Raw genomic sequence first — 62,353 nt, 5'->3', positions numbered from 1 at the left:
TCAAACCATTGACAAAATGTCTTTGGATTCCGAGTTTGCTTCGTGATATGACAAAATATGTTTGATGAGGTCAAATAATCCCCTACACCAATAGTTTATTAGTATTTAGATTGAGTTCAGAGCTGTTGACAGAGGAAAAATTCACTGAATTCAAACAGCAGATATTTATTTGGGCAATTAGAATTGCAATTTAGGGAGCACAGATCCAGGTAGAAACCCAAATAGTGTCCCGATTACAGGAGAGGCACTTGGGTTTTATAGGGAAAAGGGAGGAAGATGAGGTAAGTTGTATTAAGGAACAATTTATTAGTGCTAGATGAGGTAAGGCTAGGTTTGTACTTCATAATTGGTTAGCCATTTGGTCATCAGCAAAGTCCAATTTCATCAGTCCCTACAAACGCGATATTCTTGTCCTTACTGACTTCTTGGAATGTTGGCAGTTTGGTCCAGTTTGGAAGCTAAAACAAGACTGCAAGGCAATTCCTCTGAAATGGCTGCTCTGGCTCTATTTTAATATGGCTCCACTCATGTCATCTTTCACAGAGGGAATCAGTATCCAGGCTTAAGGGCCTCATCTCTGTTCAAGCATATAAATAACTTGGATCTCAGATTAAAGGTTGTGATTCACCTTAAACCATTATTATGTATCATTTTATGTGCCTTGTACATGCTCATCCTCGCAGTATGAGGCATGTAGTTATAATGAGATGGGAGCAAAGCACAAGTTTTTAAGTAGATAATCTTTGTACTCCCAGCCGTTTTCCACTTCTGCTGACCTTTATGGTGTCTGACCTAGTGGCCTACTGCATCTTTTCATTCTTAACAGATTTAAATAAATTGGGTGTGAAATGGCCTTAATACCAATTATTTCACTCAAATGCCAACAGGAATAATTTCTTAATAGGAAAAGTCAAAAATCCCTTCAGCAGAATAGGTGGAAATAAGGGAAATTCACCTTGCTTCCTACTACATCCAGATAGAGCAAGATGGGGTAGTTTTTCCTTTTTTCCTCTATAAGCTTCAGTGGGGTGGTGTCCAGGTTTCATTCTTCTCATCTCAGGAATGTGACGAACAGGACAGGTCAGGCGAGTTTAGACCGCCTAGGAGCGGTCCTCAAATGCCACCTGTTCCACAAAGGGACCTCTTCTCCCCACATCACAGGACTTGAACGTTTCTGTCTGCTGTGAATTACTGGTGCCGGGAGAAACCGTGGGAAGGCGTCTCTGAGTAACACACCCACCCTAGCGTTGGCACCTTCGCGCGGGGGGAGCTGGTGGCATCAGAGGGCCGCGGCCTCACGGGGCAGGGATGGGGGGTGTTCCGTGGGTCTCCGCATCGGTTTGTTGTGCCAGGGCCGGAGAGAAGGATCCGGCGACACGCTGGGTCCTCCCCTTTGTGCGCCCGTCCCGCCAGGTGGCTCGGAGGCCCCCTGGCTTCGCTCCTCAGGCCCCGGGCCCTGGCGGCCCACCCCGAGCCCCCCTGGCCGGCGAGCTGCCCCGGCCCCGCGGCCGGCGCGCCTGCCCTTGTTTGGCCACGCGGCGGCGGCGGAGTCGGCGCGTCCTCGGGCCGCCCCCCGCGGGCGTCAGAGGGGCGGGCGCCCCGCGCGGTGACGGCGACGCCTGCGGCCGCCGAGCTCGCCACTCGCGCCGCCGGGGAGCCCGGTGACCTCTCGGCCGCCCCGCCTCGGAGGCTCAGATGGCTCAGGCGAAGATCAACGCGAAAGCCAACGAGGGGCGCTTCTGCCGCTCCTCCTCCATGGCCGACCGCTCCAGCCGCCTGCTGGAGAGCCTGGACCAGCTGGAGCTCAGGTGAGCGGCGGCCCGGGCCGCGCCCGGCGTGGGGGTCCCGGCGGCTGGGCGGCTTGACACGTGCTGTCGGTGGAGACGGGGCGCTCTGCGCGGCGCGGCTCGGCTCAGAGCGCGCTCGGTTTAAGCCACACCTGCGCGCGCGTTCCTGTGGCCACGCTCTCGGGCAGGACGTGAGCGTTTGGGGGCCGAGAACAATCAGAAGATGCAAGTTCTGGTGACGTTGGTTCGGATTAGGGACTGTGACACTCCAGGTCTCCAGAACTTCTAGAACCTTCTGTGTGCCGGTATATGGTCTTCCCAGATGTTTTTAACTTACTCTTTTCCTATTAGGCATTTTTAAGAGAGGCAGCAGCTTAGTGGTCCCTGATGTGAATGATCCGTTTCTTTGCTCCAGAACACTTAAGAGCAAAAATTAAAAATCCAGGAATCCATCTGATGGCAAGGATTAGAGAGGAGGAGGGCAAACGAGGGGCTGCGGGGGGACGGCAGCTGGGTGCTTTGTGGAAGGAAGACCCTGCAGCTTCCGTGTCGCCTAACCCCGCATGCGGTGCCCAGCCCTTCCGTTAGCCTCACGGTGGATTGTGCGCCTCCGTCCACAGGAGACTCTGTGCCGCCACCTTCTTGAAAGTGCCAGTCACTGGCCTGAAAGCACAAGATAGTCACAGGTCCCCCCCCCAACTCATTAAGATTTTATTAAGTAATTAATATAGTCGTAGGCTTGTATAGCATTTCTAAATAATGTATGATAAATTTTGGAAACACTGTTCCTTTTACAGGGTGTGGAAACTTTTATGTACTTTCTGTAAACATTTGTCACTAAAGTTGTGTAAATGTGTGCAGGTGTTGTTAAATGAAAATCTTATTAAGGCACCCACAATCCCCTGAAACTGCACAGAATTTTTTTCCATAGTTTTTACCGGCTTCTGGGTGAGCAAAGGAGTGTGTAAACCAACAATTTCAAAAAGCAATGCATATATGCCTTTATCCCCCTCAATTAGTGTACCAGAACAAGAAGAGGTGTCTATTTGCCAGGAAAGAGCATTAATAACCACAGTATATCTCAGCAAATGAGGCATTTATTATTATCATTACCCGGAGGAAAGAGTCAGAAAATGAGAAATTCTCCCTCCACAATGATTTCATGGATGGCAACAGATAGAGAAACCAGAGCCAAAACCACGTTCTGGGGTTCTGCTCAGAATGAGACACATGGAACAGCAGCAGAGAATTGCTTCCCCGTGGTTGAGCCTGCTGCATTCCACCCCCAGAAGAAGCAGGAGCAGAACTAGAGGTCCTGCCCTCAGCTGCTTAACTTCCCTCTGATAATATTTCCCTTTCTGTAGCAGCGTAAGAGGTAACTCACACGTCTCCCCCAGGGCACGTCTCCCCCAGGGCTTTACAACTTTGAGGGCATGTTCTCCACCAATTCAGGAGTCTCTCTCCTCTCAGCAGAAAAAAAGGATTTTTTTCTTAAAGGAATGAGGAGGATGTTGCCCCTCCTTCCTTCAAGCTGAGTCATTGTCCTCAAACTTGGATTAATTTCTCACATGTGGTAGGTACAAAAACAGTCAAGTGCTCACTCATCTTGAAAAGAAAGCCTCTGGTTTTGAGTATTTATTATAGTCTAGTGTTCGACTAATGTAAAATGAATTCTGATTATTGTGTACAAGTGATTAAATTATAATTTGCTTAACTAACCCTTGACCTGAGGAGTATCAACCTACAAAAACAAAACCCAGTTTACGAGGCAAAGCATTTATTTGGGATCGAAGAATTGCAATTCTGGTAGCACGGGTCCAGGTAGAAACCCAAATAGTGTCCTGATTACAGGAGAGGGGCTCAGGGCTTTTATGGGAAAAGGGAGGAGGACAGGTGCGTTGTATTAAGGAAGAGTTCACTGATGCTGGATGAGGGAAGGCTAGGATTGTACTTCAGAGGTTGGCTCGAGATTCGGTCATCAGGCAGAAGGCTAGACTTGTGCTTCGTTGATTGGTTAGTGATTCGGTCATTGGCAAAGTCCAGTTTCATCAGTCCCTACAAACGGGATATTCTGGTCCACACTGACTTCTTGCAATGTTGGCGGTGTGGTCCAGTTTGGAAGACGAAGAAAACAAGACCGGTGCCAGGCAATTTCTCTGAAATGGCTGCTCTGCCTCCATTTTAATATGGCTCCACTCACGTCGTCTTCCACATTAGGAAGGCCTGATCAATATGTGTCTAATTGGTCATTTTAAGGACTTTTCTAGTAATTTTAGACTTTTGTAAGCTTTGTTTCTTCCTTTAAAAAAAGTAATACTGACTGGAAACTAAGGAAGTGTTTCAGAAGGCAAGCAAAAATAGAGAAAAGGCTAATGCTGATCCATTCAAGTCTGTTTGAAACCACGGGGGCAGTGGTCCAGAGCGCTACACTGTTCAAGACTAGAGTCAGGCCTAGAACATCAGTATTTAAAAGAAAACATGATATTTGTCTGTAATTTTGCTCTAATAGTTTAACTTCATGTTACGGACGGCTGATCACGCCGCATACGGGGTAGAGTCAGCCGGTGCAGTTGGCACTTAGAGGCTTGCATTTACTGCTCCCCAGCCACACTAGTTTTGTCAGCTGTGGTGAAAACTTCTTCCATATGAAACTGAAAACAGAATTATGCTAAATGCTTTATGACCTGGCCTGTGAACTGGTGTACCTGATGTTTAAAATGCTTTAAAATGTTTGGCAGCATTCTACAGATCGTTAAAGAAATTCCATTTGTTTCTAAACTTGACGACACTAGCCTTTCTTTTTTGACTCCAACCCATCTCCCTTTTTGCTTCCTCCTAAAAAGGCGATCCTTCCTCTCCTGGTTTTCATGGCCACTTCTAAATGGTGTCTGATTTCTGCATGCCTCAGTGGTTCAAGACACTTTGCTTATTGTTGTTACTTTTTTTAACAGTTGTAATTTATAAATAATACATGCTAGCATTTATTCATTTAATGGGCACTGACTATATGCCAGGCCCCATGCCTTTGTGGAAGTTACTTTTACCTCCATTCTTCTGATGGGAAGTTGGGGCTTAGGAAGTTCAGTGACTTGTCCACGGTCACGCAGCTAGAACCCAGGAAGACTGGCTATAGAGCTTAATACTTTCTGCCTGAATTTTCTTAAATATGTCATGTTTCAAAATGTATAAATGGTATATGGATAAATATATGATTTTACTGAAAGAGGTGAACATTCCATTTAAGCTGGTGTTTAATTCAGTAAATATTGAACACCCATTTTGTGCCAGTTCTTGACTGACTCCTGGAAGGCTCCGGATGGTGAGTGGCAGAAGGGAAAATGACAGGACTGGGAGACTGGCTGTTCACAGATTTCTCAAAACTGACCATATTGTTCCTCCTTCCCCTGCCATCAGCCATTTGCTTACACAGCAGCCGGGGAATGAAGGGTTGTGGCAGGGGTGATATGGCTCATGTGGCTGAAAGCGTCCTGTTGCTTAAAGTTTCTTGAGATGTGCCAATGTCCCAGGAGTCATGAAACAAGATGGCATCATAGTTAATATTGTATAACAGCCTCTAATTTAAAAGAGCACTTTTCATATACATTGTCATTTGAACCTTTAAGGTAGGAGGGGGCCACATATTATCTCTTCTAGAAATGAAGGAACTGAGGTCGGGAGTGATTGAGTGGCTTGCCTAAGGCCACACGACTGATGAGTAGCTCCTAACAGTAAACACCAGTCCCTTTTTCACATCAAAGTGTCTCAAGAGTGAAGGTAGGCCGGCCCGGTGGCGCAAGCAGTTGGGTGCGTGCGCTTCGCTGCGGCGGCCCTGGTTCGCCGGTTCGGATCCCAGGCGCGCACCGACGCACCGCAGGTTAAGCCATGCTGTGGCGGCGTCCCATATAAAGTGGAGGAAGATGGGCATGGGTGTTAGCCCAGGGCCAGTCTTCCTCAGCAAAAAGAGGGAGATTGGCAGATGTTAGCTCAGGGCTGGTCTTCCTCACAAAAAGAAAAAAAACAGTGACGGTAACTTAATATTTTGGTGATGATTAGGGAAACCCTTCAAAATTTACATTGCGTAAAATATAAGTGATCACTGTAGTATTCTTTTGATAGAAGAGTATTGAATAAGAGACAGGACTATGATTTTAAGAGCCTGTTTTAGAAACTCTTTCTTTCAAATAAATCCACGCTGGAAGCATTTGCCATTTCCCCTCCATTTTTTGAAAGCAAAAATTCTTATTATGTTATAAGCCTTCATAATGGTAAGGACATAATGAATACCACGAAGCTGAGGTTTGCCAGCACCAATGCTAGGCACATTACACATATGAACTCGTAATTTTTTTGGTCGATGCCGTCAGCCACTGTGTTAAACTCTTTACCTGCTTTGCTTGATTCAGTCACGATCACCGTCTCATTATTCCTGTTTCATCAATGAGGAGACTGAGGCAAAGAGAGCTGAAGTGATTACTCAAGGTCACCCAGCTGGTAAGCGGCAGCAGTGGTTTGCACAGGTGGACGGAACAGTCCCTGCAGTTTCGCCTGCCCGCTGTGTTAGCCGACAGATCCATGGTGGCCACAGGCTGCTGAGATGGCTGTTGGGCCTCTCCTAAGTCTCTCACCAATTGTCCTTTAGATACCAGGCTCCCAAGACTGTGGGATGTGGAGACCTGGAGACTAGCTGGGGATGTGTGCAATTGAGTTTTGTCCTCAGAAAAATATTCTGACTAGAATTTCTTTTTATTCATGCCTGTTTAGTCGTGATTTCATGCCGAGAGTTTTCCAGGAGCACAGCCCAGGCCAGCCTTGGTGTGAGGATAAGTTCTTTCCCAATTTGGACATGTAGCCCTTCCAGGATCTGTTAGTAAAAACAGAACTGCCCTCTCCGCCAAGAGAAGTGTTGTCAAATGCCGTGTTAAGAAACATGAAGGATAAAGTGAGATGGTCCAACACTTGTCTAACCAGAGTTTCAGAAGGAAATAATAGAATGGAGAACAGGGAATATTTGAAGATATAACGGCTAACAGTTTTCTAGAACTAATGGAAAGGTTGTAGACAAAAAGATTTATATATGAGTTGAATTTAAGGGTATCAGCTGATAAACAGTACAAATATTACTTAAATTAAGTAGAGATCTAGGTTCAGCTTTTTAAAAGGAAAAATTAAAATTTGATATAGTCCCTATACTAGACAGACGTAGAGTGCTGAGTGAGGCACTGATTGCCTCAAGGGAGAGGAAGCAGTTCCTGCCAAAAAGGATTGGCTTGTGAAAAAGGATCACCCTGTAGACAAGGGTCAGGGATAAAGAATGTCCAGGAAGAGGGAACAGCAAACGAAGGGTCCATGATGCCAAAAAAACCCTTGGAATCTTTACATTCTGAACAGTGACATTCTACCTTTGCTATGAAATGAAACAGGTATACATGAAAACATATATAAAAAGTTCTGTAAAAGATGAAATCTGTTTTTCACAGAGAAAATGCCCTGGCGATTTCTAGCCTTGTGGGAAAAAACCCACAAAACTTAAAGGTTCCATCTAATTTTCTCTATATTTGGTCTCATTTGATGACAAAATATCTTCTTCATGTGACAGATTTATTATATTTTTTTCCAGAGTGTTTCCTTTTAAACCATTTTCCTGTTAACAACTCCATGAACTTATGGTTGTAACTTGTTGTTGTAAATGAAGCCTTCCTTTTTAGAATAACATTCAGTTCTCTATCATCTTATATTTGAATACAAACTGGAGAGTGTTGAAAAATTAATCCCTTCTTTCAACATCTCTTTTACCAATTGGATGATTCATCTGTGTCATTGTTTGTGTTTTTCGCATAAATATTGCATGTAAGTGCCAACTCTCTCTCACATCTACTGGGCCCTAGTTTATCTGTCTGCAAGTTTGCTAATGTAAAATGTGTGAGGACATAATGAATGGTACTGGAAGAGGGCCTGATATTGTATTATTACTATTTTATAGAAGATTGTTTTTAATTGTGTTTTCCAGCCAAATTTGTCACGTAAGATTCTTACCAGCTCTTTGCTTTTGCTGGTTCGTATAAACACAAAGTCCAACGTATATTTAGTATCTTGATGAATAAAGAGACCCTGTGACTTGACAGTGTATCAGTGCTATTTTGGGGGGTAACAGGTGGGTGCCCTGTTGGGGAAAAGGCATATGTGTGGCTGGGGTGGGGAGGGGGGTCCTTATATGGAAAGGACATGTGCTAAGACCTTGGTGAAGTGGTTCCTTCTGTGCCCACGTAAGGCAACAATCAGGATTAGGTCTTCCATGATCTTGTGTTTCTACGACCATCTGAATACTGGGGATAGGTCTGTCACTATTTATTTTGCAAAAGTTGGCAACTTCTTTAGTTTCAGTGTAATATATAACAAGCAAGTGCCCTGGAAACAGAGCACTTAAAATATACAGGATTTTTTTTCTCTTGCTCTCCTGATTCCACAGCCTAGTAAAGTGACTGGGTGTGCTCCTGTGTGTGTGGTAAGTGCATGTGTGTGTACAGTTGGGGAAAGTAATGCTTCTAGAGTTGGATCAGGGCTTTGTACCAAAAACCTACAGAGGCATTCCCTTTAAATTCAGGAACAGACGACAACACCCTTTCTTACCACCACTGTTTAATAATACAGTACCGAAGGACTTTAGTCAATACTATAAAGAAAGAAAATAGGAGCTAATAGGATTGAAAAGGAAGAGATAGATAACTGTCCTTTTTTGCAGATGATATGATCATCAATCTAGAAGAACCAACAGAATCAAAAGACAAACCATTAAAATTAATAAGTGTAAATCACAGTTGCCAGTTACAAGATGAATCTACAAAAACAGCATTTCTCTAACCAGCAATAACCAACTAGAAAATGTAATTAAAAATATATTATTCACAATAGCAAGAATATCCACAAAGTATCAAAACACTCAAAAGAGTCCACAAGACTACCATTAAGAATACTTCAAAAAGTATAAAGAATAGAGAAGAGGATCTGAATAAATGGAGAGACATATCATGCCTTTAGATGGAATGACAATATTCTAGAGATGTCAGATTTACCCCAGGTTTTTGAGAAACCCAATAAACTTACTTTAGCGTGTATATGACGGAATGAAAGTTCCATCATAGCTAAGTTAAATAGCTAAGTTGCCTTTGAAGGATGGTGCTATTTTTAAAAAAATGGGTGTTGGTTTAAGAAAAATCAAATATAGTAATGGCTGGAATAGAGATTTCGGAGGTAGACAATCTACAAATCATTGGGGGAAAGATGGATTTTTGGTGGATAATGTTGGGGAAAATGGTTCACTATTTGGAGAAAAATAAAATCTTACCTAACCACATACAGGGGTGCATTCTAGATGGATTAAGACATAAATATGAGAAAGGTAAAGCGATAACATTAATGTAGTAAAATATCTTATGACCTAGGGATGAGGAAGACCCTGAAACAAAACTTCAGAAGCATAAACCATAAGGCAAAACAAAACCAAGAAAAGATGAATTTGTTCACTTCAAAATAAGGATCCTTGTTCATGAGGTACATCCCGGACTAAGTTCATGTGTGACAGGATGGGAGAAGATGGCTGCAGTGTCTGGAACCAACAAGGGATTAATACCTTGAGTATGCAGGTCAACAAGAGGACAGTGAGCCCTGGTTAAAAACGGAAAAACCAAATAGGCAAAGGCTATGAACAGGCTAACAAAGATGTAAGGAGATGGCCAAAATTATTAGTAATGAAAGCAATGCAAATTAAGTCCTGCATACCACTGTACACTTATTAGACTGGCAACAAATAGCTGGAAAATGCTGCATATTGGCAGGGCTGTGGGGACACAGGCTGTGGGGACTCCTATGCTTTGCTGCCGGGAACAGGGCCTAGTACGGCCATTCTGGAGAACAGTGCTAGTCCTGAGTCAAATTGAGGGTCGGCATACCCTGTGTCTCTGCATTCTGCCCTGGGATGTATCCTAAGGAGATTCTCTTTCAGGTCTATAGGAGACATGTATTCACTGGTGTTATTTGTGGTGACGAAAGGTGGGGGACAAGGTGAGTGTCTCCACGGGGGAGTGGAGGTAAGATCAGGTGCATATACATGTGGAGTATTTATCATGCAGCAGTTAGAAGCTACTGATTAGATGTACACATAGGGACCTGCATGGTTCTTAATAAAATAATGCTGAGTGAAAAAAGAAACAGTGAGAGATAAGTAAGTTAAAAATAGACGAATAAGGAAGTACAGATTTTGGAAGAACAAATACAAATAGATAAACACTAAGTAGAAGATTGCCCTATGAGTGGGAGGAAAATGGGAGCTGGGTAAGTGGATTAAAAACAATAGAAAAATTCAAGAATAAAAAATAAAAAGGAATAAAGAATTTTTGAAAAATGTTCCTGATGATCTTTAAACTTGAGTTGGATTGAAGAGAGAGAGATGAGGAAAACTAATCTTCCATATTGTAACTGTTTTGTTTTCCCAATCTATATAGGGTGGAAGCTCTGAGAGAAGCAGCCACTGCTGTTGAGCAGGAGAAAGAAATCCTCCTGGAAATGATCCACAGTATCCAGAATAGCCAGGACATGAGACAGATCAGCGACGGTAAGGCTGTTTCCACAGGAGGGGGCTCGTCTTTTTACACTCACTCCTTTAAGGGGTTTCAAGTGTGGGTCAGGTCTTGCTTGACTTGAGTATGAGTACACGAGGCCTCAGCATTTGGTGTGAGCAGCAGAGAGCAGCTGTGGCTGTCAGGTATTACAGGAGCCACAACCGAGACCATTCTTGCGGCTGGAAGTGATAGAGAAAGGCCTGCAGGCTCCCGAAGAGCTGGCCCCAAGCGGAAAGGCCCTGCCCTTGACCTCAGGTTCCCCCTAACTTCAATTCTTTAGTTACTGGACTGTAGAAGATGTAGAAGCAGAGGGAAAAGGTGAGAGATTGGAAGCAGAGACGACAAAAGGAGATGAATTGAGGTGTAACTTAAAGAGATGAAGGGGAGAAAATGCAGAGAAAATAAATTACGGATTCAGTAAAACCCCATTAATGTAAAAATGTGCAATCATTTTTGTATGAAAAGCAGGACTGCCCATGGAGGAACAGGTCACCTGTGATTTTCTTTCACTGCAGTGGTCTTCCTAATTTGGCTCCTTTGGTGCCTCCCAGACAAGCTGGTGGGCCAGGTAGCTGGTGGGGCACGTGTGCAATCTAACTCCAGACCAGAGCTGTTCCACATCCACAGCGGGGTCAAGATCTAGTCTGTCTCGTCACCATCCTGGCCAAAGATGAATGAATTAGGAAGGAAGTTACAGAGCAGTTCAAATAGTGTTACCGCCCAGTGTGGGGCCTTCTGCTTGCTGCAAGACATGCCAATAGTCAAGAGGCAAGGCGGTAGGAGAGAAAGGACTTTTTTATTACAGCTTGCTAACAAGAGGGAAGATGGCCGACTCATGTCTGAAAAAAACCATCCTAAGGGGGCACAAATCTTATAGCAGTTATGTAGGCTGGTGGGTTATAGGGGAGGGGGTTAGGAATGTTGACCCTCTGGTGTTACAGACTGGAATTGCCACACCAGATCTTTCAGTTTTCATTGATGATGGCTATCAGCATAGACTCTCTGTTTGGGGGTCATCACATTCCTAAGAAACTCAAAAAAACAAAGTTATCATCTTATGGCAGCTGGGAGGTACATGCACAAGCAGGGGTCGTAACATCTACAGAGCAGGTACATCTCCTGGAGGGTGCATATCTAGCTGGGTTAGTTTGTCAGAGGTCATTCAAAGTTACAACAGAGTTTTTCTTTTCTACAATATGGCTTCCCTCGTGTCACCCTTGTCTTCAGCTGGTATCAATAGGAGATTGCTGACTTTTTCATATAAATAATGAAATGCTGATACGGTGTTCTGTGGGGGAGGAAGAATATTCCTCTACCCACTAGGTCCATCTGGCTGATCTAAGAATTAAATTGACAATGAGACAGAATAACAGGAGAAAATCAAACAAAGTTTAAATTTATTTATTTATTTATTTTTTCCCCCAAAGCTCCAGTAGATAGTTGTATGTCATAGCTGCACATCCTTCTAGTTGCTGTATGTGGGACACGGCCTCGCATGGCTGGAGAAGCGGTGCTTCAGTGTGTGCCTGGGATCGAACCCGGGCCGCCAGCAGCGGAGCGCGCGCACTTAACCACTAAGCCACAGGGCCGGCCCAAACAAAGTTTAATAACATGTATACACCAGAGAAACCCAGGAAAACTGAGTAACTCACCAAAATGGCCAAAGCCACCACCTTAAATACCATCTTCAGCTAAAGACAAAGGAGGATGTTGGGGGTAGTGGTTTGGGACTTCAAAGGGGAGGAAGGCAATTCACATGAAGATGGGAAAGCAAATGTTTGGTAAACAAATGTTTGCTGGGCCCTCTATAGACAATGAGAGAGAACTTTGGTAAAAATGGGCCTTGCTAGGCGCCTTCCTGTCTACCACACCTAGAGTTATCTACAGTGTTAGCTCCTTCCTGGGACAGGCCTTCTATCTTAAATTCTTTTAGGCAATTAGGGGAGAAGGTCAAAGTTTCTTTCTGAGTCTTTTGTTCTTAAAAATAATCAAGCCAAAGAGACACATTTCCGGGTGGCAGATTCTGATCTCCCACAGCCCCTTTCCCACCATTGCCTCTTTGTGCCAGCCAGGACTTAGCCCATGGCCTGTTTAATTTTGTCTGCAAGGGATGAAGTCAGTGTCTCATCTGGAGGCCAGCTTTTCCTCCACTATCATGGCTATGTTTTCTTAGCTAAAATCGAGGCATTGGATTCTGATACACAGGCAGAATACACCACCCCCAAACATGCCTCTTGGGCATAAGGATTATTTTGAGCTGATTATTTTTGAGAAACTGCAGACACAAGAGAATCTCTGAAAATGGAGTAGAAATTACCCTTTTGTAAGAGACATTTACATTTATAAAGGAAATTTCCATTTCTAAGGATAGGATATCTCCCTTTCTGTACCAGGAAGAGAAGGATGACTCTGAATCAGAAAACTCTTATCAACAGAGAAGCCACCTACTACTAAATCTGCATAACAACCTGACCCTTGTTTATCCAGCTTTTCCTGGTCACCTCCCATAACTTGTCTCCCTCCCTCCCCAACATCTTTGTGTTTCGCTGAAGATGGTCTTTAAGGTGGTGGCTTGGACCATCTGGGAATCTCCAGTGTATATGTGAGGTACACATGTTAAGAAACTTCTGTTTTTTTCTTGTTAATCTGTCTTTTATCACAGGGCTTCTCAGCCAAGAACTCGGAAAGGTAGAGGGAAAATTATGTTTCCTCCTTACATGCACGTCCTTATGGAGAGACCCAGGACATCTGATCTCCACACTCAAACCACACAAAACCCTAGTTATGCTCACTGTTCACTCTGTTCTAACTTGATCTCCATTCCAGTGACAACAGCACACCTGCCCAAACGTTTGAAACATGTGTAAAGACTTTCAGATTACTCTCTGTAATCTAATACACTTCAGCAGTTAATCTTATACGCTATAGTTTTAACTTTTACCTTTAAAAAATGTATTGCAGGGGCTGGCATGGTGGCGTAGAGGTTAAGTTCATGCGTTCCGCTTCAGCGGCCCGGGGTTCGCCAGTTCAGATCCTGGGCGTGGACCTACTCACCGCTCATCAAGCCATGCTGAGGCGGTGTCCCACATAGAAGAGCTACAACTCTACAACTATGATACACAACTATGTACTGGGGCTTTGGGGAGAAAAAAGAAAAAGAGGAAGATTGGCAGCAGATGTTAGCTCAGGGCCAATCTTCCTAAAAAAAAAAAAAATTTATACCAGTGGTAAGCTTACAGAAAATAGATTTAGCCACAAATGAGTGCTTTAGTGTTCTTGACATAGATAAGTTTGTCTCATACTGATTGATATTTCAAACTTTTTATGTTTAGGAGAGAGAGAAGAATTAAATCTGACGGCAAACCGTTTGATGGGACGAACCCTCACCGTTGAAGTTTCAGTAGAAACCATTAGAAACCCCCAGCAGCAAGAATCCCTAAAGCATGCCACAAGGATTATTGACGAGGTGGTCAGTAAGTTTCTGGATGATCTGGGAAACGCCAGGAGTCACTTAATGTCGCTCTACAGTGCATGTTCATCTGAGGTGCCCCCTGGGCCAGTTGATCAGAAGTTTCAATCCATCGTAATTGGCTGTGCTCTTGAAGATCAGAAGAAAATTAAGAGAAGATTGGAGACTCTGCTTAGAAATATTGAAAACTCTGACAAGGCCATCAAGCTGTTAGAGCATTCTAAAGGAGCTGGTTCCAAAACTCTGCAACCAAATGCTGAAAGCAGATTTAATTAGTTTTCGAATCTAAGAGCACTTATAAATAATGACGTAAAAATGATAAAATACTATTTTAAGTGATAACTAGTTCTTTGTTAGGCATAACAACTCATTTGATACTGATAGTTGCTTCGGAAAAGGAAAATATTCCGGTGTCATCAGTTTTGTGAATAACAGTTAAAACCAGAAGTATTTTAATTATCTTTCTAGAATTTTTAGATTGAATTCTTGTCTTGTACTAGGATCTAGCACCTAATACATATATTTTTTTATTATTCTGTGGGAAAAGTAAGTGCTCGGCTGGGGGCGAAAGCGTCACTGTTCCTTCCTTGGCTTGTCTGGCTCGGAGACACACGGGCACACGGGCATTTGGCTGACCAGCAATGCTTTACCTTAAGCAGCACATACTTCCTACACATCCAGTTAACCAAGCAGTGTGCTTAGAGGGATAAAAGGAAGCACAAAGTAAGAACCCTTCCCTACATCTTCTTTTACTCAGTAGGTTTTTTAGACATCTGTATCAAATTATTTTCAACTTAAAGATTTATGCCTCTCATAATGTAAATGTATTTCTTGATATACATGAAAACATGACATAAAATGCAAGAGGATTACCTCTAATTTTACCACTGTGAACAACTATATAGCCAGTTCATCTTTTTCCAAATGCATCATTTCTCTAAATTTTTAATCATTACAGAAATATGATGATGTACCTTGCCTTTAAAAAAAGTTAAATGCAACTATAAAGTCTGTTTAATTGTCAACTTTAAAACTTCCATTCTGGGTAGTTGTACAGTTTACTTACCCATTCTCCTTACTGGACATATAGGTTGTTTCCAATTTGTTGCTTATTACTGCAACATATTTATGTACATAGAGCTTTTCCCTTCTTTTGTTTCTGATTTTCTTTGTATAAATTCCCAGCAGTGGGATTTACTGGGTCAAAGGGTATATACAACATTTTCATGGCTTGACATACTACCAAATTTTTTTTGTATGAGTTATATCAATTTATACTGTCTTCAATAATTAAAATGTAGCTATTTCACTGAAAGCTTTCCAGCATTGAGCATTATTTTTTTCTAATAGCCATGGAACAACTTACTTTATTCTGCATTTTGTTTACTAACAAGGTAGACCAGTGTATTGATTATTCCTTTGTGCTAATTGAAGCAACTATAGAACACTTTTATTTGTTCAAAGTAACTAGTGCTATTGATACACAAAATCTCAACTTCCCCCAAAACTACTTCAAAATGAATACATCAAACTCAATTTTCATTAGAATGTAGATATTCTTTCACACTGGAAAAAAAAGTCAAGATCCAGATTGATTTTATATATTTATATCTCTCAATGCAAACAACACTGAGCTTCATTTTCTGGACAAAAATGCCAAATTAGTCTCTCGTCATAAAAAGCAATTACAATCTGAGGACATTCATGGTTGTTTTGGTTGCCAGCCCCCCTCTGCCTCATTTAAATCTTTCCATTTTGTGGGAAACAGTCTCTGTGATAACTGGGGCAAAGCCTCTTGATTTGTCAGTAGACGCTAATTTGCTATCATAAGGCTCCCTGTCAGATAAAGACTTTTTGTGTGCCATCTTTTTATGTCTTTTGAAAATAAGGAGGCAATCAAGTTTTCCTCAAGTTCTCAAGGACTGTCAGCATCTGTAAATCCCTTCCACTCTTCTCCTTCACTCCATGTTAGCCTAAGACTTTTCCTAACACAAAACATCCCGGCTCTGTCTCCTCAACCTTTGTATTCTTCGCAATTTCTTAACCATTTTTTGTGATGGAGGTTTACTGGAGGCCATTCATTATCACAGACTTGAAAGGCTGTGATCTACACTCTCCAAGCAGCTGTAGTCCAGGTCTGCAGCGTCTCCACCCTCTACCTCCAGCTTGAGCCACATTCCAAGGTGGGGCCCTCAAGGTGTTGATTCTTAACATTTATTTTATTTATAAGAATGGAAGTGTATTATTTTCAAATGATGAAACTCCCAAGAGTCACATTTTTACCTTCACTTAAACTGTCATGTTTTATCTAGATAACAGATTGGGACTACAAGGGACTTCAGAGTAGATGTTTTGCCTTATGTTGATACATTGCCTGACAGCCCTGTCCAAATTCCATACCATTCCTAGAATGTAGCAGTCTTAGGATAGCCCTTCTGCATCCCTCATGAGCACTGCATCCCAGCAGTGTTCCCATCCCCATTGTGCCTCCTCTCCTGGTGTGTGTGTAGCCAGCAGGGCCTGCAGGGGAGTTGACAGAGGAGCACTCAATGTTCACCAATTGAGGACAGACTGACCACGCTGCCTGGTTAAAACTCTGCCAGATGTAGAACTGACCCTTCTGGTATTTTAATATAGGAACTCCTGACATTGGAAAAATCCCTAAAGCTTTCAGAGGAATGGGAAGGGGAGAGCTAACAGGAAAGAATGTGAACTGGTGGCTTCCAGCTGGCCAGGCTTCACTCTCAGTACAGCACTGCGCCCCCCAGGGGGCACTATCCACACTATCCCACATGCACAGTGTCCTCCCTGTAATTTAATGAGACATTAGCCAAGTGAGGTATCATGCAGAGGGACACGAGTGCAGGCACGGTCCTTTGTATTCAAGGAGCTCCGTCTAGCGCCCTGACTCAAAATGCTTGGAATTCACCTAAAGAGGTGATTACTAATTAGAGAACTCTGCTTCGACATTTTAAAATTGGAAAACATGAAAGAATTTACCAACCACAGAAAGTAGCAGAGTAAGGATGTGGCAAACTAAATTACATGTAATGATTTTTAACTAGGAAACATGCAGGCATTTGTCCCTTTCAAAGGACTGATGGTAACAGATGCTGATATACTTGGAGTACATTTATGTGATGATGCTATTTTTGATGGCTGGATTTTACAATTATTCAAAGACAAAAATGAAAGTAAAACCTGAGAATTCTGGAAAAGAAAGGCAACAAGGACATCAGTGAGCTTGAAATTCTTTGTGTGTGTGTCTCCTCCTACAACAAGCAAGCCAACTGACACAGACCTTCTGTTTAGGGACATGACCACATTCGGAAGTTTTTGATCATGAAGCAAGAGTAAACAATTTGAACTGGACCACACAAATCTTATTAATTATCCACCTCAAGCCACTAAATACTATAGCAAACACACTTCCCTTGCATATGGTGGGCATTCAGATCACCGCGGCGTTCACTCACGTGTGTTTGTGAGGGCTGATTTCAGTCTCTAGTCCAGCTTTAAGATGCAATATTCCAGCGTAACCAGAACAGTTGGTAAGTTGGGCACAGTTTGTGCAGGAATTTGACAAAGGGGTCAGAAAAGACTGAAAAACCTGGAAACTGACCTAGCATTGGGATCCAAGGAGTATTAAAAACACATCTGCAAATATAACCGTCAGACCTCAGGTCTGAAGATGATACAGGCCCTGGGACAGAACACAGCACACACACAGGCTTAATTAAGCTCTGCTGCAGGAAGAGGCGGTGGGGGCTCCCCACCCCAGGTCTTACCAGCAGAGGGCCCGGGCACAGCCCTGCCTCCCAGCCGTAAATAGCTGTGATAAGGCTCCTGAGTTATGAACTTTAAATGACATACAGCACGCAAGGTGCTCAGCCTGGTGGCTAACACAGAAAGCGCTCGTTAAATAAATGTGAACTATATCAAGACAACGTAAATGTACGGGGGGGTGGGGGCAAGAGCCTCAAAACAAGACAAAACAAGTTTTCTTTAAAACAGACTGATACTGATAGAATTGGAAAAGAAACAAGTTTCCAAGGCAAAATTATTTTAACCCCAGTGCTACTAAATTGCATTAAATATTCACCATCAATAAAAAGAGTATGCTAAATATTGGCAGAGTATCTGAAATATGAACTATTTTTAGGTTGTTTTGATTTTTAAAGAAGTCACATCGTACCTTTTACTATTTGGTTCCACACTGGGGATACATCACACATATCACACAAAATTCTAGCTTTGAAATACATTTATTTTTGATTATTGGATTTCATCTTTCATGAAATTGTTATTAAGCAGTATATTTTAAATTAAGCTCAGGGGCATAACTGCAACCCAACAGCAATACATACAAGTGGTTTTCCATTCAAATTTACAAAAGCATTATTTAGTAGTAACAAAAATATAGAAGGGGTTCAGTTTTCCTTTTAATCCAAAGTTTTTATTTTTATAAGCCCATTTGCCAACATCCACTGTAGATATTTCCAGAGAGGGAAGAAAAGGAGCCTTGCCTATACTGGTGATTACAGCCAAATCACCAGGTACTGGGGAGGGAGGCCACTGGGTATGTCCGAGTCCACTGTGGTTTTACATATTTTCTGTTAGCAAATAAATTCACTTCTATGATGGGCTTACATGTTTTAAGGTGAAAACCTAAAGAGTGACAACAGTACACATGATATTTGTAACTAACAGTTAAAACTGAACACATCCACTGCTGTTTAGGTGACTGTGTGGCATGGGACAAAGCTTCACCCCGTCAGTTCATTCTGTTTTCAGAGAAACAGACCCGAATGAGACGGTAATGGGAGCACGTCAGCAAGTTACCAGTAACCATATTAAAGGGTTTGAAGAGGATGCTAACAATTAACAATATTTTACATTAAAGTAGGTCACTTCAAGTTGGGACATTAGGTCCTGAGGCCAGTTCTCGATTCTAAGATCTTCAGAGAAGGTCCCAGTCCCTAAAAGTCCCAGGCACAATGGAGCACATTGACGAGAGTTCTTTCTAAGCCAACTTCTGAAACCACCATCCAACTTCGGTCCACAATGACGAGTGTTCATCCTCTTTTTGGTAGTGTTAGTTTTACTTGACTTTGATAAAGTACACGTGTGCTATCAACTTTGGGCACATAAAAAGGAAACCATTTAGCCCATTTATGTAATTTACCTATATTGCCTTATATGGGCTATTCTGCATGCTATATTTAATTTGATAGGCAGACTGAGAGAGGGCAAGGAAACCTGAGGAACCCTGAAATATGGTGATTACTCCACAGCTGCGTCTGTGTGCTAACAACGAGCTGTAATGTACACAAGGACACCAGAGCCCCATGCACGGCATCCTGCAGTCTTGGACGCGTTTTCCTCTAGCACCCATGGTTCATTAGAAATTAATAGTCAAGTCATTTAAAAGATTTAAGGATCTCTGGGGGGGAAATTAATGCCAATTTTGAAGGTTTTACAGTTAATTAGAGAAAGTAACATATTACTTGTGGGCTGATTTTCAGGCCTACTTAATTATTTAAAATGACTAATTATGGTTAGGTTTAAAATACAGAAGTGCAAATTAACAATTCAAATGTGTAACAAAGATCTCTCTTGGGTTATTGTAAAAAGAAAAAAAGAACATAACTATGTAAAATTATATCACAAATATCAAGGGAACTGCAACCATCATCAGAGATTACATTTTTTATATAGAAAAGTAACAAACTTTTACCCACACACATTTAATTAATATGAAATAGAACTACAACATATTACAGAACATGATTTTTCTGCTACAAAGACCATAAGACTACTTGCTGCAAAATATATTTTGTGCAAAAATTAAAGAGACTTTCCAGAGAGTAGAAAAGGGAAGATGAATCACTAGCAGGTCTCCATTGTTAGGAACTGAGCTTTTTCCCCAACACCTATCCCACTGCCAGCAATGGGAGTAGTGACAACTGGTGACATAAAAATAAACATTTTATATTACTTTGAAATAGATAATGCCAGATTATTTCAATATTATGAAAAGCAAACATTCACTCTCGACCACTTAATGAAGACATGCCCCAGAAATTTCTCTTACATTCTCAACATTAATCTGGACAGGGGGATGGGAATGGTATAGATGGAAGACTTAAAAAAACAGAAAGAGAAAGAAAGCATACAAAAGAATATATAAAACATTATGCATTTAGTACAAATAATGAAAAATGACTTTATGACATTTTCCAAGAAAAGTTATTTTTACATATTTTGAAAGCCTGTAAAAATCAGGTATATTGCAAGGGGTTAAAAACAAAGTCACTGATGAATGATAATCAGTTTTAACAGAGTTCATGCAATTACCTTAGTTGGAAAGCTACTGTCCCAAGTCAGAAAATTTATGCTCTGCCACATGATTACATATCAAAATTATTTCTTAAAAGAAATTCTTTTGTATTTGGTGCTGACAGAGCTCTTGAGAAAGTGCTATACAAACCGAAGGTTATAGAAACTTTTAAGTGATAATCTTAAAATACCATACAAAAATGTGTAAACAAAAAGATGCTTTAGAATTGCAGGCATTATAAAATCCATAATGTGGATTAAGACAAAAGATCATCTCTTGTGCATTTTTAAAAATTGTTAGTATAATCCTAAAAGTTCAAAATTACATTTTCAGTCAGCAGCAAAAGGTGCCAGAGGCACCGTCGCACTTCACGGGACGCAGGGACTAACCGCAGACGGGCTGTGGATCGTAGTCACCACGCCTACGGTTGGACGTACGAAAAAGATCTGCAACAAGTCTCACCTGGGAGATGCTCTAGCATTAAATCATTTATAATCCTCTTTTATCTATTCTGTCAGAGAGGAAAACTGCTTTTAAAAGATACTATAAACAATATAAATTCTGATAGTAAAGCACTGTAAAAATTAGGTATGATATTTTTGGCACAAAGCACTTTTTAAATCTGAGCTCCTTTTGCAAAATATATGTCTGGAATTTCTTATTTGAAAATAAAATTTTTAACATACACACTATGTGTAAATGGTTTTATGAATCAATGAATTAGATTCTATGTTCCCTTAAATACTGCACATCCTTGCAGTTTATTTCAGTACCAGATATCTGCATGCATACCTCCACATTCTACGTTATACAGATATTGCACAAGTAACGTTGCTAAAGTACACACTAATGCAGTCTGGCAAGATTTAGGGTTTACCTTTCAATATTATTGTTTTGTAAGTATTCGGATTCAATACTATTTTCCAGAAAAGCTAGATGACCGATTTCAGAAAAAGAATGCTTGCTATCTTCCCTTGACCCATAATATTAAAATCTGTACCAATATATTTAGGCATTTCATTTATGTTTTCCAGCATTTAAAATTCAGCAAAACCTGTTTTTGACATTTCTTATACAGCATGCCTTCAAAAACAGGAGAAGCCTCGTCTAATGTAAAAAAATTAAAATGAGTCCACAGGGCAGTAATTCGTCTACCAAAGATCTCACTCCATTCTGAAAAGCAGCGCAGAACAATACTTACGTCTGTCGACTTTCAGAGAGCCATTAGGTGCAAAGTCTGCTAAAACACTTGTAACATACCGTGACAGCTGAATGGATTTCTTACTGAATTGCACAATATAACTCAATCTTTTTCCTCCCTAAAATGTTTTAGGGTATGCTACAGCTGCTAAAAGGATTTCTGTTTTTCTTGGTCCTCTGTTTGTTGGGTCTAAGATTGATGACATCTCCACCATTAAGGGTACTTGAATTCCGACCCGAGTGACCGCCACCAGATGTATTAAAGACACCTGTATAAATTGATGGAAAACAGAGATTGACACTGATACACCTCAGGGTTACCTATTGCAGACTGTACATCCAGCTTCTTAGTAAATCAGTAATATTTGCAAGTATTTACAATTTTCAGCTTTTGTTTTGATTTCATTTATTTTTAATAGCCAATACACGTGGTTCAAAGTTCAAAGGGTACAAAAGGGGCCACAGTGAAGTCTCCCTTCCACCCTAATGGCCTCATCGCCAGTTTCCCTCCCCTAAGGCACATGTGTTCTATCAGTTTTCCTGTGATATTTCCTATGATACCAGTTTCCCAGGATACTTCACGCATATGTCAGCAAAAATGAATATATATTCTTTTCTCCCCCCTTTGCTACCCAAATGGTGACATACTCTATACACTGTTCTGCATCTTTTCACTAACAATCTGTTTTTAAAATTTGGAATCAGTAAATTTGATAATTTTAATAACTTCACTTATTAACTTTACATCATATACGTTCCTCAAGAGTCCCTGATTGTAGCTAACAACAGTATTTGTAAGATTTTATATTAATAAAAACACTGCATATGTAAAAGCTGGCAGTAGTGTAGGATTTTCCAACAACAACAAAATGTGCTACAAATCATCAAAGTGATGAGCAGATAAAAGGGACGAATTAAAGAAAAACTTTTAACGATTATAGTTTCCTCTTTGAACTGTGCTGGTCTTACAATGTAATCTCCAATTTATGAACTATTTATCATCCATGAGACACAAAACTCTGGGCCAGAGACACTACCGGCAATACAAAGATGACTGAGACCAATTCCTGCCCACAAGAAGATTACAATCTAACAAGTGAGGTGAGGTGGTAAGTAATGCTGTAAGACACTATTCGTCAAGTGTCACAAAAGAAACACAAGATCCCAGAGATGGTTCAAAGGACCAGGTACATCTACTTCCTAACAAAGGACAAACTGGAGACTCGGCAATGCCCTGGACTTAGATTTTTGCTTGGTTAGAAGAAAAGCTTGGAGGCTGTGGCTTCAGCCAGATACACAGCTGAGAGAGCTTTCCAGATAGTCCTTGAGGAATGAATAGTTCCTTTGACAGAAGATGGGAAAAGGAGGTCATTCTTGGTGGAAGAACCAAAGGAGCAAAAAGGAAGAAGAAAGACAGCACTGGGCATGCTTAAGAAAGAGCAAGACCTCTGGTGGAACCGGTAATCAGCATACATCCGTAACAGTGGGGCACGACCCCGCACAGGAAGGATGGACAACTGTCTTGAAATGTTGGAATGAAGAGAGCCTGCATTTAATGTACCATAATGAGAATCTATCAAAGGGCTTTAATCAGATGATGGCAAGAGGCCAAGAGCAGGGCCCAGGAGACCAGACCAGATGGAAGCTTATTACCACTGACCTCTTGTTTTGCAAAGCATTTGAGGTGTCTGATGGTAGGAACACATGCAATAAAAATGGCAAAATAATAAAAAAGAAGCCAGAACCAAGGAAAAATATAAGTTAAAACAGGTCAAGAAAATGATGTGCATGTTTGTGTCTGTAGCGAGGGGGGATGCAATACAGATATGAAGTCCTTAAGAGATTACACAGAAGCTTGAGAAACAGAACATTTGGTTCTCATATTCCTGGAAGTCAAAGCAAAAAGCAAGAGAAGACAACACACTTGTCCTTTAGGCAATGCTGAACTTTGCTGGCATTTAGCATAAAAAAATATCGATAACAGGTAATGAGCAAGGTGGCAGGAGGGAAAAGGTATGGAGCTAATGTAAGTATGGAGTCAGAAGACCAAGTGTGAAAGGTCCTTTACATAAAGGTCAGACCTTTAGATAAAGCCTTTATCTCTGCGGTCTTAATACAGCAAATGGGTTTAGAAAATTCAATAGTTAAAAAAATCTTTAAACTCAAAATACCTTTTAATAAGAGGCTTGATACTCCTAAGTTTAATAATCACTGATCTGATACTTTCTGATCACATTTCTTAAAGAAATGAGCATATATTGTATTTAAAAAAATAGTAAATATGATAATAATGAATGGAGAATAAATGTGCCGGGTAAACAAGGACTAAAACTTCTTGGGAACTTACCAATTTTGTTACTACTTGAATGCATTAATTCTGGATCCTCAGCTATTTGTTTGAGTTTTTGAAGATATTTTTCAGCCAAATATTTAAAAACTAGAATAAAAGCAAAAACAAAAACCCTACCAGGTCAGTATAATTTATGCATGTAATATCTGTTATTTCACATCACTTACTATAATATTTGCACTTACTAAGCAAATTTAAAATTAAGTTAGAAGTATACAATGTAATTGAAAAAATTAAACTTTTAAAAATTATTTGAGCATTCCCTAAGTACACTGGTAACACTGATAAATATATAGTGGCATTTTACTAGTAAAGGAACGAAATAACTCTTTAGTTCCTCCACTCTTTAGTTGTAAGTACTTGAACAGTGATTGATACTCAGCGATACTAAATGACGCAGTCTTGAAAAGGTGTCTCCATTCTTCAGGTGAAAAAAACTATCCAGAAGACACCGGACCAACAACTGAGGTGCAATTTAACAAAACAAGTAGCACTTCTGGAATGAGAAAAATAACAATCATCTTTCTCTAATCTCACTTTCTTCAACTAGGAAATATTAATAAACAAATTAAGGTCACTGGAACTACCTAGTGGAATATCCACTACTGTGGAGTTCTAAAAGGTCTGCATGGAAAACATACATGCATACACATTCACACATACACAGTTTTTATATATATATTTTTGTGAGGAAGATCAGCCCTGAGCTAACATCCATGCCAATCATCCTCTTTTTGCTGAGGAAGACCAGCCGGGAGCTAACATCTATTGTCAATCCTCCTCCTTTTTTTCTCCCCCTTTTTCTCCCCCAAGCCCCAGTAGATAGTTGTACGTCATAGTTGCCCATCCCTCTAGTTGCTGTGTGTGGGACGCGGCCTCAGCATGGCTGGACAAGCGGTGTGTCGGTGCACGCCCGGGACCCGAACCCGGGCCACAAGTAGCAGAGCACGCGCACTTAACTGCTAAGCCACGGGGCTGGCCCCTAAATATATATTTTTAAAGATAAAAAACAAAACAAAACCCCCCCAGAGTTTTGCAGAGTAACCAGTATTCAAAGTGATCAGTAAACAGTTAAGGACTTGAACTCAAAGGAACATCACATGCCTGTAAATTTTACTTACTGACAGGTGACGCTGAGAAAATTCTGTTCTCATTTCTATACAACACAATAGAAAAAGCATAAGAAGAATGAAACACACTTGTGCTGTTAACTGTTTTGCAAAGGCGGTTTACCTTCGTTCACGTTGAGGTCCTCCTTCACCGACGCCCTGTAGAACCTCAGCTTCAACCTTCTGGCGAGAGCCTCAGCTTCCTCGCTGGACAGCAAGCAAGAAAACGCTTACAAGGTACTTTCTGAGAGCTTGTTTTAAAGAATCACTGCTATCACATTTACTGAAAACAGCTTGTGGAGGGGAGGGGAGACCTTCCAGAGCAGCGGAAAGCTGCGTTCTCAGTGCTCACACAGGATGTTGAGTTTTCACTACTCTCGGGGGATAAACACCAACCATTATCACTGTAACTGGGACCAGACACTTTGCTATGAAGTCACTAAACTCTAGCCTTAAAATGACTAAATATCACTTTTCTTTGTATAATACTTTAATTTTCTCTCTTCTGTTTTTAAAAACATTTGAATTTAATTACATCCTGAAAATCTTATACTGCATTACAGTCACTCCTTGATATCCTCGGAGGATTCGTTCCAGGATCCCTGGGGGTATCAAAATACACGGATGCTCAAGTCTCTTATATAAAATGGCACAGTACTTCCATGTAACCTACACGCATCCTCCCGTATACTTTAAATCATCTCTAGATTAGTTATAATACCTAATACAATGTACATGCTATGTAAATAGTTGTTATACTGTACTGTTTAGGGAACAACGACACGAAAAAAAGTCTGTTCATGTTCAGTACAGACGCAACCATGATAGGCCTTTTGATCCGAGGTTGGCTGATTCCGAGGATGTGGAACCCAGAGATACGGAGGGCTGACTGTACTTACTTTACTCTTACTGGCTATGAAACTACTTTGCTGCCAAAGCCAAAGGCAGTATATTAATGATTGTGTCTACAAGAGTGGACTCCTAATTTTAGTTTTATTGAGACTGTAGTAGCTATGCTCTAAAATGGTTCCCAATGATTCTAAACCCCTGCCCACCCCCGGTCTTGTGTAATCTCCTTCCACATTGTAATCAAGGTTGGTCTGTGTCATCAATAATATACAGCAGAAGTGACAGTATGTGACTTCTGGGACTAGGTCATAAGGGACAGAGTGTCCGCTTTGCTCTCTCTTGGATCACCTGGTTGGGGGAAGCCAGCTGCCATGTTGTGAAGACACTCAGACACCACTAGGGAGAGGTCTACATGGCAAGGAACTAAGGCCTCCTGCCAACAGCCAAGTGAGGGAACCATCCTGGAAGCAGACCCTCCAGCCCCAGCCAAGCCTGTACATGACTACAGGCCTAGGTGACATCTTGACTGCAACCTCATAAAAAACTCTGAACCAGAACCACCCGGCTAAGCCAATTCCAAATTCCCGATTCACAGAAACTGTGAAATAATGAATACTTGTTGATTTAAGCCCCTCACTTTGGGGCTAATTTGTTATATGGCAACAAATAACTAATATTAAGAACATATTAAAAAATAAGGTAAAAATTTGCTAGCTTTTCAAAGCTAGCAAAATGTTAACAATGCAATGAGCAAATACTTATAGACAGAAATTGTCTGGATGCTAAACTCTGTTCACAAATTTGAGCATAATCGTTCTGAATATACAAAACGATATGAAATCTCAACTATTTATCCAGGTAAACTCATCAACATAGTATAGCTACTTACTCTAGATATTAAAACATCTAAGTATGTTTTTCTTAACATTCTTACTATACCTAGATTTGACTTAACATGAAGAATTGGATTTGTGTGCAAGGACCTAAGACTGGAATTCCTTTTAAAAGGGCTTTCAAATTTATTCCTTTAATTTTCTCTACTTATGATTCAGTGTGAACTTTTTTTAACCCAAACCAATCACACAGAAATTTTAATTATAAAGCATCCTTTATAAAAACTTTCCTAAAGTTTGCAAGTTTATGCAAAAATTAAAATAGGTCTTCACTTTATAGAATTGCCACCACCCCTTCAAAAGTAGCCGTCTTACTTCTTTATACAAGAATCATCCAAGAGATCAATCTTGTTTTGTACAAGGACAGTTGGCACGTCTCCGACTTCGGCCACTACTTTCTCTCTCCAACTGGAAATTGCTTCAAAAGATTCCCTGTCTGTGGTGGAAAATACAAGCACACAAGCCTGGGCTCCTGTGAGGTCACAAGACAAAAGCGTTATTTACACTAAGGAAACAATCCGATGCAGGGTGAGGGCAACTTCTGCCTATTCAAAACAATTTTTATGTAAACAATGTTGAACTCATGTTTGTAACACTCTGCTTATTTTTTAACATATAAACTTTATTTTCTAATTTAAAGAACCAATTTTTACTAAGAACAGTGGTTCTCAAACTTGTACAAGTGTCAAAGTTCCCTCAAAGCTATACACACTGTTTTCGGAACTCCACCAAATACTCATGTACCTACTTAATCACATGATAAGAGCTGGAGAGAATCATAAACTGAGCAGGAAGGATAGGCTGTTGCCAAGTTCTTCCTGTTAATATTTGTCACTTGCTTCTCATTTTCTTTTAGCACATTTAAGAAAGATCTATGAGGAAAAAAATCATCAATTTTCTCATTCTTTTTTACAAAAAATCTACATTACTTTATTTTAGGAGAATACCAGTGATGCTAAGGAATATAATTTAAGAACCTGTGCCGAAAGTCAAAAACATATACATAATAGAGAGGAAAAAGTTTAATTTAGTTTTTGACCCTGTTCAACTGCTAATAGCCATACTATACACTCACTGACAATATTTTAACTATCAACTATCACATTAGGTAGATAATATCTAAGATGGAAAATAAGCGGCAACCTTCTGGAAGAAGTCCTTTTACAAATGATTAGCTGTTGAATCAGCTTGAATCAGGCAGCCTGGTGACAAAGGGAGGTGTGTGCTCGACCAGGGAGAACCATCCCAAGGTCAAGAGGACTTGTCACGGCAGGATTTCTCCCCACTACTCCTTCCTTCCAGATCCCTCAGGTCTAAGAGTTTCCTACTGAGACTCAAGACACACATACCTGGGCTAAGACTCTAAGGCCAAAGAGGTGTGTGTACTCCCAGAGGAGATACTGTGGAAAGCAAAAGAGCGCGTAATGAAAGAGAAAAGCAGCAGATCACTGGTACTGCAAAAGCAGAAGCTTCACCTGGGAAAAGCTTCCCTACTCCAGAACAGGTTTAACTCAAGAATAAATTAAATTAATTATACAAAATTCAGGGGTTGGGGAGAGACCCTGAGACTTTCTCAGAATTTAAAGAGAAATAAAACTGAAGAGATCACACTAGTGTATTGGTAAATAAATTTATATTTACTTGAACTCTAGTATTACTTAAACTACAAATAAAACATTATTTAATCATACTTTAAGAAACTGTTCTTATGAAACTCTATTTGTTAGCTTAAACCCAGAATTTTATACCCAGTCAATTGTCATTTAAATTTGAGGGCCCAATAGGGTATTTTCAGGTATACAAGGTCTTAGACACTTAAAAAAACCCAAAATACAGAAAAAAAAACCCTAAGCAGATGATGCCAGAGACACAAGCAGGAGGAACGCTTAACTAAGAAAAGCACAGCATGGTTTAAACAATCAAGGATCAAAGGACAAAAGAAATATGTCATAACGTTACTGAACAAAAAGTGGGTTCGCCTTCTGATGAGTTACAGACTCAACTGGAAGCAGCTGTCACACAGAGAAGTTATTTGCAGCAAATAGGAGGCCATGCAGAATCATTTCCAAAGTCATGGCATCCCTGAGCATGGGACAGCAGGGGCCTTTTATTCCGGATGGGGAGTGAATATTCAAAAGGGAGAGGTGGGCATTCGCTTGCGCAGGCTCAGCTGGAAAAGCGCTTCCACACACACTGCAGGTTACGGTCATAAGGCCTAAGCTCCTGCCAGAGAGACCTTAGCACTAAAATGAGGCAAAGGTCATAGGCCTCGCTCTTGTGGTGACACCTGGTCTGGTTCAGGGTGGTTGGTGATTGCATCTCTTAAACAGTTAAATGCTTCTGAACCCACCCTTGAGGTCCTTGCGGCAATTAGCCAGTGACAATAATGACACCATAATTATTTAGGGGGGACTGAGTGGGGAGAGACCAAAGGAAGGCGGGACTTTGCTAAAGGGCCTGTCCGAGAGGAGGAAGATGGAATATTGGTATGTTGAAGAAATCAAGGGAGGTCAGTGAACAGACACATGTGTGGCAGACACCCGAGGCCCTGCGCTCATCCCTTGTCCCTCATCCCTCAGCCCCTGGTTTCACGGCAGCTGGGGGACAGTTCCTGCCTGGTGCCAAGATCCTACCCAGAATATGCTGCAGGGGGCTCTCTGCTTTTCTGCCTCAGGGCTTTTTCTGATGCTTCAGAAGGACTCTTGGTTTAGAGTATCATTTAGGGGGAACTGATGCCTCTGGAGGGAGCTTCAGCTCATGAGGGATAGAATAAATACCTCAGTCACACTTTGGTGGGACCATCCTGAGGCGAGTCTACATAGTTCCTCACAGGGATTCGTCCTCACTTGCCTACAGTAATAACTAGCTCATTAATGCATCCTCTACAGGTTGTTCTCCCTTCTTTCCCTAGTCTCGCTACTTCCTGGGATCACCTCCCAAATAAACCACTCCCACTCAGCTGTGCTAAGAACTGCTCTGCGTGTGTGCTGGGGGAGAGGCTCAAACTAAGAAAGTGTTGTAAGTTAAAGGCAATCCCGTAACATAGAGAGAGAACGTGTGAGTACTAAACCACAGGAGAAAAGTAGATTCATCCAATGTCAAGGAGGAAAGAAAATTCTAAAAAAAGAGAAAGAACTACAGAAAATATAAAACCTGAACTAAGGTGACAGAAATAAGTCATAACAAGAGTAACTGCAATCTCCTGAAAGAATGGTACACAATCTCTGAAGCAGATGGGTCACCCGAGACTAAGCCTTCAGAGGGGATGCTGAAACCACCTCATCTTGTTCAACCTAAATGTACTACCAAAATGAAAAAAAAACAGACGACCTGGATTAATTTATGGTTATAATAATTTTGACAAATGTTGGGCAACTACTCGTTTTAATTTCCCCTAACTAAATATTATTATCTATCCATAGAGATAAAATAATCTGTCAAATTGTGATACGTGATGGTTCTTTTATGTTTAGGAAAACCCTAAAAAGTTAAAAAAAAAAAAAAAAGCCCTTTCTAATATACATTAAAAAAAGTTAAAAGAGGACTCTTTCAACAAAATTTTGACTAAGGTACCAATAAAACAGATAACAAATACCAGATTCCAAAAGGTGTGCAAGATAGATCACTATCTGCAGAATTTACACAGGAAATGGCTACAAATCTGTTATACAATTCTGGAACTTCCTCAAGCACTTCCAGAATTTTTTTTTTTTTAAGAATTGAGAAGATGGGGAAGGAAGGGGATTTGTAAAGAATTTCTTTAGAGAAAGTATTGCCCACTCCAAGTGTTCTCTCTCTTTCAGGAAGGTGGGGTGGGATGGGGAGTACTGCCATTACCTCCTTACCTCAGCCTGGAAGAAGTGACTTCAGCAAGACCACTCACGGAACATGACGTGTGTCCCCAGCAACTGGGGGACACTCTGGACTGATGGTGCCCTGATTCAAGCCTGAGCAAGAGGCAGTGGTTGGGAGGAAGGGAAAGGCAGGACCAACAGACAACAACATGCGAAATGCATCTGGGAAGTAACTGTGCTCCCACCGACGGCAAGACAAAGAATGCCCACAAATTTCATACGGGCAGAGGTGAACCACAAGAGCAGCCAGCATGGGGGCATTTTATATCACGTCAAATAGGGCCACCTGGCAAGTGATGGGAGCGTGGTGTAAGGGAAGATGGAGGTGGAATGCTTGACTCCCACAAAGGAGCTGAGCAACTGCCAGAACCAAGTCCACGTTTGCCCAGAAGAAATATCCCCAAAGCTGGGAACCCCGGAGGAATCCAGGATGAAACCTAGAGAAAGAAGCATCTGTAAACATCTGCCATCCAGAGGGCCTAACATCAGACAATAGCACCTGCCACCGAGCTCCTGCCTCCCAACTCCCTCTCTCCTAGGCCTGACCCAGGAGAAAGAAGAAACATCTCTAGCAAGCTAGGGAAGACACTGGGATAGGGAGGGACGCAACCAACATTCCCTTTCCAGACCACAAGGACTGGCCTGCCGAAACCCCAGAGGACAGGAGATTTAATGCTAAATTACATTTGGAGTTTTGATTACTACACAGGACTACTATTCTAATCACCAGGGTGAGACTATCAAGTTTATGACTAGAAATAACTCTGAGGCAGTTGAGAAAAAGTACTTGAGAGTGCCTAGAAAAGACATGAGCCGCGGGGAGTGTTCATTTAGGGTCAAGGAAAGGACTTCTCCTCCTCCTGCCTAATCAAATGTGAAGGGACAGTCAGAGACTGAAACGGAAGTTGCATTTTGGTAAATTCATAAGCTGTGCCTGTTCATCATACCAATTACTTTAAATATTCTTAATTCAAAAGTGACCCTACACTATTATCCGTTCTTTTTCTCCCTTTGACCTCAAGTTGTTGGTATGTCATCTTTAGGAAAATTAATCATGTTTTTAATTTCTCTGTTGCAGTCATTTGGACATACTTAACCTAATATTTAAAGGCAGTTAGTGTTTCCTATCCCTATATTTTAAAAAGACCTTTATTTTCCTCCCATTCAATCTTCCTTCGATACTACCTACCCTGCGGATCACACTGTTTGGAAAGTTACTTCTTCATCACAGCTAACAGTAAACCACCCACAAATGAATCCCTTCTAACAGTACACTACCCCACTTATCCACACATCAGGAATACAGAGTCTGAAGAAGTTTTTGGCGTCAATTATAAGATCACCAATAGCAAATATTTATTCCTAATTAAGAAGATCATTCAAAAAAAGTTACTATTTCTGAAGGCACTTCAGAAAATACTCCCCAAGACACACAATGTGTAGAGAGTAATTCTGTCCTCAAATCACTGAAAAACCCTACAAGGTGGTCTCTAGACTTGTTCTGCATGTGGCTGAGGACCAGCATCAGTGTCACCTGGGAGCTTGTGGAAACGCAGAATCACAGAGCCACCCACAGGTCTACTGAATTGGAGTCTGCATTTTAACGAGCTCCCCAGGGGTTCATGTGCACATTGAAGTGTAAGAAACACTGCTCTGGAGTACACAGCATAAAATCTGACACAGGCCAAGGCCAAAGAGAAACACACGGCTTTATACACTATTATAGAAATTACTCTGGACTTAAAATGCTTGTCCTTATTCTTTTTGACACTCCATATAATCTAAAGCACACACTATTATTCAATGAACAACCTATCGCAGATTCCACGCTCACACAATTTCAAAATAAATAAATCTGAGACTCTTGCATAGTCTAGTTCTGTTGCCCTTAATTCTTGCATTTACAATCGGACACTTCCTTCTTGTCCAAAGCTATTTCATTTCCAACAATTTACATTCACGTATGTTTGTAAAAGAAAGTACTTTTTAGAAAAATAAGATAAGGGTTTCCTTCTATTTATGTGCAAAATCTCAGAAAACAGGTCTCAAGTCTGTAGCCTCATTTCCACATACCGCCAGTGAGAAGCATTTTTGTCTCAGAACCAAATCACCATAAAAAACTATAATGAAAATCTATTTAACGTTGTATATAACTTTGTGTACTAACTAAGCACGGTTTCTACTGCCCAGGGTGAACTTACGAGTTTAAGAGGAGTCATTTGGGATCCCAAAAGGCTTCCTCCTATGATCTGTGCTCCGTTCTAACCTATTTACAATTGAGGTCATGTTTCAACATGTCTCACTGTACAACTAAGCCAGTATTCCAACAACATAATAACGCCGTTGAGCAATGGTTTCTGATATAATAGGTCTTTTAAATGAATTATGATAAAATTTTTCTTTTTAAAATTTTAATTTTTAAATTTTTATGCATCTTGAATAATATACTTCTAGGACATAAATCAGTAAGTCATATTTTTATAAAGCATAGTGTTTCTATCACTAAATCTATATCTTATTTAACTCTTCTTCCCAGCCCTTACCTTCTCTTCCTAGTCTCTATTTCTATTTAATTATATCATCATCTGAATCTATATTAGTAGCGGATACTACCTGGTTGCCTAGCTGGCATCCAGTTCCTCTCCTTTCCAGAGAACACCTCTCCTCCATTGTATAGTAGCCAAGTGGTTAAGGCAGGCTAAACCTACTCTTTGCTCTGGAGGCAGCACCCAGCCCATTAGGATAATCACATTCCTCCAACTGCTGACTGCAATATGCTCAAGGGTGGTCTAATCAGATAAAAGCTGAGGGCTTTTGATGCACTGTTGTAGGAAGTAACCCTCTCTTGTCAACATGTGAACAAAGCACGTGGCTCCCACTGCTAATGGCAGCAATCTTGCAACCAAGAGGAAAATCAGCCTGAGGGGGACCCCCACACAGGGAGGGAGGCAGGCAGGCCAGGGGAATCAATGAGGTTACAGTTGGAACACACCACAAATGAAAGCTATACTACTTCCAAACTTTTATATGAAACAAGTCAATAAACCTTTGTGGTTTAAGCCAGTTTGAAATTGCTTTTCTGTTGTCAGCAACCAAAAGCATTCTGATGGAACCCCAAAGGAAAGCCTAAAAGAATGTTCACTATGCCATTTCTCAAATTTATGTGTAACTGTCACTGTTGGTTTCTTAATTCAAATTGTGTCGTGATACATGTTTATTCCTACAGCTTGGAAAAACAAGAAGCTGAAACTGAAGGCCTGTCTCAGCATCCCACCCTCTGTGCTATTTTAACACAGTTGGCTAAAAAGAGTTGCATTTTAAGATAAGCTTTCAAAAGACATCTATGTGCTTAAGATCACTTTAAGTTAAAATGTTAAATACAGGGACAAAAGCTATTTAAAGCCTTTCAGTCCAAATGAAACACAGTGGAAAGTAATTTAAACATCACCCATAGTAAATTAAGATGTAAATACTGATAATTATGGGTTCTCTTTTTGCCTTCTGGCAAAGAATGGTCTTTGTAGACATATTAAAGAGAAACAGTATGTTCTGTGGACACCTCAAAAGTACTCAACTATAATACAAAGTACACAACAAACTGATGAGCCAAATAAAAAAAAACTGAAAGGTAATAACGTTGGACATAGGCTTACGGCAAAAACTAGAGAAAGCATTAATACCTCAACGACAGAGGAAAATTAAAATATTCTTAGCTACCTGGTCTTTTTTTCTTTCAAATCAAGGACACAAATGATCTACTTAACTATATGGTTCCAACATCTTCTTTTTATTTATATACAAATCAAATCATTTTCCCCATTTGACCAGTTCTGCAATTTTTAAAATTAAACTTTGAGATCATTTTATACTCACACAATTTTGCCTTTTTAACTTATAGATACACAATGGTAAATACATTCTCCAAAAATAACTATACTGGTTAAAAAGTAATACTGTCATATCAAATTGTCAAAAGCTTAAAAAGAAATAACACAACCATTTTTTTCCTCACAAAAAGAACATATATTTCAGGCAGAGAATTTAGAAAGCAAAAAAGCTAGACAGGTAACAAGAAAATAATGAAAATCTCATGTAATTCCACTACTTTTTGGTGTTTCCATCTAAGTTTTTTGTTTGCTTTATTTTTTCCTGTGTGTGAGGGGGCTGTGGTGGTAATAACCCCACTCAAAAAATACAAATAACCTTTCCTCAAAAACAAAAGGTACATTTAGGACCTGTTAACCAACAGCATCAATGCTGAAGAAATTCATAATTTGATAAAAATACCATCTATTCTAAGAAGAGCTTTGGGTAGTTAGAACCTAACTCCCATCTCACACCATGATACAGGTGCTCAAGATCCAAACTGGCATCCACAGGGAAGTGACAATCAAAGCGTTGTGGACGCGAAGCCTTTCAGGACACAGCAAATGGAGTGAGCGGTAACTGGTGGTAGTGCTATTAGGATGACACCTGAGGGGTGTACCTCTCTTAGTTTCTCAAGGAACTGAAATGTTTTCTTAGAGCAGGCAGTGGAAGTCAAGCTTCCTTGGTAGGGATTTAGAAAGATAACTTGTTTGGTTGCTTATATGTTAGTGAAATTATGTTTTCATTAGATCTCAGTTGCCATTATTACAATAAATCCCACATTTTCAAAAGTGGAAAAAACAAGATGTTTGAATTCATCCTATTCCTCAAGTATATATATTTTATATAATATAGGTATAAATTTGCAAATAAACTAGGTAGCAAGCTACTTAAAATCAGTGGAAAATTCTGTATAAAGTAGAAAAGTTTATGTGTTTATATGAAACTGTAACAAAAATTCATTAGTATTGTCAAGTAAAACTTTTATATATATAGGTTTCTTCAAGAGAAGTATACTGGTACACTGCTATTTCAATACACCTATTCAGTATTTTCAAATACTGCTTCTCAGATGATCCAGGACATACATATATTCCCTCTCAAGTTGTATAAGGTGACATATCAAAGAAGTTAAGACCTCCATGAAGAAGTAGAATAATTTCCATTATATACAACTATTATTTCAGTTTCATTAAAGCAGTGTCTTCTAAGGGAGGAGGTTGAATGAGACTTTGAACAAATAATTCATTACTGCCCCCATATCTCTGGTCTTCAGGACTGTTTAGTATTGAATGCTATCCCTCTACTTACTAAGATAGAAGGTGTTTTAAGCTCTATGGTACTAATGAGTGGATTAAAAAAGAGAAAAAGAAAAAGAGATTTAAGATGTGAAAAAGCATTACCTTTAAGGAAACGTCTCAGATATACTTCCAAAAAATGTTAATACATGAATATAAGCACAGGCCAAGATAAAGAAACTGGGGCAAGATTCACAATGCCTGTTATGTGCCTAAAACATAACAGCCATTCAAGATTCAATATACATTTGTTGCATGAGCCTTCAAGTCTTGAGAAGCAGGCATGGGGCATCCACAAATAAGACAGATACAATCCTGCTCTCTTGAGGCTCTCAGTCTAGAGAACAAATACCTTTAAATAAAATAATGTTTATAAAGGTATGTTAATATTTTCATCTGTAACTTAGACTATGAACTTGCAAAATCTGATAAGTAAAATGAGGCTGTGGAATGTATCCAGAATTTCACTTTTTTAAAAAAATTAACCAAAATGATACTGCCTCCTAAAGGGCAATTGAATTCACTTTAGCCAACAGGTACTGTGCGAATGGCTGGGGAGACAAAGACCAAAAAACTCACAACTTTTCATAAGGATAAGTAATCTCAAGGAACTCACAATGTATTAGGAAAGATAAATATGCAAACATTACATAGTGTGATAAATGCATAAATGTACAGAAGTAGGTCAAAAGAAAGTGACTAACATTTTTAGATGTAGGGGTCAGAGGTTTCACAGATTTATAAGTTAGACTTTAAGGTAAAAGCTTAGTAGAAAGACCAAACGGGACAAGAAAGCATTCCAGGCACAGTGTATAAGGGAAAGAAATAAGGCGGGGATTTCTCAAGAGTCAGTACAACAGGAGACGAGGCCAGACAAGGACGCCAGGCTAAAATGCCTGGACTTCTTGCTCCAGCAAGAGCAAGTGACTCGAGAGTCTTAACCAAGGAAGTGATCTGGTAACGAGAAGGAAGCGTTTCCATCTGATTGTATCTATTTTCTGAAAGAAGAATGAAGCAAGGACATCAGCTGAGAGTGGGGAGGAGGAAAGGGTCCTGAAGGTGAAGGCAAGAGAAGACAACAGAGCTCTTTTGGAAAATGCAAGGAGACTTCAGTACAGCAGCATATGCAGACTGTCTGGCAGCACTTAGTACTCACTCAAGTTCAGTGATCTTCACGTCAAAGTTCAGTCAGAATGGTTCTGTCTAATATTCTCTAATAAGGTCCAGGGGCTTGGACGCACATACAGAACAGGCGGATACTTGGGTTTAATTGGGTTGGGTATTTTGCTGTGCAAGTATTATGCAGAGAGCAAAGGGCAGGGAGTTAAGGGTGTTTACAAGGAAATGTTTACAGGACTGGAAAAACCAAGCTGAGGAAGAAGAGAAAGCCATGCAGAAGGTCACAGTAAAAAAGGGTAGGTCAGTGAGCAGCAGACTTGGATGGGTTCAAGAACAGAGTGTGGGTATTACTGTCAGCAAGCTGGAATCACAGGAAGTGGTGGTCAGAGAGTAGGACACTACAGAGGTTGAGATCGAGAGGTGGCGAAAAAATTACTGGCCTTGAGAAGGACAAGCAAATGAACAACAGGCTCAATTTACAGAAAGTATAATCTGAACAACTGTGGAAAGGAAAACTAGACAGATGCCAATGTTGTCAAGGAAGGAGGCGTGAAGGAAATTGATGGACCTTGGCAACCACGAGGGGGTTAGTGGGAGGGAAAAGACTCAGGACTTGGGCTTTCCAGGTGCTGAGGTTTTCGAAGAAGAAGGAAGAGGAACGGTTTGGAAGCAGCAATAGGAAACACAGAAGACATGCCCCTGCCCGACATCCTTCAGGTCTTAAAGAATATGAGGATAGGGGGATGTGGGTAACAAGATCACCACTTGAGAGAGTTGCAGGGGAAGCAGTATCTTTAGGAAACAATCAAGTTTTAGTTACAGCAAGAAAGTGAAAAGTTCGGAGAAGGGGAGATGTCACAGAGGGACCAATTTGTATGTCAAATGTGCCTTTCTGTCTCCCACAGCCTCTGAGAAATGCAGAGGACTAAACACTTGTTGACATGAACTATCAGTTAATATTTACTTGGCGTCTCCAGGCTATAATGACACCTGATTGACATGACCAGATCAAGCTTTCAGTTATCCTGCTCTCTCATTACAATCACCACTGGCAGTGAGGCCGAGAAACACTGCAAATGCTGTTCAAAATTCCAAAGAAAAGAACAAAATTTTATAGGAAAATGTTAACGGAAACTTTAAGTTGCGTTTGGAAATCTAAGCTTTTCTTGAGTAATTTGATCCCCTATGTTAGAGCCTCAAATCCTGTAGTTGTGGTTCCTTCTTTTCACACGTGTCTCACACCGTCTCTGAACTCCGACGGTGCTGGGAAGGCTTTACCAACACCATTTCATGTGTTGTAACAAAACGTCCTCTTATTTGCAGGGGTTTATTTTTTCATGTTAGTTTTTGTTCTCTGACTATGCAGTCACTTCCTTGGAGTCAAAAGCAGGCATTTAACAGTTTCTGACTGATTCAGTCTGGGAACGACTATATGAGACATGTAATTCTAAGGCAGAGACCAACTGTCTACAGTACGAAGTATTATTTACCACTCAACGAGATCTTTAGAAGAAGAATGACCTGGGGTTAAAAAAATACTCTGAAATTATTTTAACTATTCTTAAAGAGAAACTTTTCTATGGAAACAAAAAAAGCAAAGTTCTTTGTTTAGCCAAAAGAATACGCCCAAACAAAAAAGTAAATCCTACAGTTTACCTCGATAGTAGGCCTTTGTTATTGCATCAAATTCCTCTTGACCTGCCGTATCCCATAACATTAATCTGACATCTTCATCATTAACTCTGAAACAAGAGATGGATGTATTTCATATGTAAGGGAAATGTCTTTAGCAATATAGCTTTGTGTATATTTTTATTTTTCAAACCTGGAGGTACTAAAACTACACTGTCAGCTTCATTCTGAAAAAGTCTGAGTACTCTTGAATGTTGATACCGTTACCCACAGTGAAGGAAAGGTGGAAAGACACTCCCCCAAAGCTGTAACTTGACACATGGTTTGGATTCACCTATCATGTTCTTCCTCCGACAACAGTCACAGACAGTGGTGGCTCTGAGACCAGCAGGACTGGGAAAGGGGGTTCCCTTAGGTCAGTGCCCCTCTCCCCTCACTGCACATTCTAAGGGGTGCTGGTGCACAAGCGATGGAATAAGAGTAAGAAAGAAGCAGCTTACCTGTGTTCTTGCCCTTTAACTCAAAAATTTATTCTATTTTGTCATGCAATCCATTGTCTTATTCACAGGAGTTATGTTCTATAAAGTCACTGCAGACACGGAATTAGCGAGTACTGAACCATGCTCCTGGGGAAACACAGGGCTAGGTTCCTGCAAGCCCCTGGTTATGTTTTCATCCACCAATAAATACACAACCTTGTTTTAGGTGTGCTTTTCTACAAAGACACCTGGTTTAATATTTATTGTTAATTCATCAACACTGAACTGCCTTATCTAACACATAAATTTTCTCTGTAAGGCACGTCCCAGCCTTCTTGCACTTGGGAACACTAGACAGCACTTCAGTACTGTGTGTGGGAGCCATCTTAAACAGCAAAGTCACTAACAAAAAGCACAAAAATAGAACACAAAAAGAACACTTGTTTGTGGTATGAGAGAGGAAACAAGAGGGAAAAGGGTCGCCTTGTTCGACCTAAGCTGGGAACGTACGTGCAGGGTGCCTCAAATTTTCTGCTGCTCTGTGCATGTCCACAAACGATAACCAAAGCACTGAGAGTACTGATTCTGGGGTTACAAATAAATTTTAGCAAATAGGTTAATTTGCAAATACGAATCTATGAATAATGAGGATCAACTGTATACTTAAAATATTAATTTGGTTCAGATAACAAGTACAAAAAATAAACATCAAGACTTAAAATGAATCCTCTTAAAATATCTAAGAAAGGAAGCAAATACAGAAGTGTTAAAAAAAAAGAAGGTAACAGAATACAGATTAGAACTTCAACAATCTTTAAAAGAATGAACACAACCGTCTTTGATGCTAATGTCTGGGCTAGTTAGGTCAGATTGGTTTAACGTTACTTGTTTCTGTAATATATTTTAGTTTGTCTCCTGTCCTTAAAATATCCTCAAAAGTTCTCAGGACTAACGACAAAAGTGTTGCTCTGATGCGTTTCAGTATCCAATTGGATTTCCTGAAATAAGATTTCCTTTTCATAGGAGTATTTAATCCTCCCAAATCTGCTTTCTCTTATTTCCTTAAAGTAAAAAAAAATTATTAATTCTTTAACTTCTACACAGTCTTGCCCAGTTTCAAAAGGAGAAGAGACATTCTAAACAAAAGGATCCCGTAATATATGAAATGAAAACTATTCTGAGAGACAGGTAACTTTCCTTCCAAATAAATAGTGGATGGAAATCCCATTACAGTCAAGCATCAGTTTGTGTTTTAGAAGTGCCCAAGGTGCCACCAATAAATATAAAACAGATAGAAGCAAGAAAAGGGGGAGGGGGAGGGGAATAGGAAAAAAAGAAAAAAACATGAGAGAGGAACAGGGGCAAAAGAGCAGGACAAAGCTACACACAGGACTGAGCAAGTGAAGATCACCACCGTCCCCTGGGCCACTACCACTAGATGCCTAACCCTGGCCTACACTGTCATTAGTTACTAGCATTCTGAGGAAAGTCTTGGATACAGTTCACAAATCAAAACCGAGGGGATAAAATGGCCAAGTACATACTGGATTTGTCGCTCCAAAAAATCAACTCCAATGGTTTTCTTGTAGTCTTTTGTAAAAATGCCTTTGCAATATCGCTGAATCATACTTGATTTTCCAACTGCTCCATTCCCTACAACCACCATCTTGATGGCCACTTCCATATCTTCCTCCAACATTTTTGGAGTTGAAAAGGTTTCTGTACCAACTTTAATTGCAGGTGATCAGATCTTCTCTCTCAAATCTGAGGTTTAAAATAAAATTATTTTTTCATGACATAAAAATTGTACAAAATAAGCTACAATTGTTTTATCAAGAAATAATTATACTGTATTGAAAGAATTTGTTTCCATGATGGAGGCCCCCTCCCCACCCTGTTTAGATAATGTAAATTCTTTGAAAGAAGGGAAAATAACATCATTCATTTTTGAATCCTTATCAATAGCACAATCCAGGTATCAATAAACGCCTAGATTACCTAGTCCTACGTTCCATAGAGACTAAGGGTGTTAGCTGCAGCCTGATTTCAAGTTGCCATTTCCTAGTTCTGTGCTGTTAGTGAAGTTACTGCTTAACCTCTTTAAGCTTCAATTTCCTGAGGATATTTACTTCACAGGACTGTTGATCAATGATACATATAAAGCACTGAGTAGAGTCAAAGTTAAGCATTCATAAATGGTAGTTTTATACAATATAATAAATGCTCTATAGTTAACACCAAACGGGCAACAAATACAAAATCTAAGGAAACTGCTTTTCAACCTCACAAGGAATAACTGATGTCCCTAGAAAAGCACCCCCAAGAAAGGTTGTGTGTAATAACGTACAACCGTGTGACAGCACTGGGCTCTTTGTTACGGGCTTCAGTGCTCAGGTTACAGTGAGCCCTCTACAAATAAGCTTATACCACACGTTCTTTCTCTAGTCTCAGACTAGTTACAGCTATTGTACAATGAAAGTCACAGAATCTGCACTGTTTGCCTTTCAGACTGAAAAGAACAGAAAGTCAATTTCTTCTTAAAATTACTAGTTAAGTTCCTGCCTACTTAACTGTTATATTCCAGCTACCTTAACTGAAAATCCATCTATATAACCACTACACAAAACAAGTCTGAAATGTAAAGAACAGTCTTTTCTTTGTCCCTAATGGACTCTCAGTAATTGTCCCTAGGGATTCAAACTTGCATGATCCTAAGAATCATCTAGGAGCACCTGTTAAAGTATAGGCTCCAGGTCTCCACCTCAGACATAAGTAGATGATTAAAAAAAAAAAAAAAACTTAGACTATCAGAACAGAAAAAAGGACATAGTAAGAGCAAAAACACGGGTAAATACAACAGACTTCTCTTGAGCGTTCTAAATTACGTTTGGCAGTCGAGACAAAAATCATAACACTGTCCAATGTAGTTTTCAATATATGTAGAGAAAATATTTAAGACAATTAATTATAAATGGGAGAGATAAAAGGATATAAAGGGAGGTAAGGTTTCTATACTTCATGTGAACTGGTAAAATGCTGACATCAAGAGACTGTGATAAATTACATACATATAATGTAACACCCAGAGCAACCACTAAAGTTACACAAACAGATATACTCAAAAACCTACACATAAAACAAAATGAAATTCTAAGAACACAATAAAACTATCAGAATCTAATCAACATTTATAGAACTGTCCACACAACAACAGCAGAATATACTTCTTTTCAAGCAGCCACTGAAAATATACCAAGATAGAACATATTCTAGGCCATAAAACAAGCCTCAACAAACTCAAAATAATGGGACCACAATGAAATCAAACTAGAAATCAGTAACAGAAAGATAATAGGAAAATCTCCCAACACTTGGAAACTAAAAACACAGACTTCTAAACAATCCGTGGGCCAAATAAGAAACTCGAGAGAAATTGAAAAAAATAATTGAACGAAAATGAAAATGCAACATGTCAAAATTTGTGAGACACATCTAATGAAGTGCTGAGAGGGAAAATTTACAGCACTAAAGGCTTACCTTACAAAAGAAGAAAAGTCTCAAATCAATAATATAAGCTCCCACCTCAAGAAACTAGAAAAGAGCAAAATAAACCCAAAGCAAGGAAAAGGATGGAAATAATAAAGATAAGAGCAGAAATCAATGAAACTGAAAACAGAAAAATTGAGAAAATTATGAAACAAAACCTGGTGTTTTGAAAAGAGCAAAAAAATTGACAAACAGAAGAAAGAGAAAAGACAAACTACCAGGATCAGGAATGAAATAGGGGCTATCACTACAGACTGTGCAGACTCAACTGACAACACAACAAACAACTCTACACACATAAATTTGACAACTTAGATGAAATGGACCAATTCCTTGAAAAGCATTAACTTCAACAACTCACCCAATATGAAACAGACAATGTGAATAGCCTTAATTATTAAGGAAACTGAATTTGTAACTTAAAAACTCAAAAAGAAATCTCCAGGCTCAGGTGCTTTCACTGGAGAATTCTACTAAACTTTTCAAGAATTAACACCAATGATACACAATCTCTTCCAGAATACAGAACAGGAGGAAATGCTTCCCAACTTCTTTTACAAAGCCAGCATTATCTTGATACCAACACCACATAAAGACAATACAGAAAAGAAAACTACACAAACATCTCCTCATGAACACAAACACAAAAATCCTCAACAAAATATTAGTAAATTGAATCCAGCAATATATATATAAAGAATAACCAGGACCAAGTGGGCTTTATTCTGAGAATGCAAGGCTGGTTCAACACTCAAAAATGAATCAACGTAATCCACTATATTAACAGAGTAAAGAAGAAAAACCACATCACGTGTCAATTGAGGCAGAGGAAATATCTGACAAAATTCAGCATCCGTTTGTGAGAAAAACTCTCAGCAAACTAGAAACAGAAGAGAACTTCTTCACCCTGATAAATGGCATCTATTAAAAAACTCCACAACTAACATCATATTTAACTCTGAAAGACGGACTGCTTTCCCCCTTAGACTGAGTCCACTCTCACTACTCTCATTCATCACACACAAAGTCGTAGCCAAGGCAAAAGACAACAAAAATAAATAAAACACTTACAGATTAGGGAAAAAGGAAATAAAACTGTCTCTATTGACAGATGACATGATTGTGTAGAAAACTCCAAGGAATCCCCCCCCAGAAAAAAATCCTGGAATAAGTGAGTTTAGTAAGGACACAGGACACAAGAGCAACGCACAATACTAAATTGTGCATCTATATCCTAAGAATGAACAATTTGAAACCAAAAATTTTAAAACATTTACAACAGTTCCAGAAAAATTAAATACTTTGGTATAAATCTAACAAAACATGTACAGGATCTGTGTCCTGAAAACTACAAAACACTAATGAAACAAAGACCTAAATAAATGGAAACACATATCATGTTCATAGATTGGAAGACTCAAGCAAGTAAAAAACAGCAACTCTCCCCAAACTGATCTATTGTTTAATGCAATTCCAAACTACTAGCAGGATGTTTTGAGTTAGAGACAAGCTGATTCTAAACTTTATACGGAAAGGTAAAGGAACCAGAATAGCTGAAACAATTTTGAAAAAGAATTGAAGGAAATCATACCACCCGATTTTAACACACTATAAAGCTACACAAATCATGAAAGTGTGATACTGGCAAAGAGAAAGATACATAAATCAATGGAACAGAAGAAAGGGTCCAAAAATAGACCCATACAAATACAGCCAATTAATTTTTGACAAAGGTGCAAAAACAACTCAATGGAGAAAAGACAATCTTTTCAACAAACAGTGATGGAACAACTGGACATTCATATGCAAAAAAGGAAACCTTCACGTCACACCTTATACAAATATTTCAAAATGGATCACAGATCTAAAAGTAAAACTATACCATCTAGAAGAAAACTTTTAGAAGGTGATGGGGCCGGCCTCGTGGCTTAGTGGTTGAGTGTGCCTGCTCCGCTACTGGCGGCCTGGGTTCGGATCCCGGGCGTGCACCGACGCACCGCTTCTCTGGCCATGCTGAGGCCACGTCCCACATGCAGCAACTAGAAGGATGTGCAGCTATGACATACAACTATCTACTGGGGCTTTGGGGGGGGGGGGGGAAATAAATAAATAAATAAATAAAATAAACATGTTGCCTTTAAAAAAAAAAAAAAAAAAGAAGGTGAAAATCTTCTTAACCTGGGTTAGGCAGAGTTCTTAGACATGATACCAAAGATCCACAAAAGGAAAAATTGATAAATTAGACTTCTTCAAAATTAAAAACATTTGCTCTGGGAAAGGCACCTGTAAAAGAATGACTGCAAGAAAATATTTGCAAAACACTTATCTAACAAATAACTTGTATCCAGAACATATGAAGAACCCTCAAAACTCAACACAAGAAGGCAAACAACCCAACTAAAAAATGGGCAAAACTCTTGGCCAGATACTGACCAAAGATTAAACATGTCAGATAAGCACATGAAAAGATAGTCAACATCTTTAGCCATGAGATAAAGACACATTAAAGCCACAAGATACCATTACATGCCTATTAGAAGGGCTAAATTTAAAATACTGACCATACGAAGTGCAAGGTAGGATGTGGAGCAACTGGTCTCTCACACCCTGCTGGTGAGAATGTGAAATGATACAGCCACTGTGGAAATCAGTGTGACAGCTTCTTATCAAGTTAGACATACTTTATATGACCCTGCAATCCCACTCCTAGCAACACCCTAGAGAAATGAAAACTTATGTTCCCACAAAAACCTGTACATGAATGTTTACAGCAGCTCTAATCGTAATCACCACAACCTGTAAACAATCCAACTGTCCCTCAGTGGGCGGATGCATAAACAAACTGTGGCACATCCATCTAATGGAATACTGCTCAGCAATAAAAAAAGAAGAAATTGTTGCTACATGCAACAACTTGGAGGAATCTCAAAGGCATTATGCTGAGTGAAAGAAGTCAGCATCAAAAGGTTACATATTGTATGATTCCATTTATATGACGTTCTGGAAAAGATCAGTAATTGCCAGCGGTTAGCTAGCGCTAAGAGGAAGGATATAAAAGGATAGCGTGAGTTTCTTGGAGGTGATAGAACTGTTCTATAGGCTGATTGTCCTGGTCGTCACACGAATCTAAAATTCACAGAACTGCACACTCCCCACAAAGTCAATTTTACCATATGATAATTTAAAAAATAATAAAATTTAAAGAAAAAAGTGGAATCAGATTTTAACACCGGCAGTCTGACTTGCGATGATCACCCACCACTCTATAGATCTAAAGAAACATATCAAAACAATTAAGTTCTTAGAAAATAAGCATAATTCTGAGTACGATAATTAAAAAGCTTGACAGTAACACTTTACATAAATGCTCTTTTCCCCAAATTTAATTTTAAAGATCTTGCCAACCAGTGCAGTCTAATAAATTAGAACAGGAACAGCCTGTACTTAGTACAGGTAGCATTATATTTATAAAAATTCACCGAAAAACTTCTTGGGCTCAATGAAGTTATCTAGAAGCTGTTAGGAGTTATATAAAACGCAGAGAAGTAAATATCCCTTTTCAGACTCTACTGTCACTTCACTAGATCCTGATGTGAAGTTACCCCTCTGTCACACACACCCCCTCAGGTCCCTATGCCTGGGAGCTGCCGACGGCTCCTCGGATCTCCGAGTAACGTAATTCCGTGGGAGCCAGTGTCAATGAAATAGTGCCGTCAGGCTCATTCATATTCTAGCAGTCTCCGAGCAAAAAACTAGGGGAGGGTGGGGCCCTGGGTAAGGAGGGGGCCCCGCCGCAGGGAGGAACCGGGTCTGAAGGCCAGAGGAGAGCGTGGGACCCTCTTCCCCCTCACACCTAACCCGGGCACTGGGCGCCCCTTGTTGGTATCTCGCCGGCCTGGGGGGCCCCCTCCCCATCTGCGGGTTGGGGGAGGCGAGAAGCCGGGCGCTCGCCCCGCTCCTTCCCGCCCAAGGGGCAATTCCAGGGAGCCAGCCCCAGGGCGAGCGGCCCGCCGGGAGCTGGCAGGGGGCGCGGGCGGGCGCCGCCGCCCACTCCTCCGGCTGGAACTCGGGCTCCGCGCTCGGAGGCGGGGGGCGGGCGCTCGGCCGGGGGAGGGGAGCCCGGGCCCGGAGGCCCCCGCCCGACGCCCCTCCCCAGTCCCGGGGGACGGCGCACGCCGGGCCCCCGGGCAGAGGCGGCTCCCGCCCCGCGGAGCCGCAGGAGCCATCAGCCCTGGAGCGGCGCTGAGCGCACCCCGCCGCCCCGCGGCGCCAGCCGCTACTCACCGTCCCCGCCCGCCGCGGACCCGCCGCCCGGCGACCGGCTCCTCCTGGTCGCGGCGCAACCGCCGCCGCCGCCGCCTCCCGGCGCGCCAGCTCCCCCGGCGGGGCCGCCCGGCGGCTCGCGCCCGCTCTCGCTCTTTTCAGAAGGACTCCGAATTTTTAATGAACTTTATTGGCAGCAGGGCTCCGAACAAGCGACTCAGCGGCAGCTCCGCCGGGGGTGGCGGGAGACTCGACGCCCCTCAGCCGCGGACCCGCCGCGCTGCGGAGCATGCGCCGGGCTCGGTCTGCGCATGCTCCGCGCCGGCCCGGCCCCCGCCCGCTCCTCCCCTGTTCTGGCCGGTCGCGGAGGGCGGCAGCTCTGCGTTCCCCGCGCCTCCTGGCGGGAGCCCGGGCGTGCAGTGGGGACACCGGGGGCGGGCAGGAGCTCCTGCTCCGTGGACTCGAGCAAAGAGAAATTGACCGAAGAAGGTCCGCCTAAGTTTCGCCTACGCAGTGATCAGACTTCAGAGTGCTGGAAGGACGTGCCCCGCCTTGGGCACACACCTTATTTTCTTGACTGGATGGCATCCAGGCGGCGGGGTGAGCAAAAATGTCGAGCAAAGTCGAAAACGCACTCCCAGTCCGCACGCCGTGGCTGGACCGTGAGAAGCCTGAGATGGTTAATCATTCAGAGAACCAAACCAGAAACGAAAAGGTCCCCCCAAAACCAGTCTCAAGTTTGCTTCAGTGGTTTTTGTGTTTCAAAATAGAATAGAATAGGAGGGGAAAATGGAAAATGCCCAAGTGTTGGCGAGGATGGGGAGTAACTGAATTCTTCTGCCCTGCTGCTGGAATGTAAACTGGAACAACTATCTACTGAAGGAACATACCCTATGCCCCGACAGTTCCCCGTCTACGCATACAGCCGAGAAACGCGTCCTTACAGGGCGCCCCCAGACAGGTGTCAGAATGCTCGCAGCGGCAGCTGTTGTAACAGCCCCCAAGAGTGGAAATAACCCAAAGACCATCAACAGTAGAATAAATTAACAAATTCACACTGTTTATATAATGGAATACTACATAGCAATGAGAAGAGCAATCTGCAACTACAGGCAACAACGTAGATGAACTGTAGAAACGTAAAATTGGGTATAAAAAAGACACAAAAGTACACACGGAGTAAGTCCGCCTTTACAAAGCACAAAAACAGGAAAAGTAATCTGCTCAAGTTAGGATAATGGTTACTTGGTGAGGAGGGGATCATGACTGGGCAAGGGGCTTCCAGGGTGCTAGTGCTTTGTTGATCTTGGTGCTGGTTACACGTGTGTGTCTATTTGTGAAAAATCACCAAACTGTATTCTTATGCACATTTTTCTGTGTGTGGATTGTATTTCATATGCAGTAATTTTTCCTTTTAAATTAAAAATTTAGAAATTGTTTTACTTGTATTAGCTATATAGTTTTGTAAATGTAAACATAGTGATTATTCACGAGAAATTAAATGTCAAGTAGTCAACGGATTTTATCTCTAGGATTTGGTTGGTAGTGTCTCGACTTAAACTTGAGTAACGTACTGACCCACTTTAAAAGAAAGGAAAAAAAAACAATTAAGAAATGAGCAAACCACTCCAATAGACGTTTCTCCAAAGAAGATATATGAATGGCTAATAAGTACATGAAAAGCGATATCACCAATCGTTAGGGAAATGCAAGTCAAAAGCACAATGAGATACCACTTCACATCCATTAGGATGGCTGTTATAAAACAGAGAAACAACAGAGAATAACAATGTTGCCGAGGATGTTGAGAAATTGTAACCCTTGGCACTGTAGTGCCTTCTGCGAGAGGACTAGCCACTGGGGAACGCGCTGGAGAGACCACCTTGGAACCCGTCTGTATGGCTGTACATAGGTGTTCCCAATTAGCTAAGGCTACTTCAGACTGCTCCCACTTTTCCATTTCTCCCCTTTCCTTCCCTGAATTAGATACTGGATCACAAACTTGATGGTTTTTGAGGTACTCTTATTTTCCAAAAACCAAACCAAAATAAATGTGCCTGAAGACGTGATTCTCTGAAACTGCTTTGGCATGTCCACTGGGCATGCTCCTCCTTTTTAGTATTTTTATTTTTAATTGTGGTTTAAAAAAGACATAACATAAAAGTTACCATCTTAACCATTTTAAGTGTACAGTTCAGTACTGTTAACTATATTTACGCTATTTATGTGGCTCCTCCTTTCTTAAATATTTATAAAACAGCATTGTTATTCTCTTCCTCTTGTGTTATTCGTGTTGCTCAGTAATAAGATAAATAACATTGCTTTACCGTTCTCTAATTGATTCAAATTTGGGAAAAACTTCTTGAAGGGGACCCTCAAGAATCATTCCTTCTTTTCCCTCCTTCCTTTCCATTTCCATGGAATTGGTGGACATTCTCAGTGCAATCTAATCCACCTTTTGTTTGACTCAAGGACACTGCAGACATTCTGCTGCTCCTTCAGAGAGAGAACGAAAGCCTACACGGAAACCTGGCTGTTTAAATCCTGCAGTTGTGCTGTAGCAAAAACGGCAGTAGAATTAGTCTGAAGGGCTTTGAAGGAAATTTTACTTGCTGTGACTAGAAATGAGTTGCACAAAATTATTTTAGGGAAAACATTCTGAAATGTTATATTTTTAAGTTCTTTAGTGATTGTTTGAATCTCTAGCTTCACTGATCCAGCAAAGAGTGTCCATGTCCTTGGCTAGTTGTTTGACTGTGTCTGAATCTAATGAGCTAAATCCTTTTCAGGGATCACGAATTGTAGCTGAGCGGAAAGAAAAACTTGAAAGGAAAATTAGAACAAATTCATAAGGAAGAAATCCTTGAACATTTTACCACTTAGACCACAAGTCTGCAAACACAAGTGAATGCATTTGTGGGCGTCAGGAAAAGCCCTAGTAGAAACCACAGTGTTGGTCTAGACGGTAATAATCTAATAGTCTACAGAAGCAAACAGAGCATGCTGGAAAACAAGTTTAATACTTTCTAGTCAGACATCAGAATACTGTTCCAGTTCTTAAAAATTGTTTCACCCTGGATCTATAATGTGGAGTTATCCACCTTACAGAGTAATTCATTCATTCAAAAACATGTTTATTGTGCCAAGTACTGTGCTGGGCACTGGGTATGCAGTGAGGGACAAAAGAGACATGATTTGTGCCTTTTTGGAGCTTATAGTCTGGTAAGGGAGACCAAAAAAAAAAGTGTGTGTGCATATATATATGTGTGTGTGTGTGTGTATACATACTCATAATTATATGAACGAAAATAACCAGTGTGGTAGAAGTGTATAAAAGGGGGCCCTAATTTAATTGGAGAGCCAAGAGACCTTTCTGACAATGACATTTAATCTGTTATCTGAAGGATGAGTGAGTTACCTAGGTAAAGACTAGGTAGAAAAAGATTTTAAGTAGAGAGAACAAGTACGATGGCCTGAGGCAGGAAATAACTTGGTGGGTTTCAAGAATCGAAAGGGAGCTAGTGTGCAGGAGTGAGGTGGAGAGTGGTATAAGATGAAGTAGTGAGAGAGGCAGGGCCAGATCATGAAGACCTTGTGGGTGACATTAAACAATTTGGGTTATATCTCAAGTATATTGGGAAGCCTTTGAAGGATTTTGAGTGCCGGGATAAGGAGATCCACTTGAAAGATCCCTCTGACTGCTGTCTGATGAAAACATGGAGTAGAGGAAAATGGGAATCAGTCGAAGGCTGGTCCAGGTGAGAGATGATGGTCACTTAGACTGAGCCGGTAACAAAGGTGATTCAAAAAACTGGATGAATTTGTTTTTGACTTTGGAGGCAGACTTTATAGGACTTGGCTGTGGAGCAGGAACAAGAGGGAATGTCAAGAATGACCCACAGGTTTCTTGAATGCTCACCTGAGATTCTGGCACCCAATTCTGACCTGTGGTTTTCTTACCCACACCGCCAAGCAATTCTCCAACATCACCTGGTGTCCTGGAATTCAACTCAATTCTGACACTATCTACCTGGAGAAATATAGATTCCAAAAGTCACCTCATTAACATAACAAAAGGCGCTTTTATGGCTCTGATCACTTAGGAAATTCCAAGGGTTTTAGGAGCTCTGCTTTAGGAATGAATCGGGACAAAGACTAAATATATATTCCTTATTATAAATCGTAATATCACACCAGCTTGCTGATAGTGGTCACTATGGAGCTACTTACAGCTTCTAGCCAGTGTGAGTCAGGGAATAGTCAATTCATTCTAGATTCTTTTTTGGTTTGTCACAGATTGTTCTTGTCTCACATGGGCTAGTCTGTACCATCATATACACTTTTGAATTTAGGGTGCTTAACCAATGAAGGAATTATTAGAACATAAACATCTTTCTTTTTTTTCTTCACTGCCCAAGACTTTCTCATATAAACATTTGCCTTTGTTGAAATAGTGTGCAGAGAGATCTCCTCTCTGAAAGTGCTGGGCTGTTTGGGCAACTCTGATTTTTGGAGACTTCACTGATGGTACATAAGACCGCATCTGTGTGAGTTCTTCCTTGTACGTCTACTGGAACGTTTGTTTAAGACATCACTCCAGTGATCTGGTAGTTAATGCGTTTTCAAGATCTTATTCACCATCAGCATTTTGTCATCCACTCCTTAATTTAAATTCTTCTTAGAGCTCTCATAAAATAAGTAGGGGAAGGTATGATTAACCCTATTTTTAGATGCAAATGAAGTAAATAGAGGTCACATGCCCTGCAGGTAGATTCAGCACAAGGATCCAGTTCTCTTGATGGCCAATTATGGATTCAAACTCATCCAGCTGTCCATTCCCTGGATTTGCAATTATTAAGTTACATAATGTGGTGGGAAAATGTTCTACTTATGCTAACAATTAAATACTTGATGCCCCCAACAGAATATCTTTTCCTTTCAAGTATAGTCCTTTCTACATTAATCAGTGATTGGGGTTTCATGCCTGAAGCTACTTTAAAAATTGAATTGCTACCAACCTGAGAGACAAAAAGAAATGGATTCAGGGTGCAGTGGGTTGTAGGAATGAACAGAGAATTGATTCAAAGGGGAGATACACATGACAATGTTATACTGATACTTGGTGTGGTGTGGGAGGGTTCCAGATAGGAGTAGTACTAGTATTTGAAAGGCAGTATGGCAATGGAATGCACAGAAATATCTCCAAATGGATACATCTCTAGAAATGCCAATGGCATTGCCAATGATATATCTTTTTTCCTCTAGTTGCTTTTAAGAATTTTTATTCATCTTTACTGTTCTTAGAGTTTGATTATGGATTGCTTTTATTTTACCTAGAGTATTTGGTGTGCTACTTCAATCATGTCTTTCTTCAATTCTGGAAAATTTTCAACTGTTATCTTTTCAAATATTGCCTCTAACCTATTCTTTCTATTTTCTTCTTCTAGAACACCTGTTAACAGAGTTGACACTTAACCTCTCTTATATTTTCCATATCTTCATTTTTATGTCTTCATTATATGTGATGACAGTTTACTAATTTCCTCTCCAGCTGTTTCTATTCTGCAGTTTAAATTTGTTCATTGAACTTATAATTACGATGACTATCTTTTTTTCAATCTCCAGGTGTTCACTGTTTCGTTAAACAAAAACACTGTTTTGTTTTTGTGATCTCTATTCTTTTTTCCTAAAGTCAAATTATTTTATTTATTATGCTTTTTAATCTTTCTTGCATTGCTGTAAATATTTTGAACATTATTATTTTAGTTCCTTTTAGATGGTTCCGTTATTTCTAATTCTCTTTCTTTGTTGCGTTTGATGATTCTCCCTCATCATGCATTCTTTTGTCATTTGTAATTTAGGAATGTGAACTCATCTTCACTGGGGCTGTGTTTTCTATGAGACTTTCATGAGCTCAGCCCCTGTACAGCAGCTTGATATTTGCTTTTGATGTTTGCTTTTTCCAAAGCCAGGACTTCAGAATGTTCACGGATCTGGGACCAGTATTTGTGTTAAATTCTCAGCTTGTAATTCCCACATCACGTAGATAGTGTAAATTCATAAACCATACCCACCCATGGGTTTGGTATGGGTTTGGGGGTTTGATTCTTCCCAGAAACTTTTTCTCCATTCAGAACCCTAGGGGATGACAAGCTTCCTTGTTCCTTCTCTGTTCCACTGGACAGAATTTTTCCAGCTCCCTTTCAGAGCTTTGGTGGTTCTTCTAGTGTCTTGTCTTTATGTCAGTGTCTCACTTCCAGCTCCTTTCATCTAGATCAGGACACGTCTTCAGTCTCTCGGGGGCATTAAAACCTCTGTTTTGAGCCTCAGATGTGGCACTTTCCCAGACTGCCAAGGATTCTTTCTTTCTCTTGATTTAGGCTTTGTGTTTTTTTTTTTTGTTGTTATATTTTAGCCAACTGCATATATTTATCTAAGCTTGTCAAGTCTATGTATATATAGTGGGAGGGTTGATATCAGCTCAGTTATAGGAACAGGAAGTCTTGCTTTATTTATTATATCAAATTAATTCTGGTCTGAGCCCTCACTTGCTAGGGTTGTAAGATACCCAATATCAGTCTTTAAATTAGGAGTTCCCTTCCCTTCTCTGTAGTTGCACAAGAGTTGTCAGAGGCTTGCACAGTTTGGAACTTGGGAAAAGACCTCTGGTATTCAGTCAATTGTCATCATCACTGAGATATGCATTGCCTGAGTTCACTGAGTCTATTTGAATAAATCCACATCCTTTATGCCAGGTTTGGTCACGAGTATCTTCCATCAATCTTTAGGAAGCTAATTCAATCTTTTCTATTCTAAGGACCCACCTCTTGGTCAGAATGCTAGGGACATTTGAAAATGTGTAAGTGTATTTTTTTGGGTTATCTTAATGTCTACAGTATGCTATTGTTCTTCAGTGCCTAGAAACCAGGGATACCCAATGAAGCTTGCCCAAAAAGCCCGTCAGACTTCTCTCTGAGAAGCATTATCTAGTCCCTCCATCTCTGGGGTGGTCCAACTTAATCCCCTTTGAAGGACTGTACTTAAAAATTTTTGCTTCTTTTCTAGATGTCTTGGCTCACGCTGCCACAATGAAATACTGTAGACTGGGTGGCTTAAACAACAGGAATTTATTTTTCACAGTTCTGAGACTGGGAGGTCCAAGACGTTTTGAATTGATATCTCTGGCAGGAATTTCTGATATATTCTGGTCTTATTGCAATTTTGTCTCAGGGAAATTTTCTGGGATAGCTTTACATAGATGGGCTATGCATTTTATGTTCCCCTTTTTTCTCATTTCTGAGAGTAAGAATGCTATGTTTATTTGTTCAGCCAACATTATGAGTGCCATAATGTACAAAACATTATGAGGGCTACAAAGATACACAAAACATTGTTCCTGAATATATTTAATCTTTGGGCTTTATGTAGACTATATACTATACTAAAAATTAAACTAGTTTTTATAATTTTGGAAGTACAACATGCATCTGGTAAAAATTCCAACTCTACACAACATGGGATAAAACAAACAGTAAGTGTCTGTTGTCTCCAAACACCCATGCCTGATTGCTGTTCCACTTAGAGCGTAACATCTGTTAGCAATGTCTTATGTATTCTTCCAGAATGTCTTGGTGTACAAATAAACTCATAGGTATGATTCTCTACCAAATGCCATACACATCTGTATAATAGTAAGGACTTCTCCTCAATTTGAAGGATAGCATAAATTTCATTCAAACACAGATGAATGATTCACTAAGCCAGGTTGGGGAGAAGGGCTGGTCTGAGGTCTCTGTAATGTATCTGGACTCCAAGAATTTCAATGATGAAATGTATTGAAAATTTGTAAAGAGGTAAAAACAATAAAAAATCAGGATGTAAAGTTCTATTTCCCTTCTTGTATAGACCTCCAGAAAGAACGAGCCCAGCTGAAATCTTGATTTTAGCCCAGTGAGATTGATTTTGGATTTCTGACCTCTAGAATGGTAAGATAACAAATTTGTCTTGTTTTAAAACACTAGGCTTGTAGTAATTATTACAGCGACAATAGGAAGCTAATAGTTTCCTATGAAAACAACTATTTCTATTATTATTATTGCTCTAAGAATAAAATTAGTTGCCATTAATTTAACACTTATTCTATGGTAGTAACTATTTCAAGTACTTTGCAAACAATAATTTAATCTTTACAACAACTCTGTGAAGGTAAGTATTATTATTCCCTCTTTTTTTTTTTTTGTGAGGAAGATCAGCCCTGAGCCAACATCCATGCTAATCCTCCTCTTTTTTTTTTTTTTGCTGAGGAAGACCAGCTCTGAGCTGACATCTATTGCCAATCCTCCTCCTTTTTTTCCCCAAAGCCCCAGTAGATAGTTGTATGTCATAGTTGCACATCCTTCTAGTTTCTGTACGTGGGCCTCAGCATGGCCGGAGAAGCGGTACGTCTGTGCGCGCCTGGGATCTGAACCCGGGCTGCCAGTAGCAGAGCACAGGCACTTAACCGCTAAGCCATGGGGCCGGCCCTATTCCCTCTTTTTTTAATGGAGGAGAAAAATGAAGATTAGAGAGCTAAAATACATTTGTCAAAGTCACATACTATTTAGTGGCAAAGCCATTTTCTATCACATTTTAGAACTAATATGTTCATATAGCCTAGACATAAGAAGATCTGCTATCTTCCATTATACTTTACAATCTAATACATATAGTGGATTTGATACTGTTTCATATATGCAGTTATATTTCATGGAAGAATTACTACTGCTGTGAACATTTTCAGCATATAAATGTTCTAACATAATATTATCATTGATTTCCTACTGATTTGATGCATTTGTTTTAAAAAGAAAATTAAAATAATAAAGAGTAATTGTTTATTGTTTTCAATCAAAAGTAATTTCTCATCTGAAATTATTGGGAGTGAAGTATCCTAATAGACTGGTTCAGTCATATTTTCAGTATGTTCTTGTTTTATGGTTTCATCCAAAAAAATTAAGGAATTTAAAAATATGAAGAAAAGCTTTTAAATTGGGATTATGTGCTTAGTAAGAAAAAAGAAATAAATTAACCACTTCCAAGTATATTAAAAAAGGCTTATATAAAGGGAATTCTGGCCAGCCATTTTAAATTAAAGTAGAAGATCAAGGTTGAAGGACTTAGCTTGGTTATGTCAATTATTAAATGCTAAAATCATCTAATGAAGGAAGTTGAGCAATCTCCATAAATGAAAATATTAAATAAAAAAATAGGTTGTTATCTGTGCTGAATGCCAACTTGGATGCAGAGGTTGTCATAAAAAGCTTTTTTATTTTCCCAATTTCTTACATCTCTTAGAATTTAGTTTTTAGTATACTTAAGTGACAGATTCACTTACTATTTTTTATTATTTTTAATTGGTTAAGAGAAATCAAAGGCTGAATCTGCTTTCCTTGCTTTTTGTATTGTACTATAACTCCTCTATAACTCTTATCACATTCCATCTTTGTGCTATTATTGAATGTGTACATATTTCATCTCTTATAATTAAAAATATTATTCAAATTTTCCTAAAACAGTAATGAGGCTACTTTGCTGCTCTAGTAGACTGTGAGGAAAAAAAATGTCTTACCATCTTGAAATTTCCTATTATGGCTTTTACACAGACTATAAATTACACTAATTACAGCAAACTATAAACAAAAATTTTAAATTAAAATATGTAATACTTATTGCTGAGAGAAATTAAAGAAGACTTAAATGGAGAGATATATTATGTACACGATTGGAACACTGAATATTGTTTTGTTGTCAGTTCTCTCCAAATTCGTCTATAGATTCAATGAACTTCCAATCAAAATCCAAGCAGGCTTTACTGTTGAAAATTTCAAGCTGATCTAAAAGTTATGTGAAGAACCTAAGATAGCCAAAACAATTTTTTAAAAAGAACAAAATTGAAAAACAAAGACTCTCTGAATTTAAGACTTTCAATAAAGCTACAATAAACGAGACACATAGATCACTGAAACCAAATAGAATCCAGAAATAGACCCACACAACTATGGTCAATTGATTTTCAACAAAGACTCCAAAACATTGCAGTGGAGGAAGGGAAAATGGTGCTGGAATAACTGTATATCTATATGGAAAAAAAAATTTCAGGCCTTATCTCACACTATACTCAAAAAGTAATCTGTGATGGATTATTAACCTAAATGTAAAAGCTAAAACTCTAAGGCTTCTAGAAGAAAACAGAAGAGACTATCTTCATGACTTTAGGGTGAGCAAATATTTCTTAGGACCCAGAAGGCACTGACTATAAAAGAAAATGTTGATAAACTGGACATAATACAAATTTAAAACTTCTACTCATCAAAAGACATGGTTAAGGAAATGAATAGACAAGTCACAGATTGGGAGACAATATTTGTAATAGTCACATCTGATGAAGAACTGATACCTGATGAAGGACATATATAAAAACACCTAAAACTCATTTATAAAAAGATAACCCAAGTAAAAATGGGCAAAATACTTTAACGAGCACCACAAAAGGAAACGTATATGAATGGGCAACAAGTACGTGAAAAAGTGCTCAATATCATTAGCCATCAGGAAAATGCAAATTAATACAACAATAAGATACCATCACACACCTCTAGGATGGCTAAAATTTATGACTGCCAACACCAAATATAGATGCGGAGCAACTGGAACTCTGGTTCAACCACTTTGGAAAACTCTTTGACAATTTCTTATAAAATTAAAGAGATGTCATTTCTATGACCCAGCAATTTACTTCTAGGTATTTACCCAAGAGAAATAAAATCTTGTATGTATAAAAAGAGTTGTACAAGAGTGTCCATAGTAGCTTAATTTGTATTAACCCAAACTGGAAATAATCCAAATATCCACCAACAGGTGAATAGTTACACAAACTGTAGTATATTCATAAAATGAACTACTACTCATAATTAAAAGGAAGAAATTTTTAATATACAAAACAACATGAATGAATCTTAAAAGCTTTATGCTGAGTGAAAGAAGTCTGGCACAAAAGACTAGGTACTGCATAATGTCGTTTATATGAAGTTCTGGAGGAGGCAACTCTAATCCAAGATGAAAAAATTCAGAACAGCAGTTGCCTCTGGGAGTGTGCATTGACAGGGAAAAGGCACAAGAGAATGGTCTTGGTGAGGGACAAATTTTTTATCTTTATATGGGTATGTGTTACACAGCTATATGTGTTTGTCAAAACTCATTGAATTTTACACTTAAGATCTGTATATTTCACTGTACGTAAATTATACTTCAATAAAAAATTATGAAAATAATGTGCTTCTTTTCTGGGAAACACCACTTTAGTAATATGAATTATAATTTAATTAATAATTCTTTGGGACTACTTCTAATAAGGGCGATGGCTTGAGCACTGATATTTGGATATCCTTTATGGAAACTGACCAAAATGGCCAATGGAATATAAAATCGAGGAACAGCTAGAGTAGTAAATAATCTCCAAATACAGCCCCCCAAATAATTCTGCCCCTCCCTATACGTGCATGCAGCTCCTTCTGTCAGAAGGGAAATGTTTTGTCTTCTCCTCTTTGATCTGGGGCTGTGACTGCTTTGTCCAGTTGAATGCAGAGAAGTAACATTCTAGGATCTCTCAGCTCAGGCATTAATAAGCCTTCTGCTTCCTCCCTCTGAAACCCAGGAGTCATGCTGTGAGGAAACTTAAGCAGTCAAATGGAAAGGCCCATGTGGCAAAGAATAAAGGCCTCCAGCAAATAGGTCCCGCTGAGCTCCCATGTGAAAGCCAGCATCAACCTGGAGCCACCTTGGAAATGGATCCCTCAGCCTCAGTCAAACCAACCTCACTAGAGCCACATGGAGCAGAGATGAGCTGCCCCATTGAGTTCTGCCCAAACTGCAAAATCACAAGCAAGTAAATGAGTATTGTTTTAAGTTAATGAGTTTTGGGTTGTGTGTTACATAGCAATTGATAAAATAACTTACATTAGTACTGGGATATGAAGAAAAATTCCATCTACATGACACAAATTTCAAGGAATTTCTCTCAGATAGTATATATGGAACCAGATCAAAGGAAGACATGTAGCACTTGCTCATAATTCCTTTCCTGAGGAAAGAGTTCTGGGCTTCGAGATAAGTAGAGGAAATTCTGGTGAAATGCTCCACACAGTCCCTTTAGGATTTTGGTTGTGATTGCGTGAACATTAGACATTTATTTGGGGCAAATTGTCATCTTTGTCATATTGAGTCTTCCTATTCAGAAACATCATAGTATTGCTTTATTTATTCAAGTCTTTGTGTGTGTGTGTGTGTGTGTATTTGTCAGTAAACTTTTTCAAATTCGTTAACTTTTCTGCTTGTTCATCCTAACAGAGAGTGTCTATATTGGTCCAGCATTGGGATTTGAGATGAGCCATGTGGGAGATTATCTGGGTCCTTGGGAAATCTTTTGGTCCCATGGAAGAAAGGGTAAACGTTTATATTTTCTGTGGTGATTTTGCAGGATTTAGAGTATAAATAGCCTGTCTGAGGTGGGGAGAAAGCATCTCAGAGAATTTCACTGATGTGCCAGTTGGTTGCTTCTCAAGGTTAGTTCCTTGGCGCTGCCCGTGCCCCGCCTCCCCACACTCACCCTGCAACAGGCATCAGTCCTCTCCTTAAAGTCCTTAGCATCCACCCTCTTTCTGCTCCACTTCACAAGGGCGGGCTTCATGGGCGCTGTTCGGGGGGTGGGTGGGGGGGTGCCTCCTGCTGACAGCTCTGCAGCTCTGCTGCTTCCACCCACAGTGCAGTGATTTGGGTTCTATAATGGACCCATGTACTTATTTCCTAAGCATATTTTTCCTTTTTCATTTATTGAATTGCAGGCTGCTCAATTTTTTCCCCAGTCTGGTCCTGTTTGCACGTTGTCTTGTAGAAATTTCTCTCGCCTATACCTTCTCTTTTTCAGTCCCTGAAACAAAATTGTTCCTATTTTTATATTACACTCATCATTTCAATGGCATTTGAAAGGCTGGAAATTATCCTGAAATGGAAAGTTTCAGAATTATCTTTCTTAAGCAAATATCTGATTATAAACAAATCTTAATGGCTCTCCATAAAATCCAAATGTCTCAGCTTAGCATTCAGAGTTCCCAAAAGTTTCACTCCAGCTCACCTTCTCACTATGTGCTTTCATGTGTCTGATATTTTGACCGTTATCATTTTTAGAACATACCCACAGTTGATATCTTGGGCCTTTTATATTGATTTCCTGACCTGAAAAGTCCATTGATTTATCATAGAATTATTGAGTGCCTTCCATGTACCAAACATTGTAAATAGTAGCATTGTTTTTTAAACCAATCATGATTAAAACCTTGGAGGAAAATACTTTCTTTGATCAAAATTATATTTTATTTGTCTAGATGTTTAAAAATATCAAGTTTTAAACTATGACAAAGTAATAGGCAAAGTCCATCTATTGACACATGAGCTGAGTTAGTGCCAATGGTTCACGTGCAAGGAAGCGAGCTAAACTGTCCTTCTGAACCAGATCATAATGCTCTGGGAGGTGAAGGCATAAGCAATGTCAGCTAACAGTAAGTTAAGAGTCAGGGCAGTAACATCAAAGGAGTCTGTAGGTTTGTAATGAAGAATAATTCCGTAAATAATAACTGGCAACAGACAGCATGGCAAGAGATAATGATGGATTCTATCTTTGATCAATTATAGATGCCAGGTGCTATAGACTGAATGTTTGTGTCCTCTCCTAAATTCTTATGTTAAAATCCTAACCTCCAATGTGACGGTATTACGAGGCGGGACCTTTGGTAGGTGATTGGGTCATGAGAGCAAGGCTCTCATGAATGAGATTAGTGCCCTTATAAAAGAGACCCCAGAGAGCTCCTTTACCCTTTCTGCCATGTGAGGACACTGCAAGAAGATGACCGTCCAGAAGTCAGGAAGCGGGCTCTCACCAGACACCAAATCTGCTGGTGTCTTGATCTTGGACTTCGCAGGCTCCAGAACTGTGAGAAGTAAATTTCTGTTGTTTAAAGCCATCCATTCTATAGTGTTTTGTTATGGCAGCTGGAAGGGACTATGATAGAAAATTGGTACCGAGAATTGGGGTGCTGCTGTAACAAATACGCAAAAATGTGGAAGTGCCTTTGGAAATGGGTAATGTGTAGAGGCTGGAAGAATCGTGAGGTGCATGCTACTCACTCTACATTGCTGTGAGTAGACTGTTAAGGGTGATTCTGGTGAGAGCTCAGGAAGAAGAGTGCTGTAGAGAAAGCCTCCATCTTCTTAGAGAATATCTAAGTGGTCAGGAACAGAATGTTTGTAGAAATATGGACAGTAAAGGCCATTCTGGTGAGGTCTCAGATAGACATGAAGAATGTTATTGGAAACTGGAGGAAAGGCAATCCTTGTTATAAAGTGGCAAGAACTTGACTGAACTGTGTTCATGCTCTAGTGTTTTGTTCTACCTTCCACATTCCCAGCTGGTCTCCTTGCCTCTAGCCTCCACCTCTCATCCATCCTACACATTGCTGCCAGAATGATCTTTCTAAATTGTAAGACTTTTTCTGCTTAACAGCCTTGAATAACTCTTCATTGCCATATTATTGTCAAACTCTTTAGAATGACCTTGCCCTTGTCTTGCTCTCTAGTCTTCTCTCTCTCCATATCCCTCAGTGTATTCCCTGTTTTCTTGCTATATTGTGTAAGTGGTAGTTCCCAGAATGTATCTTGTTATTTAATGTCTCTGTGACTTTGATCGTGCCGTTTCCTCTCCTAGAATTCTCTTCCCCTCCTTTCTTGCCTTACTAACTTTTATGTTCTTTAAGAATTCGTGTAAATGCCACCACCCTGAGAAAGTCCTCCCTTATCATCTCAGGCTGAATTAAGTGTCTTCACTTAATTCTATTTCTGCTAGAATTCTCTTCTAGTGCCATATTATATTTATTTATTTATTTATTTATTTATTTATTATTTTTTTGTGAGGAAGATCAGCCTTGAGCTAACATCCATGCTAATCCTCCTCTTTTTGCTGAGGAAGACCGGCTCTGAGCTAACACCTATTGCCAATCTTCCTCCTTTTTTTTTTTTTACCCCCAAAGCCCCAGTAGATAGTTGTATGTCATAGTTGCACATCCTTCTAGTTGCTGTATGTGGGACGCGGCCTCAGCATGGCCGGAGAAGTGGTGCATCGGTGTGCGCCCGGGATCCGAACCCGGGCCGCCAGTAGCGGAGCGTGAGCACTTAACCGCTAAGCCATGGGGCGGGCCCATGCCATATTATATTTAAATCATACTACTTCTTAATCAGCTATGTAAATTTCGGTTTGCTTCAGAGCACCTACAAAGTATCAGTCACCACGCTAAGTCTAAGTGGCAATGTGGTGATCAATAAAGACACAGTTCTTGCCCTTATGGAGCTCAGAGACTAAAGAGAAGACAGACATTAAGCAAGTAATTGTATGTGCTCCAAAAGAGAAGTATAAATTGTATGGTAAGTATAACAGGAAGACCTAACTGATCAGGAATCTTTAGGCTCAGACATTTCCGTCTACTCCATTAGACCGTGAGCAGCTTGGGATCAGGGAGGAAACTGTGTTGGTCTTAGTGGGCACTTGATAGGGGTTTGTGAGTGAATACATGTGTTCTATGTTGGAAAGTTCTTTATTT

At 40.1% G+C, this 62,353-nt stretch overlaps 2 protein-coding genes across 2 annotated transcripts; one reads left to right on the top strand and one right to left on the bottom strand.

Annotated features, from left to right (window-relative positions):
• Positions 1 to 1,625: 1,625 nt before the first annotated feature.
• On the top strand, positions 1,626 to 17,828 carry BAG2 (BAG cochaperone 2). The gene is made up of 3 exons (XM_058554100.1): positions 1,626 to 1,808; positions 10,286 to 10,395; positions 13,735 to 17,828. Exons 1-3 carry the CDS (start codon positions 1,696 to 1,698, stop codon positions 14,145 to 14,147), a joined length of 636 nt encoding a protein of 211 aa, XP_058410083.1. The 5' UTR covers positions 1,626 to 1,695; the 3' UTR covers positions 14,148 to 17,828.
• A 1,397-nt stretch (positions 17,829 to 19,225) lies between these two features.
• Positions 19,226 to 46,931, bottom strand: RAB23 (RAB23, member RAS oncogene family). The gene is made up of 7 exons (XM_058554094.1): positions 46,692 to 46,931; positions 40,406 to 40,625; positions 38,407 to 38,492; positions 26,928 to 27,084; positions 24,995 to 25,077; positions 23,759 to 23,848; positions 19,226 to 21,680 (listed from the first exon to the last, which is right to left on the bottom strand). Exons 2-7 carry the CDS (start codon positions 40,558 to 40,560, stop codon positions 21,541 to 21,543), a joined length of 711 nt encoding a protein of 236 aa, XP_058410077.1. The 5' UTR covers positions 40,561 to 40,625; positions 46,692 to 46,931; the 3' UTR covers positions 19,226 to 21,540.
• Positions 46,932 to 62,353: the final 15,422 nt, after the last annotated feature.

The sequence above is a fragment of the Diceros bicornis genome, chromosome 14, assembly GCF_020826845.1.
Source record: "Diceros bicornis minor isolate mBicDic1 chromosome 14, mDicBic1.mat.cur, whole genome shotgun sequence".
Lineage (NCBI taxonomy): Eukaryota > Metazoa > Chordata > Mammalia > Perissodactyla > Rhinocerotidae > Diceros > Diceros bicornis.
Note: the sequence above shows the minus strand (reverse complement) of the source record. Positions and strands in the feature narration are given on the sequence as shown.

Excerpts from the sequence above, each read along its gene's own strand:
- BAG2 (XM_058554100.1), top strand. The coding sequence starts at position 1,696 with ATGGCTCAGGCGAAGATCAACGCGAAAGCCAACGAGGGGCGCTTCTGC. Across the intron at positions 1,809-10,285 it reads CTGGACCAGCTGGAGCTCAG|GGTGGAAGCTCTGAGAGAAG; the intron begins GTGAGCGGCGGC and ends CAATCTATATAG. Across the intron at positions 10,396-13,734 it reads CATGAGACAGATCAGCGACG|GAGAGAGAGAAGAATTAAAT; the intron begins GTAAGGCTGTTT and ends TTTTATGTTTAG.
- RAB23 (XM_058554094.1), bottom strand. The coding sequence starts at position 40,560 with ATGTTGGAGGAAGATATGGAAGTGGCCATCAAGATGGTGGTTGTAGGG. Across the intron at positions 38,493-40,405 it reads TTTTTGGAGCGACAAATCCA|AGTTAATGATGAAGATGTCA; the intron begins GTATGTACTTGG and ends CTCTTGTTTCAG. Across the intron at positions 21,681-23,758 it reads TTCAAGTAGTAACAAAATTG|GTGTCTTTAATACATCTGGT; the intron begins GTAAGTTCCCAA and ends CAATTTATACAG.